At 37.9% G+C, this 60948-nt stretch overlaps 2 protein-coding genes across 5 annotated transcripts; both read right to left on the reverse strand.

Moving 5' to 3' along the window:
* Positions 1-1525: 1525 nt before the first annotated feature.
* Positions 1526-14016, reverse strand: adss1 (adenylosuccinate synthase 1). The gene is made up of 13 exons (XM_053510552.1): positions 13744-14016; positions 11571-11673; positions 10345-10407; positions 10204-10254; positions 9099-9165; positions 8887-8994; positions 8711-8792; positions 8497-8623; positions 8248-8402; positions 6459-6583; positions 6229-6326; positions 2757-2906; positions 1526-2648 (listed from the first exon to the last, which is right to left on the reverse strand). Exons 1-13 carry the CDS (start codon positions 13927-13929, stop codon positions 2596-2598), a joined length of 1368 nt encoding a protein of 455 aa, XP_053366527.1. The 5' UTR covers positions 13930-14016; the 3' UTR covers positions 1526-2595.
* A 4162-nt stretch (positions 14017-18178) lies between these two features.
* Positions 18179-56999, reverse strand: inf2 (inverted formin 2). 4 transcript variants are annotated; one of them, XM_053509544.1, is made up of 23 exons: positions 56846-56999; positions 38926-39356; positions 37657-37772; positions 35403-35562; positions 32231-32264; positions 31985-32126; positions 30898-31030; positions 29196-29822; positions 28613-28755; positions 28458-28519; positions 28261-28363; positions 27076-27161; positions 26781-26881; positions 25375-25445; positions 25042-25149; positions 24791-24861; positions 24559-24679; positions 23882-24046; positions 23586-23688; positions 22457-22600; positions 20242-21051; positions 19906-19962; positions 18179-19226 (listed from the first exon to the last, which is right to left on the reverse strand). In XM_053509544.1, the coding sequence occupies exons 2-22, from the start codon at positions 39320-39322 to the stop codon at positions 19907-19909; spliced, it is 3753 nt and encodes a 1250-aa protein (XP_053365519.1). In that variant the 5' UTR covers positions 39323-39356; positions 56846-56999; the 3' UTR covers positions 18179-19226; position 19906. The 4 variants fall into 4 exon arrangements, with proteins under 4 accessions (XP_053365519.1, XP_053365520.1, XP_053365521.1 ...); XM_053509545.1 differs by lacking the exon at positions 56846-56999 and adding an exon at positions 46413-46598; XM_053509546.1 differs by lacking the exon at positions 56846-56999 and adding an exon at positions 41480-42378.
* Between the last annotated feature and the right edge of the window lie 3949 nt (positions 57000-60948).

The raw sequence follows: 60948 nt of genomic DNA on the forward strand, positions 1-60948 counted from the left end.
CGCCAGCTCTGGCAGTCGCGTTTAGCCAGTTTCATAGGTCAGTTGCCATAGGATGTGTGTCAGCAGAGCAAAAAAGCAGGTTAAAAAAAGTAAGTCATGGTTTATCATCTGTCAATAATAAATGGTGTTGGTGCTGCCATGCTATATCCATGACTACCTCACTCCAGCTATAGTGGTATTGCTTAATTTTCAGGACAAAGTTTGTTAAGTTGAAACGTTACTTATAACATTACATTAAGATAACGTTGAATTAATCATAAATTGTAAATTGTAACATTTATTTAGAGCATTTATGTTAGTTAACATCCATATGGATGGATGCCAGATTTCAATAGGATTAAGATTCTGTTATTTGTCACATGTACTTTACAGAACTTTTTTTTTTTTTTTTTTCAAATATCCCAGTTAGGAAGCTGGGTTCACCGCACAAGATCTGCCAGAATACAGAACCCTTGGAGCAAATAGTTTTAAGGGCCTCGCTCAAGAGCTCAACAGTTGTAACCACCAGTTACCTCTCTGTTTAATTTTCTTTCAGAAATACTGTATTACCCTGAATTGCTTAGAGATGTAAATTACTCTATTGTAATAATTGCCCTGTCCTGTGTTTATTGTAGCGCTTGTTTTTGTGTACCTGCATTTAAGAGCATCAGCAGTATGTTCTCTGGTTGTCTCACAGAGCTCTCACCACAGTCACCTGATTTGGAGTCCCGCTCAGGCCACTGGCATTGTTTAAACATCATTTAAGTAATCAAGTCTTGGAACTTTGTTGATTAAGCATTGTATGAACCCTTACTATAATCTCATGCTTTTTACCTTTAATTTATGTGACAGGAGTTCATTATTAGCATAGGAATGTTAAAACCAGTGAATGATTGTAATATAATTGGGTCATAATCGTGCAGAGCAGCCTTATTTGGTGGTAACTATTCAAAATGCTCCCAAACCTTTTTTTTTTCTTTTTATACTGCATTCTGCATTTTTTAGTGGAAACTCCTCCTTATAAGCAAACATGGTTTAGTTTCGGTGAAGTGACACAACACAATGTTCAATGTTGAAGAATGTCCTCTGGGGTGTGCTGTGATGTCTGGAACCGGGGCTCGGTGGTGGATCCTTTGGGAACTGTTGGTTTGCTGCATGAGGCCTTGTGGATCAGATTTATTTGTCCGGCGCATCCAATGGACGCACTAGTGAGTGGAAGAGTTTAGAGGCCTTGGGCTCTTTGCCTGTTGGGCCCCATGCACAACAAGCTTTGGTGCATTGACATTCTGCTGCCTTTCTTGTGACCAGCATTGACTTGATTTTTTTGGCAATTTGTTATGCAATGGCTTTTCTGTGGGATCAGACCACACAGACCAGGGGTCAAAAGGCAAGGTTGTCTGGGGCTTTACTGCACTATTAAGTCCAGTTGCAAAGCAGCTTATGCAGACTTGGCACATGATGGAGGAACAGAATGTTCTGTATTGGTATCTGTTTCTGCCGCAGCTTCAGTGATGTCTGGTCTAATTTTATATCTGACATCAAAGAAAACTGTGAAGCCTTTATTCAAGATCGCAGTATCAGAAAGAGAAAAACAGGAAAAAAACAGCATTCTAATCATGTTTACGCGACAAAACTATTTCATGCAACAATAAATAAAGATATTCCTGAGGATGTTAATAGAGCAACTGCACAGTATAGTCATAATGTTCACAATAATATACATTGTAGGTTAAAACTAGTGTGTGCTGCTACAAAAGAACAATGCAGAGCTTCATTAATCATAGCACAGCAAAATTCCCAGTGTTAAATCAACACCCAGACTGTTAAATAATGCCGTACAGTGTTTATACACTGATCAGCCAAAGTGCAGGTAAAGTGAATAACATTGATTTTCTTGATTGACACCTGTCAAGGGATGGGATCTATTAGGCAGTAAGTAAACAAAGTTGATGTGCTAGAAGCAGGAAAAAGTGACCAATCATAAGGATCTGTGAGACTTTTACAAGGGCAATGTTGTGGCTTGGCCTTGAAGATCCCTCAGATCTCAATCTGATCAAGCATCGAGGATGTGCTGGACTAACAAGTTTGATCCACCTTGCAAATTACAGGACTTAAATGATCTGCTGTTAATACCTTGTTGAGGTATGTGAGGGCATTTCGAGTCCATGCCTCAATAATTTACAGTTGTTTTTATGATGCAAGCTTTTACATGATATTAGGCAGGTGATTTTATTGTTATGGCTGATCGGTGTAGGTCCAGTAAACTCTGAAAATGTTTAATCAACTCTGGGGATTTTAGATACTCAGTCAAACACACACTCACATGGTAATGCATCTGTAAATATGTTTATCCAAAAAGAAGAAATTGTGCAATGTAAGTCAAAAAAACATCTGCCTGGATGTAATCTGTTATCAAGAGACAAGAGGTCTTGTTTATTAATTTATTAACTCTGATTAGCCTTTATTAGGTTTCATTTTCAGCTGTTGAGGCAAAACGCCACAGTAAATCTTTTGAATACTACTCCATTTGCTGTCACGGTCACTTTGTTTTAATGGGTTTCCTGAGAGGATCGCATGTTGTTGATCGACTCCAGATGTCTTTGGAGGACAGACACTCTAGAACATCTGGATCATACATTCCCTGGACTTGCCTACACCGACCCACTTGACTGCAATGGCATAAAAAAGCAAGTTAAATCAGCAGGTGGTTGAATTTACTTCAAATGAAGACATATTACTTTACATGCTTTATGGTAAACCATGAGTGTTTGACTTACTCGGTACACCTATGTGATTCTCCACAAACCGGATGTAGTTCTGGGCTTTTGGTGGAAGATCATTCCACTTCCTGGCTGCTGAAGTATCTGTCTTCCAGCCAGGCAAGGTCTCATACTCCACCTCAACCTTATGCAGTACCTCCATATTAGCTACGGACACATAGAACAATACATTTAAAGAAAATTTATGATTGCTAAAAATTTATTTTAACAAAGTTTCTACTGTAATTGTTGAATAGACACATGATGAACCAGAAGCAAATAGCATATAATATACTCTCGTCCTGCTGCAGTCAACTCTATGAAACATCCTTAAATAACAGTTTAATACAAACTTTTGGCTTGTAATCAGTATACTGATATACACATATATAAGTGTGTGCTCACTTTAATATTCGTAATCAAAATTATTAAGCAATAAATAAATAAATTAGAATTAGCTAGAGAACATACTGTAAGCCTTGATAAAAAAAATCAGGTTGCCCATATTATATATAGTTCTAATGTGCTAATGAAAAAAAATGGTGCTGTTGTTTCAAGAAGCACAAAATGACCTGCATGGTCTAGTTGCTGAAAGAAACCCATTACTGCACCCACGCCACAAAAAAGGCCCACTTGCAGGACACCAGACTAAACCTAGACAAGCCTCGCGGCTTCTGGAGCAGAGTCATTTGGAGTGATAACACCAAAATGTAACTTTAAAGTCACAAGCACATGTAAACATTATGTTGATGGTCAAATTACACCATTCCCACTGTAAAGCATGGTGGTGGATCTCTCTTTATGTTTTGGGGCAGTGTGAGCTCCAGTGGCACAGACAGGTTAGTCAAAATTGATAGTGAGATAATTGCAGCAAGCTAACAGAAAATACTGACAAACAATTTGAATTTTAAGACCCGAAAGCTGCACATTGGATGCTCTTGGATGTTCCAACATGACAATGACCCAAAGGAAAAGGCCAAGTTGACCCTTCAATGGCTACAGCAGAAAAAACATGAAGGTTCTGGTGTCACAGTCATCACAGTCTCCTGACCTTAGTATTATTCAGCCATTTTGGGGAGCCACTTAAAAAAAAAATTACAGGAATTGGAGGCATTTTGCCAAGAAAAATGGGCAGCAATTATTACAAAAGACTGCATGCCATTATTGGTATTATTGGCATTCTCCAGCAAGCTCAGTAAAACCTAACAACTATTTTACTTATAGTACAAAAATAAAAATATGGGATAGGCAAAAGATGCCTTTGAAAACATTTCTGCATAAAATAAACTTCTATAAACAGCAATAAAAATCAATAAAGAGTAATAAAATATTCGGAGTATAAACTCATTGCTTAAAATCCCTGGTTTTAGGCACAGATTTGTGCAGTTTTATAAGTAAAACAGTTGTTAGGTTTTACTGAGCTTGCTGGAGAATATGAGTTCTTCTGGTAACTTTGTCACACTCGCTCCTTTCTATTTTTATGCAATTCCCAGGAGTGTACATTAGGTTTTTGTTTCCATCTGAAAACTGGTCTGTCTTGTCCTATTTTTCTTTATTTATAGCCATGCATATATTCTCCTGTAATGTTATTTATTAATTATTTTTTTAAGCTATATATGGAAATACTGAATGATTTTGTACATATTTTTGCAGACATGATAAACATACATAACAAAGTTGGTACAGCATATAATATGGTACCTAAGACTTTTGCACAGTACTGTAAACATGAGTATTTAACTTCATTTAGCATCCTGTGGATTCAGAGCTTTTAGCCATGTTAAAAGTGTTTCTATTTAACAGCTGACAAGCTTCACTATGTCATTTACTCAGAAGGCTCTACCAAAATCTTGAACCTGTTGCAGTAATCGAAGTGAATGCCCTAGTCTGTCTGAGGCTGGAAGTGCACCTGTCGCATCCCGGCCAGGATGAGGTATGGGGATCTGCCAAAAAACTGTCCAGACAAGTATGGGACAGCAGAACTAATTTGGCTACTGTACTATGTCTGGTATCTGCAATGCGCATTTACATGGTGAGGATTAATCGGTTCAGAAAGACTGACTAGCACTTTTGGTAAATTATATAACTACACAACACCGGTGTTAATGGACTGTGTAGGTTATCGATTTATGAACACCAGCAAAGAGAACCATACTTGGCCTATTTGTGTGCTCTCTTCTAGGACAAAATTACCTGGCTTTGGGTTGTTACTATCCAGAAATTTTTGCTGACCTCGGGACAATATGTTGAGTATAAATGCTCTCATGGGAGACAGCTCAAAACGGACCAACTTATTTATATCCAGGTCCATGACAGTCAGGATGAGTCTGTCTGACAATATAGGAGTCGTCATTTGTCATAGCGATATTAAAATGGTTATAATCATGAGTTATTTCCCTACAGCACTAGACTAAAAGAAGGTCCAGGTTTCTCTTATAGACGTCTTTTTGCATACACTACCGCTCAAAAGTTTGGGATCACTTGCAAATTTCTTTGTTTTTTGTTCTAGTGATTTATTTTCTACATTCCACAACAGTACTGTGGATTTCAGAACTATGAAATAACACATATGGAATTAGGTAATTATGTAACAATAACAACAACAACAACAACAACAACAGTCAGTTGTTATTTTAAGACATGAAGGTCAGCTGTTCTGTAATAGTTCTTGCAAGAACAGTATTGTCAATTGCATTTGCAAAACTCATCAAGCACCTTGATAACACTGGCTCTCTTGAAGATCTAACCAGGAAGGTGAGACTAAAACCTACCTCTGCTGCAGGGGAGAAGTTCATTTAGATTTATCAGCTTCAGAAAGCAGCAATTAACAACACCTCAGATTAAAGTCGTTATGAAGGATTACAGATCATAAGTAGCAGAAACATCTCAATATCAACTGTTCAAAGGAGATTAGTGCATATTTTGGATGCCTTTAGCATTGCTTTATAATGTAAAAAAAAAAAAAAGAAAAATCAGGAAAAACCATGGAGTTTGAAAGTAATTCCAAACTTCTGAGCAGTAGCGTATATCATTACAACAGTCCTTATAAGTTAAGGATAAAGTTAAAGTTAAAGATAAGGATCTCCCAGTCCCTGATGCTGAACAGGGAAAAAATGCCCATTTGGCACTTATTGCAAAGAGTTTATACTTGAATCATCAGCCTATAAACTTGTTTCTCATGGCCTTTTACTGAGGAATGTTTCCTTCTGGCTCTTTTACCAAGTATTTGATTGCTGATCGTTTCGGCCTTCTCCCACATGTGCTCAGATTTGGTTGTAGAACGATAAACATTAACTGAAAGACATTATCATTATCTGAAGCTCTTGACCTGTATCTGATTGTTTATTCTTGCACTGGACTGTCTGATTACATAATTACACAAATGGATTGTGATTATATGTCTGTATTTTGTAAAATGTTAACAAAAGCTTAATCTACATCTATACATGCAATTTTATTATTTCATTATGCTAAATCTTTCAGATTTTACCTGGGAAATGGGGTATTCTTTTGCCATTGAGTTTGTAGGCGATACCCACTTTGATCTCATCAAGCACATCCAGAATATCCAGTTTAGTTAAAGCTATTCTGAAGAAAACACAAAAAAACACCCACAAAATTCTCATCCACTTAGTTAACACAACATATATTCTGCAGTAAAACGTTGTTATATAATAGCAGTACACAATACCATGTGGGTTTGTGTACTGAACGACTCACGCGGTGAAGCCGTTGATCATGTGAGCATATCTAAGGATGACCAGGTCCAGCCACCCACAGCGTCTCTTTCTGCCTGTTGTAACACCAACTTCATGACCTCGTGTCTGTAACAGCTCTCCTACAGACTAGATGAGAAAAACATTTAAAACATAAAATCACAAAAAATATGGTTTATGAAGATTACTTAATTTAAATAAGACACATTACCCATATATAAGGCACTCATATCATGACTTTAGTGAATGAAACGGCTTTTTCTGTATGTATCCCCCCCATTCAGACTCACATGGCATTCATATTTGTTTATGTGTAAAGGGATTTTTGGTGATTATTTCTGTCTACATACATTAAATATCATTCTCATGTTTTTGGCAGCTTCAAAAAATATGAAAGGGTTATATAATTGTACTTGGAACTTGACACGTGTGACCTACAGCAGTGTTTATTCAATGATTGTTGCTGAATGAGAGTTTTTTTCTCCTACGGAAGCAATTTTCTAACACCAACCTAGTAAACAACAAGATGCGTAACTAAAAAGGTGATGCGTTAAACAGTTATTATAAGTAAAAAAAAAAAAGAAAAAAAAGGAATAACATTTTATTTATAGTAGGTATGTGAATAGCTCTCAGCAAGTAGACCGCTGTGACATTCTGAAACTAAATCCCTGGCACAGTTTAAGTGCCTAAAGTTGTCTCCTGTTCATGTGACGGTTATTAGAGCACTGAACCAGCTGATGGACTTAGATAATCTCCTCGCACAATGATGAATGAAAGTCACAATGCCCGCAGTATGTATAGAGGTTGTAAAATTGTAGAATAATACAATTGCAAGAGTCCTGAGAAACGTAAGGTTACAAGAGTGTAGTAAGTTTCTTCCTCTTAAATTTTGGCACCACACTCAGACTATGTGCAGATTGTCTGACGTAAAATAAACTATTGCTTACATATCCATGCTATAAAAAACTGACTGAAATTAAATTTAGGATGCATAACATCATTCAGAGTTATACAAGAATCAAAGCAGTTTCAAAGGCACGGTCACTAGATTTTGAGGGTGATATAGTCGTTTAATGGTTAGCACCGTTGCCACGCACCACTAGGGATGGGTGTTCAAATCTTGCTTCCGATCTGTGTGCATGGAGTTTGCATGTTCTCCCCGTACTTGGTGGGTTTCCTCCACGTGCTCCGGTTACCTCTCGCAGTCCAAAAACATGCAGTGTACTCTGACTGGCATTTTCAAATTGCCTGCAGTGTGTGATTGAGTATGTGTGTGTTTGTGCCCTGTGATGTTTTTCTCTCCATCCAGGGTGTACCCCGCCTTGTGCCATAAGATCCCTGTGATAGACTTCAGGCCCCCAAAGCCTCTAGATGGTCTAGTGGTATAGATGCTGGATGGATGGATTAAAGATCTAACTAAGTTCTGGAAGCTCTGTCACTAAAACAAATTCCTTGTACGTGCAAGCGTACTTGGCAATAAATCTCTTTCTGATTCTGATTCTGATTCTAAATTACTATGGTACTCTGTTAAATCACATATAAAGTTAAAGCACATAGAAACAGAGATCAGCAAAATTTAAAACAACTAGCTTCACCAACAAGTTTCTAATTATCCTGAAACGACAGTAACCTTTGTGCTATCCATACCTTACTACACTATAGTACTTATATTTGGAGTAAATGATAAATAAGGGAACCTTGTATTTGTAGTAAGTTCACTTCAACGTTAGCCAAAGTACATTTTGTTCACAGACTGTAGCTAGTTTATAAATGATGAAGACCACAGTTCTTACATTGAGTTGTTCTGTTGGAAAAGCCCCAATGCCCACTCTAGTGGTGTAGGCTTTCGATACACCATACACATCTCCAATATTCGCTGGAGGAATGCCAAGGCCAGTGCAAACACCACCAACGGTGCAGTTGGACGATGTCACGAACGGATAGGTTCCTAGACAAAACACAGACAGTCTCTTTGTTTCAGTCCCTTGTTTTCTGAGTTACAGTGATGTACATGCAAAAATATGTCTGTGGGACGTCCTTACCAAAGTCAATGTCCAGCAGGGCAGCGTTTGCTCCCTCCACAAGAATCTTCTTCTGGGGTCCGTGAATGGCATCATACATAAAATATATTCCGTCCCTCACCATGGGCCTTATTCTCTCTGCATAGTCCTTAAGCGTACAGAACGTGGTTTATGTCACAACAATATTGTATTAATGTTCGTATGACATAAATCCAAAATCCCTAAATTGATTTACCTTTAGTTTCTTAAGTTCGCCTTCAACATCCACTTTAAGAGCTGGATACATGGACTGGTACTGCTGTGCCAGGTTTTTGAATCTACAAAGGAAAATGCGGAAACAGTATGAGTTTAGATTCTTACTACAACCTTGGGAATTTTGGTTTAAAAAAAAGAGAAAATGTTAAACTTCACTTGGTAGAAAACTCTTTAAAATCCGCTAGCAGGTCACATATGCGAAGTCCAGTTCGGGACGCCTTGCATGAGTACGTTGGTCCAATGCCTTTCTTGGTTGTTCCTATGCTGTTATCAAACCATAAGAATAAATGATCATTATTTATAGAAGGAACTGTTGTCTTATTCCTCCTTCCTAATTCAGCTGTTTTATGAAATCACAACATTCTTACTTCTTTCCTTCCTGAGCTTGTCGTTGCACTTCCTGCATTCCATCCACAGCTTGATGGAAATCAAAAACTAAAAAAAAAAAGTATGGTTTTATAACAATTACACGCAGGATCATATACTTTTGAACAGTTTCACAGCGAAACACAGCATTTTTAGACTTGTACTCATTTGGCAAATAATTTTTCTACTATTGTAGATAAAAAAGCAGATAAATGAAACTACCCGCTGTGCAAAACAGTGTTTGATGTGAGTGGACTAAATGTATTTAGTGGATTTTTAGAGAATATTAAAGACAAGATAACTCAGTGGTTCTCCACTCTGGTTCTGGAGGACCACCTGCCCTGCACATGTTAGTATTTGGGTGTGATAAAGAAGGGAGGTGGTCCTCCAGGGCCGGGCTTGAGAACCACAGAAATAAACAATGTTTAGACAAGTAGGAATAAATGGCCATATGCGTTACATTCTATAAAACAAGACATTATATGTATGTATATGTATATGTATGACATTATATTTGGATATTGTTAAAACACCATATTATATACTTTAAAAAAGCTTAGTGGGAGACTTGTGTACGCACTGTGGTAAATTTAGTTCGCACCTTCTGTTTTACTTCCTCATTAATATATTTTTTTCTTTCCTCTTGCTCTGGATATCACTAGCACTGGTTTTGCCACATTTAATGCAAATAAAAAAGAAAATTAAGCAAAGAGACAACATTACAACACTGTAACGTCACGCCATCTTTGTGCACAAGAGATACACAGGCTGTGTGTAGGAAGCTGTTGTGTTTGCTACATCTGGTTCTGAATCCTACTCTAATTCTCCATTGGACCATGCGGGACCGTGGATGTACAGTATGTGCAGTAAAACTATGTACTGTATAGACAGTTGTTACACATGGGTACATATCTGTAATCTTGATAATGCACTGTCCTCAACTGATGATTTCGTAAACTGTTCATTGTGACAAAATATATTTTTTTTTATTAGCTAGCTCACTGACTGAAACAGTAGGGATTAACCCAAGTGACATGAAGTTGAATAAAAGTGTATTAAAACAGTATAAGGACATGCAAATACAATTTCTATGTAATTATATTATACCTATGTGAGCTCTATCAGAGATGACGAGTCGTTTCTCCCATCCTTTTAAGCCTAAAAAATAAAATATTAACAGAATATCAATTAAATAGAAAAGAAAGATTTATATATTTCACAACACAAAGTAAACTGTATCTACTTTACCTTTCTTCTCGTTTTTGTCAATCTCTTCAAAAAGGCCTGGAAGATGAACGACTACACCGTTACCTGTATGTGGATAAAGGAATGCGCATTGATCAGCCTTCTTAAATCTCTTCATATACTTATTTTATCATTTACTTCTTTACGTGCACTTTGCTCCCTTTGGAGTCCCTAACAAAAACTGCCCTTAAAAAGGTAAGGACATTCTCTACTGAGATTAGAAATGTAGTAATACAAGAACCAATGGGTTGCTGATAAGATAATTAGGTGCGGACTTAAGATGATGACAGTAACACACACACACACACACACACACACATACACACATAAAAACGTAACCCCATCTAACGTTCTCAAATGTTTTATAAAATGCAATCTTAAAAAAAATCACGCAAACATTTTTATGTGTTTGAAATTATAGAGTTAATACTATTAATACTAGACAAAATAACTGATTATTTTGATATTTTACATGATAAATCCATTTTTGCTTAATCTATCACCATGACTTTTGATTGTACAAAAATAACAGAATAAGAGTAACAACTCCCTTTATTTCTATATATAATCTCCTTCTACACTAAGGCACTTATCCCAGCGTTGCATTAGTGCTTGGATACAATCAAGGTAGAAAGTTTTCTCAGTACACAGGAGCCATGATCGGACTTCCTAACATTTAAAACACTGGCCTTCCAGGAACTCTTTTAATGTCGCAAACATAAGGAAATTTACATGGAGTTCCTGTAATTTGCAAGTCGTCTTCATGAATGATTGTGCGTACAGTTCCCACAAACAGATGTGTCTCTTCCACATGATGGCAACAAGTTACTGTATCTGTAGAATTTCAGGGCTTCAACTTGCATTTGTTTACATTGCATTTAATCCCTGAACATTGCATTCTCTCATATGACTCCATCTGAAATTCACTTTTTCATCCAGATTAAACACTTTTTGCACCAATACCATGTATTGGGCGAAAAATATCAATTACAGACATTTTATGCATTAAAAAAAACTGTCCCATTGTTGTTTCATTGAGAAATGTTAAAATAAATCATAAAAGGAACTAACCTGTCAGTACAAATGTTTAACAAGCATGATGTTTCCTTTATTTATTTAATTTTGTACTGTTGGCAAATCGCTGTGGTATAAAATAAATAAAACACTTTGTAATGTGTATATCTACACATCCAGGGTTTTTCCTTATTACTTTTAACCCAACTACTTACCAATGAGTGATACACATTTGGTGTTGATGATGCCACTGGGAAGTAGATGAAAGTCATATTCTGTCCCTTCCACCACTACTGTATGGCCTGCATTATTTCCTCCCTGCAAGAAGATATAGACATTATTTTCATATCCAAGTGTCCATTATACCTCATGGACTCTGGCAGAAATGATGCTATTGACTATGCAAACTTTTTTTAAACTTATTTCTATGTGAAAATGTTATGCTGACCCTTCTTTACCCTTTGCCCTTTCTCAAACCTCAGGCAGGTCCAATGGAAAAGGGTAGCAACCAGAGCCCTTGTGCCCCACCAACCAGAACTTACTATACGGGGGCCTATTTTTTGAGCCTCTTTAGCAAAGCAGCTCACTTCACACCCTGATCTAAGTCTGACTTGGCCTTCTCACATGTCAAAGCAAGCCTGCGAATGTAACCCATCCTCAGTTGTGAGAGATCAGGCTCAAGCCTCTGACTAGCATGTAGTAAGGTTATGGGCATCACTGTTACAGACTGAGATTTGACATGACTTAAGGATCTGTAGTGGTGTGTCGGAATGTTAAAGGCACATGAAATGGCTGAGTACTGCAAGGTTTAACTTAAACGTTCTGTAAAAAAATAAGGAATCAAAGATGATATAAATGCAAGATATCATTACTTTGTTCTGTATATTGTATACTGTTTTATATCACAACTGAGTATGCTAGGCTTTCAAATATCATGTGTTGTAAAGTATTACTACAGAATGTGCCAAAAATCTCCATAAACAGAAGAGGAAATTTGGAACATTGATTAGAAATATGAAGCATTTCTTTGCAAACAAACATGTCTATCCAACTCATGATGACTTTGTGTTAACACATCTGGTGTTAGGCAAGTAATTGCTCAAAATATTTATAAGACTTTCCAAATGTTAATAATTGACTCTTGAGAGACGTTTTTAAACATTCTGCAGCGAGGGACCTTGTTAAACACAGTTCAAATATGTATTATATAGGGCTGGCAGATTTGATAAAGAAAAATTATATATGTGTTTTTTTTCATACAAATGATCTCATTAAGATGTTTGCAAATATTTATATACCACTTTAAAGTTAGTTAAAAAAACAAATTTTGTTTTAATAAACTTGACCATGTTAATAACTAAATTAATTGCATGGATCCATATTGAGGTTAAAACATTTTTATAAGATTAACTGTGCAGCACAAATTATATAATTTTTTTTCCTGATAAATTTTTATTTACTTTATAATGTTTATTTTATTATTTATAGAGTACTTGAATTACTTTTTTTGATGTAATGAGTAATCTAACGCGTTAGCTCCGCCATTTATTTATTTATTTAAGTACTCAGTTATTAAGTTACTTTTATCAGAAAGTAATGCTGTAATGTAACTGATTACTTTTTAAAGACAGTAATTTTGTAATGTAATTAGTTACTTTAAAAAGTAACGTCTCCCAACACTGTATATATATTAGTTACTTTTAGAGTACTTTTCCATTGCAAAAAAATGAGAACTCCTTTGTGATTCCTCATGCAGGTTGTTTTATATATACACATCTAGAACCCTCTGTAGTCTAATTCAGGACAATAGAGGTCAATGGTGACCACTCTATTATTATTCTTTTTTTATTCTGCATTTGCAATACTTCTATATTTATTATGTATTTAGGATTTCTGGTCAACATTCATAGACGCACACACACTGGGCAGGTTGGGAACACCAGTTAGCGTAATCTTCATGTCTTTGGACTGTGGGAGGAAACTGGAGTATCCAGAGGAAACCCACCATTCCAGGACATGCAAAGTCCATGCACAGAGTCCGGGGGTATCAAACCCAGGGGTGCAAGGCGACAGTGCTAACGACTACACCTTTTTGCCGCCATATACAGTATATATATATATATATATATATATATATATATATATATATATATAGAGAGAGAGAGAGAGAGAGAGATTATACACATTACTTATACTTTTTGTATTTGACTTATTGATGTTTACAAACAAACAAATAAACATTACCCTTCTACTATAGAAATATGTCATTTTCTGAACTGAATAAAACAAACAAGCCGAACCCCCTGTTGGAGTCAACATTGCATCACTCTGAGCCCCACTGATCCAGCACTCATTGATCTAACTAGTGACCTTTAAACATGAACCCACCTGACACCTGCACACGATGTCCGACTCCGTGGCCAGCAGGTCCACCACTTTGCCCTTGCCTTCGTCTCCCCATTGCGCTCCGAGCACCACGGTCACTTTGTTGCCCGACTCTACCCGGGGCCGTTTTGCCCCTCCTGAGGCGAATATGGGGTTGTGGTGGTCGTTCCCTGAGCGACTCGACGACATTCTTATGAGCCTGAGCTTTAACAACTGAGTCAGAGCGCAGAGGCTCAGAGCACCGCCGAGTCGAGACGGGCAAAGGTGCGCGCATGCGCAGTGAGCCACCCGCGCACAAGTATGGCATGAGCAAAACTAGTAACAGACAGGCGCGTGCTACAGAACAACTTCCATGCTGTACTTATCTATAACGAGACATCATTAATTCATTTGCATTCTTTATTGACTTGTGGCCAGACTTTATTAACCCATTCCTAAACCTGCCCAATAGATAAACACCAGAAAAGTGAAATGATAATTAAAATGGTTCATCAGTTTTATCTGATCTATTTGTTTCCATTTATTTAACTTCTGGCAAAACTTTTTCATTCTCTTTTTTATGCCTTACCTAGTTTTCACCAGACATTATTAAATGATTTGCACTTTGTGGTCACACCTTTTTTAAATTAATATCATAAAGAATGATGTAACTATATGCACCTGCAGCTGTTCTTTAATAAAATCTGCCAAAAGGATAGCCACAATCAGAGAAAAGATATGTTAATTTTATTAACCAACAATGAAGTGAAATAGATAACATTATCATACAGTCGTCATTTATCATACTGTATATGGTACTACTGTAGGATTATTTTTACCTATTTGAGTACATTCAAATGTATCAGTCTTGTAGAAAATTACCATTACAAAAATAGCATCAAAGTCATATAGCATCTGTGGCATGCCTGATTTATTTGCCAAAATGCATTAAAAACTGCTTATCTACCCTTTAGACAACTGGATTTTAATGCATATAGATATATTATGTTATCTTTTCCTGGGATAATTTAATACCATCTTTTTTTCAGATCTACCATAGTATACACAGTATACTAAAGAATATACTATATAGATAAATGCTAGTGTTCGTTAATAACCATATTCAAATTAGTAAACTTTACTAGCAATCAAAATTGCTTCACGAATATTGAGCACATAAGTATTAAAAATTTAATAGGATCTATTCACAATTAGACAACTTGCAGATGAGTGGAATAATTAATCGCATGTTAATTGGCTTAATATTTATTTGCATCAGCACTTTATTCATGAGCAAAAAAAAGTTTTTAATAGACTAATTAACAGAATTATCCACCATCCACCATACCTTCATTTTGCTAAAGGCTGATGTCTCTTTTTCTTTGTGCCTTTTTTGTTCTATTTATTGACATGCTAATTGAATGTCTACTTTTACATCTTCAATACTATTCTAAATATAAGTCTATTACAACAAATGGGTAATAAATGATCTTAGAATGTATCATATAACTATTATTAATATGTTCCTGGTCACGCAGGATCTAAATGATCTTGTCAATTAGAATCTGTTTTTTTGTAATAAAATTTACAAAGTCACTATATCAAACAATCATCAAACACTATATCCCAGCCATGTTCATGCATTTGTCTTTAGTAAACATTTTATCTTCATCTGGGATATAAGTGATCTAGATCCCTGTGGGGATTCACCCTAAATGGAGTCATAACCCAGTCCATTGCAAGGTAACCTGCTGCACATACAGTACATTTACACCTATGGGCACTACCACCACAGAGAAACTAAATGACATTCATGCAAACTCTACCAGAACATACAAAACTGAGGAATCAGGAGCTATGAAGTGGAAATTGTACTCATTGTACCACGATGCTGCCTGATAACCATCTTTATCTGGCCAACACAGTACTTTTTCTGTGCCTTTCTATAGTGTTACATTTTTGTATTCCCCACTGTGAACAGTAGATAGCTATTAAAACTTCACAAAACCTAGATTAATTCAGGCCAACATGGTATCTTACTAATGTCGCCTTGCACCTCCAAGGTCTGAGTTTGATTCTCGTCTCGGGGTCTGTGTGCATGAAGTTTGCATGTTCTCATTGTGCTTGGTTTCCTCCAGGTGCTCCGTTTCCCCTTACAGTCCAAAAACCTGAAGATTAGGTTAAGTGGCGTTTCTAAATTGTCTTTATTGTGTGAATGAGTGTGTTAATGTGTGTGTGCCCGGCTCTCATGTCTATACTACTTGTATTCTCTTTGTTTATAATAGTATAAGGATTTTTGTAACTATGGTGTCCACAAGCCTTGTGTTGGTTTTTATCCCTTGAAGTCCCTGCGGTTTTGGTTTTGTGTATTTTCCCTTTAAAATGTGTCACAGTTAACTGTTTGCCGATTAGTCGTGCATTCTCAGTTGGGATTTCCAGTATGTCACATATCTTTGCTTTTTTCACATAGTTCACACTATAATAAGTAGACAGGTACAGCATCTGTAATCATGCAGACGATTGTGCTCAATTAAAATGATGATGGGCTATGTATCCACTGCCATGTTGGTAGTTATTCTAGGCATGCTAGCAATGAGGACATTCCACATTTGGATTATGAGCCTGTAACATCACAGAATGAAACATGATTAGACCTTAGTACAAGGAGCCCATGTAGTGGTCACAAGAGAGGTAATGACTAAAGATCTGGAGGGCTGTGCGTTGCCACAGGTGTACTTGGGTCAGCCAGCCCCCTGGTGTAAGAAACAACTAGCTGGATTTGAAAGCATTCCATACTGTATGCCACTCTGAAATCTATATCATAATTATGTTTTTCTCAGATAACACGAATTATATCAACCATGAATCGGGTGGCTCTTTTCCTATTGAACACACAGGGGCCTATCCATAACGGACCTCACAAAATCTCTGATAAGGCTGTACAGAGGGGGGCATATACTCCTGGGTGGTAGACCTAGGACAAGTCTGGGTAGCAGTGCATAGACCTCTTTGATAACACTAAGTAGACCTCATAAGTAGACCTCCCTTATCCCTATACCTGGAACAGGAAGTGGATGGTCTAGCACACCTGGCACTTACTCTATCCCTTTCCTTCATCATTACTTATTCGTCACTTTTTGTGTGAAATTTAGGAGCTAGGTAACACAAGCACCCAGCAGCTTTGGCCACATCAACACCTCAGGACTGTGACCCGTCAATACAGGAAACACCTATAAATACAAATATTCCACTACACAGTCATAGTGGTCCCTCGGTCAAGATGCAAACAATGGGGTGATTGCTCCTTTGCAGTCGCTTGTCCTAAACTCTGGAACACCATTCCACCAGTTATGCAAAATTACGGACCTCCCTTTGTTTAAAGCACAACTAAAGACCCACTTATTTAGAATGGCTTTTAATATTTTATGCTTCTTTTATTTTATAAATGTTTTATTTATTTTTATTATTATTGTTAATATAATTACTGTTACTATAATTTTAATTTATATTGTTCATTTATTTATTTATAACTATATGTTATTTTGTTCCTGTATTTTGATTTCTAACTTTATTGCTATTTTATTGTAATTTTTAGTGCTGTGAAGCACTTTGGTTCAACTTAGGTTGCTGTAAAGTGCTATAAATAAATGTTGATTGATTGATGGAAGTCATCCCTGAAGTTTCCCATAGACTTAATATTGTCTCTCTAAAGGGCAAAATCTTTCAGCCATTTGCCCTGTTTAGAACCTCCCTCTTATGCTGGACCTCCATCTTGGGCATGATTCTGACTCTTCTTCGAAAACTGTCACCTACAGACATTTCAACTATAAGTGTTTGGTTGCATAATGTCGTAGTTTTATATCCATTTGTGGCCAGAGACCCCTTTTCACTGATTTCGAGCTGTCTTCTCAAATTATATCAAGAGCATTAATGTAACTTTGTGCAGACAGGGTAGCCTTTTGATTTCCAGACCAGCTGTGTTTGTTTTTTTTGTTGAAATGGGGTAAAACCCAGGGTGCTCTATTGTCCAAAGGTAGTTTTGCTGTTGCCTAGGTGTTATCATGCACTTCTACAAATTTGTAACATTTTAACAAAGTACTGTATGTAACTGTGGTTCAATGAACCTTATAGAACTATCAGCTAACTGGAACTGGTTCAGTAAGTTTAAAAAAATTATTTTTGTATGACAGCAAAATTATTTGCTGAATAACAAACCACACATCACAATGTGACCTATGCACATGAACACAAGTGGCAATGCAAACGTTGTATATGACCCCAAACAACTAGAATAACCTCAGGTCAATGCATTACAACAATTTCTTATGACTCTCAAAAAACCTTGTTCAATCTATAAACTCTTATGCATCATCCATTATAATGAATAGAAAAGAACTAAACTTACAGATGACCGCTTTATCAAAATAGTCATTATAAAAATAGAAAAGTGTGGCCTAGGTGGTGATATACATTTAATATAGGATGTTCAATAAAACATTTATGCAAAAGTATACAGTAGTAACATGAAATACATTTGATAATTGGCCATCAAGAACACACAGTTTAGTCTTTTGGCATTAAAAACAACTTGTGCAATTTTTTTTTTTTTTACATAATAGTTGGTTATAACAGTTTATGTAAAATTACACCAACTACAGTATACATCAACAGCTGTATTTATTTCATTAACCACTTTGCAATAGATATCAACCAAATTACTTTGCTTAGTTCACATAATACACTACTGTAAGCAGTCAGTCATAAATAGAACATACATTATTACTAAGATAGCCAAACATAAGACGGGACCAGTTTTCCCAAACAGGTCTGCATATGATTAAAAGGGATTTAAGGTAAAGAAGCTCCAAAAGCACACTCAAGATTATCTTAGGCTGTTCAGGACAATTATTTTGCAGCAACAAACCACACCATAGAATACTTTCTGTTCCCTTAAACAGACACTATACTGTACATTCATTCTAATAATTAGATCTTAAATGCGTTATTGAACCTGCGATTTATCCCAACAAAAATATGAAATTCCAGCAACTTAAAATTTTACAGCATAATTTTCATTTTAATCTGGAACACAAGACTTCTAATCTTTAACTATTACTTTTAAACTCACATAATTCCAATATACTCAAAAGGGTTTTTTCCTCTCTTTTTTTGTCCATTGCTCATATATATATATCTTTATGTACAGTAAACAAAGATTTGGCTTATTATCATCATAGCATATTGCACAAACCACTGAAATATTTGGCCATATCCAACCCCGAGCAAAAGTAAGCATTACAAAAATAATGCTTTTCTTTCATTAAAATAATCAGCAAGTGGTCTATCGACGCATAGCAAAGTTTTGATTCTGCTCTGTGTGCTCAGCCCTTGGTTTCTGAGTGTTGTGTGAGAGAGCAGTTAAAGGGAGCAGTAATAGTTGATCATGAATACATCTATAAGATTAAAGCTTCATCTCCTCCCTCGTGGTTTCCCTTTCCTGGGTCTCCCTGCAATGGTAATAAATAGGTAAAGAAAAAACAACCAATATACAAAATTTAGCATTCCATTAAATTTATATTTTTTGATTATTTGTCAGGCTTTTTCCCCCCAATTTTTATTCATCTGGAAAAAAAAAAAAAAAAAAAAACATGCAAAATAAATTGTCATTAAAGTAATTTGTAAGACCAATTCTGGGGTTTCAGACCCTAAAGATACATTGTGTAGGCTATTTTTAATTAAACCTTAAAATCAGGTTTACATTTACCCATCACCTGAACAGACAGAAGATTATAATCCATTATTATTAGTTGGATATGTCAACTAATAAAACTTTTGCCAAACAAACTTTGTTTCACGTTGAAAAGGTAAATTAGTTAATTTTCACACATAGTCGCAAAGTTTGATTAAAAACAGAGTTAGTATAGTTATCAGACAATTAGAAATTTATCAATGTTAGACTGGATTTGGTTAAATAATGTGACTTGTGAAGTACTCTCAGTTCCTTCCGTTGTTAGCAGGCAGAGGTCCAGAGACTTTGAAAAGGTTGGAACTAATTTCCACAGACACAAGAAGGTTAAAAACGTAGGACAATTGCGTTAAAACGCAAACTGACACGAATTTGGTTATAGTAGGCGGGGTTTGGTGAATCAGAGGCCTGTTAGTTAAACATCCATCGACGTGACCTACCTTACTGCAACACACAGTTCTTTTTATGCTTAATGTCTCCTTCACTGTTACCCTTGGCTTAAAAGTGGCAAAGAGAAAAAGACAGGCTCAAGGACTGAATGACATTTATTTGTGCCCTGATAAACTCCTGGTTCATAGTGAATCAGGACCAAATAGTTTTATTTCATCTAAAAGTGACTTTAATAAAAAATAAAATTAAATTAAAAAAAAATAAAAAGATATACAAAAAATCCAAACTGGTCAGTCCTGTTTGTAAAACCATATAATAACACTAATATACATGTTTAATCTCAGACAGCACACACACATAAAAACACACACAAACGCATAGGTTACCTTCTTTATTGCTTTTTTTCCGTCCTCGGAAAAGCTTTTGTGATTTTGGCCGAGAGGTGGGAGGATTTGAGGGGAGGGAGTCATCTACAGCACGTGCTCCATCAGGTACATCAGGCTCATGTGGCGTCTCTATATTATTGTTACTGATATTAGAGTAAGATGACTCTGTGGAACTGCTTGAGCCTAACTGAGTTTTGCCTGAGTGTGTCTTTGCATCCTGTTCTAGGTTTTGCGGGACTATTTCATCTGTGACTACACCGCTTACTTTCAAGTCCGAGTAAATGTGAGCACCAGAGTTGATGTTCGTTACATTTTTGAGTGTGGCATCAGTGGAAGTTTGGACATCTTTGACTTGGCTGTTATTAGAGTTACAGTTCTGTCGTATTCCTTCTTTCGCTGCGGATGGGTTCACAGTAGATGGAGGCACTGTAGAGAACGGGGTGTCCACAGAGGCATTTTCTGATAGCGGAGACTCTGTGGAAGAGTTCTTTTCACTGAAATTTTCTATTGGAAGAGTTTGTTTCTCTACATTATCTTTTAAGCAATCCTGAACAGAAGGAAGCTCTATTGAAGGCTTGAGCGGTGTAGCTGTATGGTTAGATGGAATGTTTTCAGTGGAATGACTTGACTCTGTCTCCTGTTGTGTGACTGGAGCCTCATTACCAGGTGCTATATCAGCTGTTTCTCCTCTGGGGCTGGTAGAGGAAACGTTGACTGGCTCTTCGACACCTGTCTCTTTTGGCTGAGGAGGATGGAGGTCCTGAGCTGGTTCTGGCGTGACTTCTTTTTCTGCACATTTGACACTTGGTGCTAAAGAATGAGATTGGGAAGAAAGTTGATAAAAGATGTCTTCATCATAGAAATTTCTTTTATGGTTGAATTATGAATAAAGCTGCAGGCAGGTGCAAATATCTGCATGCATGTTGCACTTAATGCAGCATTTCCTATAGATGTTTAGTTGTCCTGTCTAATGCGTTTTCTGTTAGATTAAGGTTTTTTTTGTTACTCATTTAGCAGCATTCTTACGATCATACTATTAATTTGTTTCAAGACATCCAAGAGAACATTATTTAAAAAAATGACAAATGGCATGTTGTCAAACACCCTAACTCTATTGGGAAAGGACATACAGGCAGGTTTTAATCATTACATAAAGGACCGATTGTGTTGATCAACTGAATGTTAAGTAATGCTTACAAGTACGGCAAACAAAAACGTTAGCTATTGTATGTGAGCAACTTTAACTATTGCATGTGTGGTTGAAGTTGAGATTGGTAGCAATTTGTTAAAAAGCAGCCATCACTGAAATGATGCATTTGTCCAGTTAAACTGTTTGAAGTGAGTATGTATTGCAAGTGTTCTGTTATGTTGTGGTTGTCGCACTGTCACTTTGTTGTTGCCCTTGTTTGCACATTTGCACGTGCACTTTATGTTGTCTATAACACCTGTGGTTATACTTAGCTAGTTAGTTTTTGTTAATTTATGTTAGGTCTTTCTGTCCTGTCTCTGCTAGCCAGCTAACTAGGCCTATTGGTTAGCTAGTTTAGTGTTTCTGATAGTTTATGTTGTAAATTTATGTTGCATGTAGCACCTTGGTCCTGGAGGAACGTTGTTTCGTTTCACTGTGTACTAACTGTATATGGTTGAAATGACAAAGCCTACTTGAACTTGAACAAACGAATAAACAGGCCAACCCTCCGTATTTAGACACGATTTGTGTGAATCATGTAATTTGAATAAATTGTTTGTATAATTGTGAGAGAGACTGTAATTCTGTGTTCCAGTTCCAGAGATTATAGTGATTTAAAAAGAGACAAAATAATAGGAGCTTGACAGCATGCCATTAATTCTGTCAACTCCTCACTAAATGAATAATATGCGAGCACAGCATTTAGATACTTTTTGGCACATTGAAAAAAGCAGCTGAATATGCTGTAAGCCACCAATGAAAAGCAGGGAGATGAAGCAGCAACTGCAGGTTATTGGGTAAAGGTTGAGAAGGTTGACGCCGAGAGCTAGAACTCCATGACCAAAAACCTGAATACCTTTTCATTGTTTATCTCCTCTTATAATGGAAAACAGATAGACCTGTATAGTTTGGCACAATCGGCATTCGTTTACAGTGATCACGTAGTAGAAGAGATGAAAAGGAAAAGTGATTTCAGGCGTTTGCACTGGAGCTGTTGCGGAGAGATCCGAGTTGTCTTGTCCTTACCGGTGTCCCTATGCATTTCACTAGAGGGGGCACTTTCCGTTTCGCACCTGGGCCTGGTCTTTCTAAGCTGGAAACCTTTTCTGATGTCAGCCAGCAGGTTGTCAATGATGCAGCCTTCATCCTGAGGCACGCCACCTTTTCGAACTACAAAAACAACACAAATACAAGCTGTAGTCAAACTGAAAATAGGGTAAGCTTACTTTATTAGGATGAATGTATAAAAAATATTTTTTGCAAAGGAACACCAAGTAAACTGGAATTGTACCAAATAACTCCATTAGAAAATTACAATAACAAATTAAAAGCCTGATAAACTTGATTTAGCACAGTTAAATTATGGCAACAGTAAGTTGTGCATGACAGTAAGTTGGCATGTGACTATAGTACTGTGCACCCTGTGTTTATAGTACAAACTGTTAGATTTTTTTATAGATACATTTTTTACTATTATTGAGTCAGTACAAAAACATTTCTGATTTTCTAACATCACTATTCTACCACACAATTAAAAATTCCAGAAAAATATCTCTACAGTATGTTAGAATAAAAAGCAGCATATAATACAGGTGTCCACTTTTTAGACTAAAACTAAAAGGAAGCTGCTGGGTTTTGTATGGAAAAAAAGCAGGTGCAACAGTCGAATTTTTCAGAAGACCTGTGGACGGTTCTGCTGGATGCTCAGTAAAACTTGTCAGCTAACTTACTTATAAAAAATGCCTAAATCTTTACCCAACAAGTCAAACTTTGTTTCATAAAATACTGTTTACTGGGCTTTATAATTCTTTTAAGGCATCCTTCCTCTACATGTTTTTCTTGCATGTGCCCAAGACTTTGCACATACACACACAATATATATATTATATATATAAAAAAAGAAAAATCACATTCTGGATCAAGTGCTATTTTATACTCTTTCAAAAAAAGTAAGACCGTCTCAAACAAATTGACATGTCTCAAAAAAAATTTTTTTAAAAAGGCTTTAGAACAAAGTTAAAATCATGTTCATGTATTGGAGAATGGAACTAAGCAGCAAGTAAGCATTCTTGTCAAGGTCACTAAAAACCATATCCCAACTGAATGTCAAACAGAGGGGAAGTACAGACTCGAGACAGATTTAGCATGTACTTACTGATCTTCCCGTTCTCTCCTTTCTGTCGCTTGGACTCCTCCTCTGCCAGCTGCTGTTTCCTCTTCTCCGCTTTGGCAGCTTGCTCCTTACGGATCTTGTTCTCCTACAGCAGAAACGAACAGAACCAGCAGAAGGTCAGTGTGATAGAAGAGTTCAGGCTATTTTCAGTCACATGTGCAATAGTATCCAACAATCCCAAGACAGAAGCAACCATGAAAGTTATACACAGTTTTAAATAGTTTTTGTCCAGAAATTCTTTATGATCAAATTAGCCATGAACAGCCTAAAGAGCATACCTTTAATGCTTTGACGAAAAGCCCTCGGAAGGTCTTGATGGTGCTGAAGAGTTCCTCTAGTGACAGATGAGCAGCATCTTCGCATAGATACTGAGCCAGGTCTCCTTTCTTCTTCTCAATGTCAGCAAAGCAGTCCTCCAAATCTTTACATGCCTGAAGGTTCTCCTATAAATGTGTACCAAGAAACCAAAACAAACATCAGAAATACTGCTATATTTAAGCATGTACAGTAATGGCTGTCTAGATAGCTTTCCTTTAAGCAACAGAAAAATAAAAGCAAACAGGCTGATAGAGTCTGGTGGGATTAAAAAAAAAAAATGCTACTATGACTAAAGGTTTGAAGGAATAGCTCAAGGTTTTTTTTAAAGTCGGTCTTAAATCAAAATTGAGGTGCATACAAGTAGATTACAGGTTTGTCACCTAGAACAGTAGCACAGTAAAAGTAACCAGCGCCAAATTCTACAACCCTTGTTCCGTGCAAAAAGGCATTTCAGAGTTCAGCTGAGACCCATAAGATTTTGCAGTCCCATTGAGCCAAAGTGAACTAGTATCTAAAAGTTATGGCGAATTTAGTATAATTTAAACATTTTTCTTTATCCAGAATAAGCTGTATGGCTATACCCATATGGCAAGCTCTGCATCCGCAACTAGGGCAACTCACACAGTTGGCAACTCACCTTGATTATACTTAAAAACTGATCTTGTATATCCTGAACTGATGAAGAGACTCTTTTCTCTGTGTCCTTTAAACGCTTGGATAACGCATTTCCCTCAGCCTGAACAGAATCTAGGTTGATTCTAAAACAGAAGCAGATCTTGCATTTTAATTATACAGACCAGGCAATGACTCATTCTCTCTCTGTCAGCAACTTAACACTGAAGTAAATAGAAGGTTTGCAGTGTATTCACCCTGCCGCTTTTTCACAGCTTTCAATCTCATCAACAAGGTTCAGAAGCTCAGGGTGGTTCAACTCAGCTTCCTGGAAGAACAACATTTTTTTCCCACCTCTTTATTATTTTTTACCATGTAAACATTTCTAAATTGCAAAATAGAATCAGGAATAAAATACTTTTATGTAATTCAAGACTATGATCATCCTTTCCTAATTATATCAGAGTAGTCAAAATTCTCAAAAGCCAGACATGTTACTTCACAGTACCTCGAGGATGTGGTGTAACAGAGTGATACGGCCCTTGTTGGCTTTGGTTTCCGTCAGCTTTAGCAAGGAGCTAATCTTGAATCCTTCAGCGTTTCCTGTATGGCTTCCCTGAAGTGGAAAAAAAAAAAAAGTTCTTTAAACATCACAATATTATCCAGATTACAAATAAGGATCCAATGATCAGGATATAATAATTAAAAATAATATGTATCTAATCATTCAGTTACAACTTTAATTTTAATTTATTTTTTTGATTTATTTTTAAATATAGGACAAACAGAACTGAATGGCACTCTGCTAATGACTTTACAGATTTTGTATAAATGTACTTACATAATTGAGAAAGTTTCCTACTCGAAGGATCAACCTGCAGAAATTGGGCAGGAGCGTGCTAGCTCGCAGACCTACAGGGGGCGACATATACCAAAAGCTGCTTAAATCAAACTAGGGCCAGGTTTGTACTTGAATACTACATTACAATAAAAGGTAATGACGTACAGTAATAGACTAGACTTCAGCATACAACAAATACGAATGTTTGTAGTTATTTCCTGTGTCAACATTTATATATGCGATTTTATTATGGTACTATTGTTTGCAGAGGAACCACCCAAGTGTAAGTAATAGGATATGTCTAAGGTGTGAGTTTGAAAGATGATGTTTAATAAACAGCTGCTTACATATGTCTTTTATCCGGCATACTCACACAATATTGGATACGTTGCCGAGGATGTGATGATATCGTTAAATCAATATATTGACATTAAAACAAATATGGCACAAATAACATTACACAAACTCTCTGTATCTGTCACCAAACAAACTAATATTTAACAAGCTTTTTCATACAGTATGTCATGTCTGTAAACAGATGACCTCAACAATCAATTAAGAATGTACCGGTTTTCGCAATGCAGTTTGTAAACTAGCTCTTGAGCAAGTCAAATTAAGCTGAGATAATCATTACACTGGGCAACTCGGGTCTTCACAAACTTTAAATTTTTTTTACTTTAAAAAAAAAAAAAACGAAATAAGATGAATAAAAGGTACACCAATAAGCCATACCATTAACCCTACCACAAGGTGAACTGACTAACATTATCAATTATATACCAGTAAACTGGTAAAACACTCATTATCACCGAAAGCTCATCAATGCTTGTGGGCTCCAAAGGTTAGCCCATCTGATCTGACAACACAGAAAAGACAATGCAGCACAAACGGATGAAGAAGTCAATGCTAATCATGATCGAAAAATTTCAGAACACCCAGTACATCACAGCCTGTAACTTATGCTGCTGAGCAGGCAAAAAAACTTGCTGACCTGGCCCCCCAAATTCCCCAGATCCCAATAAGACCAGGCATCCATGGGATTCGCAAGACAAACAAGCCCAATGCACGGAGGCCCCACCCACAGCACCAAAAAAAAAAGATCAGATTTACTGCCAACATCACGGTGCCAGACACCACTGAACACCCGTAGAGGTCTGGTGGAGTCAATGGCTCAATAGGCCAAAGATGCTCCAGTGCTACAAGAGGAACCTAAAACCTTGGTGGTTTTAATGTTAATGTTTTTTTATCATTATCATTTATGCCCGATTTATATGGTTTATATGCTTATCATTATATAACATTTGAGAAGCGTCTAGTAAGTGATTAAAGATGAGTCAGCTTAGGCTTGTTTTCTGGAAGTCCTGGTTTTGAACACTGTTTCCCACGCAATAGCACAGCTCACTCACTCTTACAAGCCTCCTCCACCAGCTGTGCTTTCGGTTTCAGCATCTCCAGCACAGATGCAGTCTCCTCACACAACAACATGCAGTCAATTCTCAGTTTATAGCTAATAGAAAGGAAAAAAAAAAAACAGAGAAAGAGAGAATGATAATGTGTGAGCAGGAATTTAAGTGAGGTTAAACTAAATGTTAGAATTAACCTTTTTTTTTTATTTTTTTTTACATGAAATACAATTCAATGCAATGCAGACTTGATGACTTTAAAGCTTATTATTCTGGTTATTAACAGGAAAGCTGTTACCAGGGAACACCAAGGAGCGATAGGTAAAACTTGTCGACGTTGGCAAGCTTGTCTCGTTCTCCTTGGAAAGAGTTCAGGTTGTCGATCTACAGTGAAAAAAGCAGAAGTTGTTTATGTGCTAATTCCCACCCATTATCTAGAACCCTGTCCTAATGCATAAACACACAAACACAATATCTACTGAAGGGCCCAAAAAATGTATACGCACTTAAACAGTTCTTATCTACCCTCTACAATATAAAAAGGCTCACAAAGATCATAATACATCAGGAACTGCTATGTCCAAGTTATTCTTGAAGCATTTGAAAGCGTGAGATTCAGCTGTAGAGAAAGCAAAAAGCTGAAAAACACCAAAGTTATCTTGATGCACTTTAGCCACAACAGTTTCGGATTGAAAACTGCCCCACGGGCTGCAGGAACTGTACAATGCATTTCATACGGTATTCTGGTGCATCTTGTCCAGTGGTAAAACTAAAAAATAAATAAAATAAAAAATCACCAATACGTAATTGTAGACAAAAGCGCAGGGTCAGTAGGCACGATGAGTGGAGTTCTAGCATATTCATATTCCCCAATACATGCAAAACTGAAATGAGGGCACACAGTTTGATGCTGTGATGTCAGCATTTCACAAAACCTACACCTGTTTTAAAATGTCTCCTCGTTTAAGGGGATTTATAAGAAGTTTTAGCTTTAGCGACAGATTTCCATGTTTGTAAGAGCGCGATATGGGAAAACAGACATTAATGCCAGAGTGGACCTCATACTGGGAAAGAATGCTGTCTGCCTAGTTTGTGTAGATGTTGATGATTGGTTATTCTATCTCTAATGATAGTCTTACAGCTGTTCTCATCATGAGGTTCCCCTGGCTGACCATTTGGTCCACACACAACTTGACACAGGTTTTACGTCGAATGCCCTTTCTGACTAAACCCTCCCATTTTATCCGGGCTTGGGACCAGCAATGCATCCAGTGGCTGGTGTTTGGGCACTGAGAGGGAATTCTAACCCTTCTTTGCCTTCTGCATGGCAAGTGAGAAACCTACAGTACCACTGAGCCACAAATGCCCTGTGGCTATCCTCCCACTAATAATCAAAATAAATCATAATTATGGCATATTTAGATTTCAAACTCATATTTCCTGATTGCAGGGTAGAACAGGTGTTCAGTGCTGAGTGACCAACCTCATGTTTCTCTGGAAGAAGCTTCAGTAGCTGTTTTAATACCTCAACATCGAACCTGGAACGATCCCCTTTCTGGATCATGTCCACAAACTCCTCATTAGAGCTGTTCAAAAAGGTGAGGAATACAAAATGACCATGATGTCTCATGAAGAATGCATTTTTATAAACAGACATCGATCTGCATTAATCAAGCTTACCATTTGAATTGTTTGAGAAATATATTCAGATTGAGATTTTTCTTGGGATCAATAAAAGAAATCTACAGAATGGAAGGAAATAATTAAAATATAATTTATGACAAACTACTATGGCAATAATGTTTATGATATAGGTGTTAACATAAATCTCAGACTTCTTTGGGTTCTTTCTTGGCAGGAGCAGCCTGGCCTTTATCTTTGGGTTCTGCCACTGGGAGACTAAAGAGTTGCTCAATGCTTGAGTAGTTAGGTTCCAGAGGGGAATCGGATTGCTCTGAGGCCCATATGTTGCAACCATCTACGTACAAAAGACAAAAGAAAGCACCAGACAGACATGCTAAATAATTTTCATTTTATACTTGGGAAGGCCAAGTTCTTATTTTTACTACTACCAAGTAAAAGACAGTCAATGGTGTACTATAAATATGGGATTTGTTGAGTAGTTGTCCAATACACCAACTAGTTGCTGTTCCAGGAAGCTCCCAACTATTCAAGGAGGGGGGGGAGGGGGGGAAGAGAAACTCCCCATGTATTCCTCCAGTTGATTATTAGCATTTAACTGCACTAATAAAAGAGCTAAAATCACAACAGTCTCAATTTTTTTTTTAACATTAAAAAAAGGTTAACCACCATTTTAAATTAATAGTCACCAAAGAGTAAACATTAATAGCTGTTCCAAGCCTAGTACAGTATTAACGCAGTATAAAACATGGCTACTAAAACCTAGTACCAACTCACCAGTGACTGCGTTGGAGTTTAGTTTCTGCCAGTTGAGTTTCTTCATCCTGAGTGTGGGATATGGACCAGTTTTTACTGGCATGCTGTAAGCTCTCCCCAGGACCTGAACATTGTGGGCTACTATTATATCTCCTCCCATAGGAGGTGGGCAAGGTGGGCATGGCATGCCAGGAAGTGGAGGTGGTAGTGGAGGACCTCCAGGTACCATCCCTGGGAAGGGTGGAGGGGGTGGAGGTGGTGGCATACCCATGCCTGGTAAAGGTGGAGGAGGAGGTGGGGCACCAAAGCCTGGTAAAGGTGGAGGAGGAGGAGGAGGAGGAGGAGAAGCACCCATGCCTGGTAAAGGTGGTGGCGGTGGTGGAGGTGGAGGAGCTGCAGCGCAACTGGGTAATGGAGGTGGAGGTGGTGGGGGAGGAGGTGGAGGATGAGCATGGGTGGTGCAGGGCTTCTCTGTGGAGATGAGGGGTGCTGCTTGGTTGGTCTTGGATACATTTCTTAATGATTCTTTCTCCCAACCACTCAGCTCAGCCTGAATTCCCTTATCTACTTTGGCTCGAGGTGGAGCAGTGGAAGGTTCTTTGGAAAAAACGAGTCGCTGCATGATCGTCTCACAGGAGTCTATTTGTGCTGCAATCCAGAAATTTCATAAAGAATTTAATGTACTGATTGTTTTAATTAATATTAGTAAAAAAAAAAATTTTTTTTAGTTTCAAGCTTAAACTAAAACCATGTTTACATGAAAAGAATTAGAATCTAGTTAAAGGAAAATGTTCCGCATAAATCTGGCATTTATTTATTCTAGAACTATTTTGCATTGCTTAATTTAAATTCTAAAACAATAATTTTAAAAACAACTGACAACCATCTATTAGTAGTGGAATGCTTGGTGTGACTGAACAGCAAATACTGTCTGCTATGAATGTGTAATTCCTTGCCGTTGAACAAAAGTAAATGAAAAATACAAAGTTTGTTTTTAGATGCGTGATTAGTTACATTTGTTAGTATTCATTTTTGGAAATCCCCACCCAGTGATTAAAGTGTTTTAAACTATGGGAGTATTAAAGGTGTTAAAACTATGCGAGTTCAGAGATCAAGATAATCTTTTAGTTCCTTTAATTGAAATTAAAACAGAAACTTAAAAGTGATTTAACATACTGAACAAACATTTCTTAAAACAACCTAAACCCATAATATAAAGAAACACATCTGTATCTAATAAAATAAACTGATCATTAGATCAGTAACTACAGTAATTGGACTAAAAAGAAATCTGAAGTCCATAAAGCAGACACTTTTTCAGACAGATTTTACGACCTTTATCTGAAAACAAAGCAAAGACCCCATCATGAACATTATTTATTTATATGTATACAATAAAATGTTTATTTATTAGAGCCAAAGGGGTTTTTATTCCTAAATTTTCCCTCATCCAGTCAAAGCTGACATTAGTCAGGGTTACCTTTTTATAAGTTATTCCAGAATGGGTTACAGACATTTAATTCATGAAAACAGCCTCAGAACAGACCCATAGGAACTTCTAAATAATAGAATAATAGAAATAGATACACAACAGCTGTGCCTCCAAAACCCCTGGGAGTTACTGGGCCCTACTTTAGAAACCACTGCCATAGGGGTAAAGGGATATCCAGACCTAAATGACTTCGAAAGCAACATGGACAGATTGGACAGAGAGCAGACTCACAGTTTTGGGCCAAGAGGACGGCACGGTTAGTTAGAGCCTCCAGTGCCTGCCAGATGTCTGCTCGCTCTGGTCCCAACAACAACAGAGTCTGTAGGATGGACAGCAGCTGCAACGATGCAGGGGAGCTACTCACCTACAGGGGTGCGAGTTAATACATAAATAAATAAATAAAAAGGGACCATCAGATATAGAACAGCATCCTTACACAGACTCACAAAACAACCTTCTGATTCTCAATCACACATTATGTTGCCTAAACAGTGGTGTGCACATTCTGGCATGTTGTATGGGCTGGCATCTGGCAGCATTGTTGTTTAGCACAAAATAATATTCAATTTAAAACTGGAATATCAGAACTAAAAAAACAAATAAACAACAAAAAAAACTATCATAACATAATCATGCTTTGACGTACAGATATTTGAGTATTTTTTCGTCCCTTGAAACCCACATGCTTTATGTTTTGGGTTAACAACATGAGCACATGACCAGCAAGGTCTTTCAAGCTATATAGCAGTTTCATTTAATATTTAAACTCACTCACTTGCCATCTATACCTTTTATCCTGTATACAGGGTTGCAGGGGGCCTGAAGCCCATACAAGCAGACTTAGGGCACAAGACGGGGTACACCCTGGACAGGGTGCCAATCCCTCGCAAGGTACACACACACACACACACAATACGGCCAATTTGGGAATTCTGCCAATCGCCATTCTGCCTAATCTGCATGTTTTTGGACTGGGGGGACCGAGCACAGGAAGAACATGCAAACTTGCAAAAAACCTGTAGATGCAGTGCCAACCACTACACCACCATGCCGCCTATGCATTTAAAAATCACATCTCAAATATTTATTTTATATATATATATATATATATATATATATATATATAAAAATACATAGATTGTTATTAGTAAGACTTCTAATATATTTTAAAGCAAGACCAAGATTTACACAAGATTAGACCTCCCCATGTGGATGGTGATTAAAAAGAGAGGCATTTTGGATTTACATGCAAGAGCATGAACACCAGAAAAATACAATAAGCAGAAGTTCTTAGGAGGTACTGTATAAGCAAACTTACTTTGTTAAACAGAGTGATGAAGACTTCCTGATGATTGCTCATGTCAATGCCTCCATAAAGTCTCAACAGCTCCTCCTCATCCTCAGCCATGGCTTCCTCAAATGCCTCACACTGGATGATCAAGTCTTCATCCTCTGCCTCTCTGGAAAGAAATATAAAGAAACAAAAACAAACACGTGATGTTAAAGCTAATCTTTTGAAGATGAAAAAGCTCATAGAAATGCAGGAAGGCGCCATTAAGCTCACCTGAGCTTCGGTAGAAGGTCAAGCAGCTGTAAACCTGGTGGATAAAGATGGAAAGAGCAAATGTGTTTTTATCAGTTTTTCGCGTACTCGTGACTTTAGAAACATTCCTGTTAGTTACTACACCGAGTTAACCCAGGCGAACACCGTGTGTGTGTGTGGTTGTGTGTGTGTTTTTTCCCCTCCTTTGGACGGAACTCAGCGCGGACACAAGGGTGAGCGCAATTAAGCCGCGTGCCCTCATTAACCAATCGGAAACGAGGGCTGTGTTCCAAATCACACGCAGCCGTACTGGTGTAGTGCACGGAGCACGCGCTGTTTCACTTGCTTGTGTGTAGTCGCGCTTTGTTTGATATTTCTTCCGTTATTTTAGAGCTAGCTTTACTGCTTGGGTAGTTAAGGGCAGACTACATCCGTTATATTCTACAGGTCTAAACAGAGCTTTGTTGGGTGTTTAGCTCATTTCTACAGAACGTGGTGTGGTGTGAGTCTCCTTACACCGGGGGTAATGAAACCTCATCAGCAAAATGTTTATCATTAGTGAGATTTTTTTTTCTTCAGTTACACTTTTGGATAGAAATGCCTTTTAAACTTGTACTGTACTGTAAATTGTAAATATATTATAATGTTATGGGTGATTTTATATACTGTATGCATGTATGTATGTATATATATATATATATATACACAATCAGCCAAAACATTATAACCACCCCCATAATATTGCAAAGATCCCCTTTGCCACCATAACAGTATTGACCTGTGTTCTGAACCTCTGGTAATTCTTATTTTCATGAATTTGAGCTACACTAGCGCTTCTATTGCGTCGGTCTACACAGGCCTAGCCTTCGCTCCCCACATGCATCAGTGAGCCTTATTTACTGACCACTGCAGACTGGGAACATCCCACAGGAGCGCTAGTGTAGATCAAATTAAGGAAAAGGTTAATGCTGGTTGTGATAAAATGGTGTCAAAATTCACAATGCTTTACTGTTATCGTGGCAAAAAGCGGGACCTACTCAATATTAGGCAGGTGGTCATAACGTTGTGGCTGATTGGTGTATTTTATGTATATAGCAGTGTAAAGAGCGGCAGAGACTTGACCGCACACTTTATTCGCAGGTAATGGTAGCACCCAGCCATGCAGGTAAACCTCATTTACACTGATAGAGCTGCAGGTAACCTCTAGTACTGATGCTGTGTCTAGAAGCTATGGCAAATATAAATTCCCCCTGTATAGATCCTTTCAGGGCACTGCATATCCTAATACTGTTTTTTCTTTTTACTGGTTTAAATCAATTCAGTTTTATTTATATACTGTAATACTGTTAAGCAGCTTTACAGAATTGAATTGAAATTAGGGACATGAGTATGACATGTATGAAAAAATTGTGAAAATTTTGTCACTCAGTTTTGCTGATGACAAAAATAAATAAATTAACATAACAGACACATTACTTGTATACAGCATGTTCAGAAAATATAGTTTGTACTTTCAATTATGAAATACGTTTACTTACTTTAAATGTTCAGTATTTAATTGTAGCATATTTTATAAAAGGCCAAGTTCAATGAAATATCTTGTCACTGTGATGATTTATGACTAAAATAGTCATTGGTGTTTTTGTCATTGGTGTTACCAGGAAGATGAGTTATTAAATGTATAAAAAATGCATTGAAGTTATTGCTATTTACAAAGTTCTAGGTGTGAAAGAAGATATACATTTTAGAAATGTTTTATGACCCAAATTCCAGATTTCCACCTGTAGAATGACCCAAATATGTATAAATCAAAATGATCAGATTGTCCCTGATGATAGGAGTGTCATTGGTATTTGTGACCATGGTGTTCACTTTCACCAGATTCTACAGACTGATGATGTCACTGTATATCGTTCTTATTACTATATGGTCTTTAGTGGGTCTGTGTCATTCTCCAAAAGAAAGTGCTTTGAGTGATCGTGCTCAATAGAGTACACTTATGGGACTTTGATTGCTCTCATTCAGCTACGATCAATATCACCACTTGAGTGATTCCCACATTCATTAGAATGCTGTGGCATGATCGCAAAAGACTCAACAGAATACGCAATTGAGAACATTATTAATAGTGAATCTCACCACCTACAGAAAGCAAATTGAGTGACTTTTGTGCTCAATAGAGACTTAAGTGTCATATTCATATTCTTACACTTACATAAGATCAGTGTCAGTACTTGACAGAAGGTCACCCTCAGTAGGGATCAGCATCATAATTGAGTGTCATTCTTAAGCAGGAGAAATCATGATGCTCTGAGCTGTCAATATTCCACATAGAAAAAGGTACTTTTTTGTAAGAGCTGTCCAAGGAATACACTATCTGCATAATACATTAGAACTGTCATGAATTCTCTACTAAAATCTACTGCTTTAAATGGTCTTTAAAAACATAAAAAAGACAAGTTATGTATGTAAATGGAGTTTAACAACTAATTATAGGAATGCAATAGATTTTGTTTTCCATTGCATTTTCTCTTCACTGTTTCTCTTTATTGGCACTATGAATGTACAAAGATATATATAGTTTATGAGAAAATCTCATGTCCTTATATGAGGACATTCAGGACTCAGGAGATTAATGAGAATGGCTGGAGGGCAAATGTGACATGGCAACCTCACACGAGTTTATGGTGGAAAGTAGGTATCAGCACTTAGCTAAAAAAACAACACACTGGTAGAGATTCCACGAATACCAGTAGAAAACCACCCTTAGTCATGGTACCATCACTGCATAACCGTTGCATAACATTTGAGATAGTAAAATGCTCTATAATCTTCTATAATTCCACAGGAAGTGCTCTTTAAAGGCTTTGCAGCAAAGTGTCCTGTACATGGTATGAGCAAATTATTTGAGTTTGTTTAGGATCGTTACAGAATCTGACAAATATATTTATATGGAATTGGGATATTTACAAAATCACGATACAAATCAAATCAGCACCGCGGTAAAGCGATTATACATATTGGCTGGTCCCTGGTGATTCTCATCCCTGGTGAATGTACATACGCTTGTCGTTTCTGTGAGAAGTCCTTGATAAAAGTACAAACTAGTTTCTAGTTGAAAACTGAATAGATAATTAAATTTTTAACCCCTTCATCACTTGTGTGCTCAGTTGCACTCGTGTGTATTGCATACCGATGAATTCCTTGCGCATCTTGTCCCTTTGGCGCAGGTCTTCGGTGCTGAAGATCAGCGCGTTAATGAAGCTTAGCAGCGTCACCATGTAATGCACGTTGTCTGTGTTCTGCAGTTCATTCATGATCACGCTGAAGCGGTACTGCTGCATTTTTACAGCCTGCAAGAGAAAAATCATCTTTACCATCTTAACACAGCCTGTAATTTTATAATCATTTTAGAAACATCATTTGGCATGCTATTAAGAAGGTGCACTCAATTAAAAATGGTTACCCTTAGGGCATATTTAAAAGTATTCCTAATTGATATATATGATACATTTATAAATGGACTTCCTTTGACCAGTTTTTGGTTCTTTTTTTATACCCCTATTATGTTCAGCCCCCTTTTCCTCTGAGACATCTGTTTTAGCTCTGCCAGATGTGAGGCCTCTAACAAATTTTTTGCCTTATGCTTTAATTGGCAGGACACATTTGATGCATTTGAAATGATGTGTTATTTTATCATTTATTAAAAATAAAAAAATAAAAATAATAATAAATAAAAAAAATAAATAAATAAATTATATATATATATATATATATATATATATAAAATTTCTGCTCTGAAACCCTAAAGAATAAGGCAAATTTTTGCACTTAAATGAAGGTTAAATAAAAAAGATTGATAATTTTTAATTATTGTTTGCTGCTTATGTTTAAAACTGTAAAAAAAAAAACTGTTCTTTCTCATTCTTTACACTGTGAGATGACTGCCTTTGTCTGAAACAGTGTCATACTTCCTGACCTCTATTAGTACACTTAGCGGTGCATGTACTTAAATGAGTAAAAGATAATAATAATAATAATTTTTAAATAAAATAAAATAATGGAACCTAGCTAACATTTTTGACTGAAACTGCTCCTTAGCGTTCTGAGATCAGACACCACTATGTGCTATGCGCAACAATCCTAGACAAAAGGGGTCTTCATGAGTCCTTCAAATGATTCATTGTTCTAGCACGGAGCCCATAATATCCTGGCAAAATCCCACCACCCAAGCAGGTCTAGCCTATCACATGATAGCTACCAAACAATTAAGGTGAAGATTAACATGTGCTTCCTCCAAGATATGCAAGGCCAGCATCTGTACTTTTTTAAAAACTGCATCCCAAGCAGCATGACAGGGCGATATAACAAACACTGTCTTCTCCACACATTCATCAGCTCTTGTGACTGGCTACAGTTCCTATGAGTAACGTGGGCTGCTGTAGCATTGCACTCATGGTTTCCAGATAAACACTTTTCAGCTGTGCTATCTAGTAAGGGTTCTCGGAAATAGAAAAGTTCTTTAATGTGATACAGAGGACAATTCATTCATTCATTCATTTATTCTCTATACCGCTTGTCCTGCACAGGGTTGCGGGAAGCCTGGAGCCTGTCCCAGGAAATATGTGTCCTACGTCTCCTAGGATAGGCTACAGACCTCCCGTGACCTTGTATACAGGATAAATCAGTATAAAGGAGTGAGTGAGTGAAGGGGCTGTATTCAATGCATTACAGTGAAACTTTGGATTGTGAGTACCTTGGTCTGCCAGTGTTTCACAAGTTGAGCAAAAATGATTTTTTTAAATAAAATTTAACTCTGTAAACGAGCAAGGCCTTAAAATATGAGCAGGATTGTGAGTAATCATCTCCCATGCGCAGTCCAAGTCACTCGTATAGTCAACATGCATGCGCGTGTACTGTGTACTGATGTACAATGTACTATAACATTGTGACCATATAATTATTATATGAATATTTTTGGGTTGTGGTACAAATCATCAGAGTATTGTATTACTTATAGTATAGTATAATACTTATTTCTTATTTCTTTGATATACGAGTGCTTTGACATACAAGCATGCTTGCAGACAGAATTTTGCTCGCAATCCAAGGTTAAACTGTATTAACAAAAAGGTCTTCATTCTGAAGTTAAGTTAAAGTTAAATGATGACACTGAAGATGCTGTTTCCTCACAATCAACATGCACGTTATACATTCATGGGTGTGAAACAGGCCAAATATATTGGTGTAACTAATTGCGCTTTGTCAATACATATACACATGAGGATCCTACTTTATATTTTCATTCTATTTTAGTTTCTTAGACAATTAAGGACAAATGTTTTAAGCCTTTTTTCCTAGCTCATGTGCATTCACAGAGAAATAATAATAATGATAAAAAAAAATTTCTGACAATGAGACCGATCATACTGATAACTGTCACTTGCCTTATAGTGGTCAAGAGAGTCTAGGGCCAATCGGTAGCCTTCTATGGCAAACATGCTGAGAGCAGCCAGTAGCTCAAACACCTGCTTCTTTACCATGATATTGGATGTATCCAGTGCTGGATGGAACAAAGCACAAAAAAATAAAACAACTCTTCCTTTAAATATTAGATGTTCATACCACATTGCATTGCCTCATGCACTCCTAATGGTACAGTATATAAAGATTGATTTTCAAATACTGCATGTATTTTCAAGTCAGCAACATGGTGGCACTACATGTGGTGTTGATGCCTTACAGATCTAAAAAACTAATGATTCTTATTCTGCATTTTTATTTATGTGATATTTCTTACTTGTTTCCTCTGTAGTTGTAAAAGTGTGTGCTACAGAGTATCAACCTAAGTACTTAAATTACAGTGGACTTTGATAGTCTAATGGTCTCATAACAATGTCTTCTTTTTTTATTTAAAAAATGTTTGTCTTGCCATAAACGGAAGGTTGTTTTAGTCTGCTGTTCTCTGTTTACTCAGTGATTCATGTCCTGAGGTGAGCACAGTGCTAGCCCAGATATCGGATTGCTTTTTTTCTTTCAAAATATTGTGCTCTTGGTATGCAGGATGAGGTCAGTTATTGCATTTCTTTATAAAATATTAAGAAATTTGAACTCTCGCTCTTTTTCTCAGTTTCAGTAATCACTTTATCCTGTCCACCAGTCCCGGTAGCACATGGCATGAAGTGGGAATACACCCTGGATAGGATGATCCCTTGCAGGCCACCATGCAAACACACACATATTTATACATTCATTCTACATCTTGGCCTTGAGGAAACCCACTCAGTCACAGGAAAAACATGCTCAGCAAAGATATTAACCTAAACATAATGTAGGATAAAAGTATGAATACAGGAGCTGTGATGCAGCAACACTACCCACTATGCCACCATGCCACCCATGCATCAGGGTAAAAAGGTGAAAGTAAATAATTTTCACATATGAATTGGCCATGAGATTGTGCATCATAATTAAAGGTCAAGCGTAATCTAAGGGTGTGAGATGTTTGCTGGCGTTGTATTGATATGACACAATAAAAAATAGGCAAAAAGAAAGTTAAGTTTAGGTTTTCATTCAGATCTGTTTTCTATAAATTGATGACTCTACATTCATAGTACATAGTATACTCACTGCAGTTCTGGTGCAATCTTATCAAAGATGCAGCAATAACTTAAAAATGTATTTTTCCAATACGTATAATACTGAAAATGTCGTACCTTGTGAGAGCTTACGAACGTAACCCTCATTTTCCATGATAAAATGGATCCCTATGGATGAGTTCATTACAGCCTTCACACAGTTGACGCAGGTGAGCTGGAGCAGTGCGTCTGTGATGCGCGAGCAGCCTCGACCTGACAGACGATCCAGAGCCTCCAACAGCAAGTCGAGGCCTGACAGCTCCAGAAACTGTACCATCCATGTCTCATCGCTACCCTCCAGACGCTTTTTAAGGCCGGAGTAGTTCACCACGGTGGGTACCTGCAGCAGACGGATGCACAGCTCGGGTTCGGCATTCTCTAGGTTGGCCTCCTGGGTGCTTGTGTCTGAGTCCTGAGACGAGCCCAGGTGGCTTTTCAATACCGCCCATTTCTTCTGCACTCTGTCGGACGACATGATGAGGGCGATTCAGATGATAACAAATAAAGAACTGTCAAAAGAAAACACAAACGGATCAGGTCAACTTTCCGAGCTGGTTGAAATGGAGCAAGTTGCAAATGTTGATGATGAGATTTTAGGAATAAAGAATAGTTGATTGTGGAGATTATAATATTTTTTATCTATATAATGGATCAGCTATAAATCCATTTTAAATGTTAATCTTTACTATATTTCTTGTGGTTAACTCAGTCTAACTATATTGAATATAGTTAGATTTATATTCTACACATAAATCTTAAAACAAGTTTATAACAAAATAGCAACATTTCTAGTCAAACGACTAGTCAAACAATTATTTCTTGTTCTATTAGCAAATAATTTAGCTAGTTTTAGGGAATTTATATCTCAAAAGAAGCAAAATTCTCTTCCAATTGCACAAGAATTTTTTCGCGTGCGATTTTCGTAACATTTGACTGGAAATGTTAGTAGAAGTGCAGTGCTCACTTTTCGTTTTCTTTTGTATATATTACTCATAGTAACAAGAAAGATTCATCAGAGTGATGAAATAAACAGAAACTGGAAACACCAACATGAAGATGGATTGATGACATTAAAGAATGGTTAAGAGTAGAAGATGGCGGTCTGGATAGCTTAAAAGTTTCAAATAGTAGAAAAAAAGGTCACATTTGTTTTTCCTTTGTAATAAACATAACTGACTTACTTATTTATTCACAACATTGTTTGGTGCAACTTTTTGGTGTAAAAATTACAGACATGGCAACTCTACTGTAACCCTCAAGTACTGTACAGTAGGTGAATCTGCAGTCAGGCGATTCTCCAAAGCTCAAATATGATATGAAGAAGACTGAAGAAGCTACTTGGGTGAGAAGTGAAACGTTTCTACCAAACGAAGAGGACGTCCAGTTGATTTGTCTTAACACCCTCACCTGGATGAGTGAGAATTTTCACAGAGAATTGAACCAGAACAAAAGCTATGAATTGCTGCAGTGATAATTTTTACCAAAATTTGAATTTGCGAGGGGAAATTCTGTCATAAATCAAAGTGAGACCGTGTGTTTTAGATGGACTAGCTGATATGCTATTAGGCTAGTACGCTATACAGCAGCTTGTAAAAGCAGAGTGTATATTAAAGTAAACCACTGCCCTGTCCAGGTCCTAAAGATGGAAGTGTGGACATATTCTGTTCAAATATTTATTATACCTTATGTAATATAAAAGATATTTTATATCTATTACAATAGACCCGAGTTAAGGGTAGCTCGCTGGATAAGGTGTTAAGACTGATGATCAGAACTGAGGGTCCCTAGTACGGTTACGCCCAATGTTTTCCCCTTGAGCAATGTCCTTCCACTTTCAGCTGCTCATATACAATACAGCGTGAAACTGGCAACCCAACCCCATAACAAAGTGCCACTGACAAGGTGGGTATCCCTCCAGGAAGTGGAGTATTTGTCGGCCGCTATGCCTAATGGCACAATGATCTTATTAAGAGTGTTTTTGCCAAAATGTATTTTTAACTCAGAAGTAATAAAAAAATTGTTATATTATGGACACACTATATAAATTCCAGACTCTGCCTATATTACCTGTAATAAATTGTAGTTTTTTGTGATTAAACGATTGCACAGGTCCATACTGCGATTTAAATAGTTGGTGCAATTAATTTTGCAGCTTTACGTCTGACCCATATGTCTCTTTTTTTTTTTTATAAAAATCCCCCTTTGCTGTTATAATAACCTCGATTTATCTGGGACGTCCTTCTGCTGGATTTGAATACATGGCTGTGAGGGTTTGTGCTCATTCAGCCACATTCGTAAAGTCTGCAGTGATGTGGCACACAGTTCGTCCAATTCATCCCAAAAGTATGCAATAGGCTTGAGGTCCGACCTCATCTGACTTTATCTTTACGACTCCCCCTTTGTGCTGGCGTGCTAGAACATGTCTGGGACCAGCGTGTGTGCAGAGACCTGTGTAAGTGTCTGCTTTCAACCTTTAGGAAAGACACACATATGGGTATGATGGCGACTTATCAAGATTCTTTTGACCGTATAGTGAATAACTAGTTAGTTATACACAGAATGTACGATAAATATATAGTGCATTAACATTCATCCTTACTTTTTAGTTACCTACTAAAAATTCAAGTCTTACCTATGTATATCAGAGAACATCCAGAATATTTGTGTACACACTGGGAATAAGCAGAAATAGCCACTTTTCAAATAACACCCCTAATCTGAGCGGCTGACTTTCCATTACAGGGTTCATTCAGATTGGTGGTTGGAGGAAGTGACAGCTGTGCACATTTGCTCAGTGAGTGTGTGGCTCAGCAACTCGTCCTGCAATTCTCTGCAGGGTGTAGTGTCAGCTGCGCAAGACAGCGGGTTCAAAACACAATGGATGCAAAACTCAATAATAACGGAACACATTTCACACCAAATGTATCCATTAGTATGAATGTTATGAAAGACTTAACACTTAATTTTGTTCCAAGAGATAACATGAATTGGTTTGGAGGCTGCATCCGTGTAAATGTCCTTCACTCCTTCTGTATAGGACTAGATACAATTTAGTTTAGGTTACAGTAACACACAAGCTGATATTCGCAAGTGTAAGAACATCGTTATGCAATAACCACCAGATCTTCCAGGAGTCCAAAGAAACCAAACAGTCTTCCAGGAAAGAAAAAAAAACAAAACATTAGCCAAACTCTAATTACACAAAACTGCTTAAATGTGCCCTGTATAATTACAGTATATAGAATGTTTCAGAGTTAATCATGTGAAAGATGTTGGCACAGATACCTGTTTTTATCACCCGCATTGGTACGGCAGCTTTCTCCAACTGGCACATACCCTTTCTCCTCTACTTGTCTCTACTTGATTTGTTTTGGATAATGTGTACTTAGCTCTGATTTCATTTGGGAAGAATTTAAAGTACATCGGTCAGCCATAACATTATGACGCAAAACATTACGCCCAGTATCTTGGTTGCTGTAGGTAGCGGGGTGGAGTCTCCATGGATCGGACTTGTCTTATCTAGAACTTCCCACGGATGCTCGATCGTAGTGTAGGGCGATAAGGCAAAAAAAAAAAGATTATAATAAATAATCAGTCATATTCATTATTTTTACTGACCAGCAGGAGGAAAAAGGTTTATTTAAAACACTTATGGACGGAGAGGTTACTCACCTTAAATAATAAGCTCAGTAAATACACGGTTAGAAGTGAGCTGCAAAATTAGTTGTTTTATTCTTAATATTGTTCGGAAACGTCTAATACACAATTTAAACAAAACTGTATTCTGATCTCACAAAAACCTGCCATACTTCCAAGCTGTCCTTTTTTTTTATTAACAAATCTTCCTTGTTATCTTCTCTCACGTTCTCCCTTATATTCCACCCTGCTTTTGATGTTGGGTGTGTCTTATTTCAGAGGCTGAAGAGTATGCTGACTCCACTGACAGCTCAGATCACACAAACCAAAATGAGACGCTCTGGTCTACAGAGCTGGATTGCTGTTGGTTAATGATATATAGCACTTAACCATGCTTTACGAAAACCTGGCTCTCTGGGAGTGGATTGCATGGAAATCTCCTTATTTAATAATGTTTTGTTTTCATTTATATATTGTATATTTGATTTTTATAATACATTTATTGGGGGTTGCATGTTCTCCCTGTGTGTGGTGGGTTTCCTCCGGGTACCCCAAAGTCTCCACGCTAGGCTCCAGGCCTTCTGTGACCCTGTACAGAATAAGCGATATATAAGATGAATAAATCAATTTCTTTTTAATATCTTTGAGTCCTTTTGCACCTTTCGTTGCACCTTTCGTTTTATTATATTATATTATATTATATTATATTATATTGATGGATACTGTGTCTCCCATCAAGCACCATAATGCAACTGGCTCTCATGAAGGTCATCATTACCAGCGTCAAAAATCACCCATTAACAAACACCTCGGCCGTTATGAAGGCTTTACAAAGTATAAGTTCAGACACATCTCAATATTAACTGTCCAATGGTGATTATTGCATATTTTGGCCGCCTTCAGCATTGTTTTAAAGTGTATAAAGAAAAAAAAAATCAAGAAAGACAATGGAATTAGAAGGTGTGTCCAAACTTTTGTCTGGCAATGTATGTGGGGTTACTCATTACTCTTTGTACCATTATATCCTAGGCTGGGTGTTGGTGTGTTTTCCTGCTCCTATGAGTAGTCTTTTAAATAAAGATGAGAATATACTTGACTAGGATGATGCATTTACCCTCAATATTTGCAAAAGCAGAAACAATTCACGAGATAATAAATAAGTTCCCTGCAGCTTTATCTGCACGTTGTATCAGTTCACTCTGCTTGATTTAAACCATGACACCTGTAGTCCAGGAGGATGGGACGTCTGATAGTCAAGACTATAATATCAATACTCTTAATACACAGAACGAGCGGATTATTATATTGGCGTATTAATCAACTGAATGATCTTTATCCTGAAGTGGAACTTTAGAAAGGGGTTAAACCTGTACTTAATATGATTATCCTGAAATGGACATAAAGATCCGTTCCCTCTTCTGCGGTTAGAACAAGCAAATACCCAGACTGGCCCGGTTGATTTCACATTACACATAACCTGTTATGTTGGTTTTCACCATTTGAACTAACCATGCCTTGATCTAAATATATCCCTTTATAATTCTTTTGGGTCACATGATTTAAATGTTTCTTGTTTGTCCATCAATGTTATTGTTGAGTGTCCCGCCTTGTACAAGGAACGGATTTTACTATAAAATAATAGTGACTCAGTGAGAACGTCTGAGAAATTTATGCAGACTCACTACATTAAACTGTGCAACTGTTCCCATACCTTGGCCTTCTGGTTCAGATAAAGAATGCATTTCTGTTGAGGTTTGTTTCTTTCTGTTCCTTGTGGTTCAGATAAAGCCTTCCATTAAAGCTGCTTTAGTGACCAAAAGAGCTAACACTATTCGGCAGACGCCTCTAACCAGAGCTAATTACACTTACAGGGTTAAGGGCCTTACTCAAGAGGATGGGGTTAGATGGAGGCAGATGATTCGCTGTGGCGATCCCTAAAAGGGAACAGCCGAAGGAGAAAGAAGAAGATTACGACTACCACGATGTTACTGGTTTGCAAATAGACAGCTAAAAAATGACACTTTGATATTTACTATTCATACAAAGCCAGAAAAATGATCAAGATCCTTCTGTAGATGTTCTTACAGTATTCTCTTTGAGTATTCTTACTCCCCTGTTTTCGGTTTATAACTTGCTGTCACACATGGTGTAAAAAATGACGTTGTTATGATATACTGAATGTGGAGATCATGTTTTTGACATGATATACAGTACTATATCTTTTTGTATTCGAAAAACAAAAACCCTCGTTTTTTATAGGAGAAATACTGTACATATCTGTACAAAGACAAAGAGAGAGAGAGCAAGACAGAGAGAAAGAGAACGAGAGAGAGCTTTTCTGAATTTGATAAGAGCATGTAAATGGGCTTTATCAGGACTGTACACATTTTATGTGGCTACATTTCCGAAACATATCCTGTAATTTATTTATACACCTTAATCCTGTAAGCTGACAGAAGCACTGTGTGCGCAGTTGAATCATGGCCATGTTGAATCTACACTATATGAATAAAAGGATGTTAAAAGGCATGGTTTAATGAGTTTGGTGTGAAAGAACTTAACCGGTCCACACATAAAGCCCTGATCTCAACCCCAGCCAGGCCTTCTTATCCAACATCAGTGCCTGATCTCATAAATGCTCTACGGAATGAACAAGCACGAATTCCCACAGAAACACTCCAAAATCTTGTGGACAGCCTTTCAAGAAGAGCGGTTGTCCTTGCAGAAGTATACTGTATTTGGATACAACGTCATTGCAGGTTTGGGCGAATATGCCCAAATACGCCCAATACTCAGCACACGTCTCTATTACTCATCCATCCCTAAACTTAGCTGGTACCAAAAAAAGTATATGCGGGATTCAAAATTATTAAACCGGTATAAAATCAAGAGTATCAGTATAAAAAAATTGCAATCAAGCAACTTTTTTCCCTTAAAGGAATAAGGAAAAACCCTGTCTCATGTGACAGATCATCATCGCCGGACATGACTCACACACGGTTGTGTATAAATTCTGTAACAACTCTCATCCCTGCCAGGATCAGGATAAGTTAGAATGAAAGGAATCTGGTGCAAAACTAATGTACCGTATGTACTGTACTGTATATCCACAGACATTGTAACACCTGTTAGCCAAATAATATATAAAATTTTTGGTGTTTTTTGTTTGTCATTTTATCCTACTATTTTAAGAAAGATGTGGTCATGCAGGAAATTTCATAACCTTGGAAACACTATTATAGCACACTTTTTGAACTTGCTCTACTCAGTTCAAGTTCCCTCCCAGACTGAATCATGCTGTATATGTTTTTTTTCCACTGCCCTAAAGTGTGCTCTAATAAAGCACAGGCAGAATTACAAACCATGTGATTTTTTTAACTTGACATCTGTAATCGGTCTAAAACCGATTGACATTTACAATACGAAACACTTCAAGCACACTGGTATGATAAGACTCTTTCGATTCAAAACGTTTGAACAGTGCAAATGTTTTAGCTTTAGCATTTCCAAGCTTATGAAATTTCCTGGATGACCACATAACAGGATAATTTGACACAAAAAACTCTCATTCAATATATAATCCTTAGTTTGCTCAAGGGCTGCACGTCTGTGAATAACGATCCCAACCGTGGTGTCTCGTAGCCCACTGCAGTGGCTCCCTTTAACATTCAGCGAGTGGAATAGTGATGGGAAGTTTAAATCATTTTAGTGACTCGGTTCTTTGAATCGCGTTCATCAAAATGAACGAACCTTTTTTTGAGTCATTTAGTTCATTTCGTTCTTTTGGTCAGAAATAAAATAAAATGTTAAATTTTCAATAAACAGACCCCCAATACGTCTACATACACAAATTTTGGCTATAGTTCCAGTAATGAAAATATTACAATGCAGATAAGGACATATTATGATAAACAGAAAGAGCAGCTCACCTCTTATATCTTCTGGTCTGAGTCGTTCGTTCTTTTGAATCTATTGCACTGCCGCGTGTCTGTGGGAGTCACGTGACAAAAGAATGAACGATACGGACCAAACAACCCAAATGTAACTACTCATTTCTGTGTCCTGTACATAACCTACACAGGTTTTGCGAAGCACTCTTCGAGACTAGTCGTTCTTCTAGTCATGTTAAAGACTCGTTTAAAAAGAACGAATCGCTCATGAACGACTCATCAGTAGAGTGGAATGCCTGGTCCTTTAAAACTGACAGATAACTTGTCACCAACTTGAGCAAGAAATGCATCAGCATGTGGGAACTGTACACACAATTATTCCCAAACTTACATATTACAGGAACTCAGCTGGGAGTTATTGCCACATCCTCCGTACAGTCCCATTTCAGACGTGAAGCAGTCTCATGACTCCAGTGAACTAAAAAACTTTCTATTTTGATGCTGGGGAAAGCGCATTAGTGTAGCAGGGTGTTATACTGTATAGAGAAATTATCGGGATAATCTATCAATCCATCCTCTGGATCCTCCGTAGTCCAACTAGGGACCAAGTAGGCCAGTGGTGACCATTGTATTCTGTACATTCTCATTTTGTACATCCATGGTAGGACCTCTGATCAACATTCACACACTCTTTCACACGCTACAATTTAGGAACGCCAATTAGCCTAATCTGAAGGGAGGAAACCGGAGAACCTGAAGGAAACCCACTAAGCACAGAGAGCATGCGAACTCTACACACACAGACCTGATGTGGGAATCAAACCCAGGACCTGGAGGTGCAATGCAATAGTGCTAACTCAATGGGGATAATAGTGTTTTTACGTTTTTACTCTCACAGCTGTTTCCCGGTTAGACATGAACACTCCCTCCCACAGTTGACCTCTATACATATTTGAATTTCTGGGCCCACAAATCCAAAATAGGTCAAACAAATGCCAGCATTTTTAACATTTTTCTTACATCCTGTCATTTACTGCATTTTATGTACTTTGTTTTTGAGAGGAGGGGAGGGAAAAGCAACAGGAAACCTTTGAGGAGAACAGAAGGTGTACCAGCTCAGGAACAAACCAAGGACACCAGCTGTAAGCAAGCAACACTGTTCATATCATGTGCATGTGCTTGTTGAATAAACAGACATGATTAACAGTCTTCTACAGCGCTCCTGTCGATCCAAATACTCCATTAGCTACATACATTCCTTACCACATTATGTAAAAGGATGTTGGGTTTTGCCATAAAAGGAACCAAAACAAACCATAACATTCTGTATAAGACTAACTATTGGTAAGACCAAAAGGAGTAGAGTTTGACCAAAAAACATGCACAAAGAGCATGCAGTATACTGAACATCACATAAACAAGTGCTCGCTCTGTATATGTGATGCTGAGTAATGAGAACACTGAGCACAAAAGCCCAGTTTGCAATGGAACATACAAGCACTTTAGCACCAGAGGATTAACTGTGGACAATGAGGTAGTTATGTCAGAATGAATGCTATGTTCAAAATCCAATATGAGTTGACCCTGGGTTACCAACGCTCTAGTTTCTCTGCAGTTTAACCCGACAATGAATAATACACAAAAGCTTCAATTGTAAATTTTTCATTAAGGGCTATGTCCGACTTAGGGTCAACATGAGGATCTGCAGCATGAGGTGGGAATACATCTTGGATGGAAAGGCAGTCCATATAAGGGCCTCATGCACATACACATTTAATCCTTCCATGTTTTGGAAGAAAGTGAGAGAACCCATAGGAAAGCCTTGCTGAACTCCTAAACAGTCCCGGAACAAACTGGGTACTGTAGCAGCACGTGGAAGTTACCCTCCTCCTGGAATTCATCTAATGGAATTCCAGATCTTCTCAGAGGTGCCAATAAGTAAACCTTAGCTAAATAACACACCAAACTTAGAGCATGTCTTCTTAAAAAGGACAGGATGTCTATCAGTATTAACCCCCAAGGCCTAAAGAAACAGAAGAAGAATGGAATGTAAACAGCACTGCAGAGGACACTATTCTAAACTCAATTTATCTTCAACAATGCAGTTTAAACAGAACATTTTACTTTTGAAAACGAATGTATTGTTTAACATCATTTTAAATGCAAGGCGGCATATAAGGCGGCATGGTGGCTGTGTGGTTAGCACTGTCGCCTTGCACCTCCAGGGTCTAAGTTTGATTTCCACGTCTTGGGTCTGTTTGCATGTTCTCCGTATTCTTTGTGGGTTTCTCCACACAGTCCAAAGACGACCAGATTAAGTTACTGGTGTTCCCAAAATTGTCTGTTCTGTGTAAATGAGTGTGCAGGCCCCCTGCAACCCTGTATACAGGATAAAGCCGTGAGTAAATACACAAGCATGCTTTTAACTAAACATGCAATGTTAAATCCTTTTTCCCTACTAAGGCTGTGCAAAAAAGCAAAAAAAAACAATCACTTTCTCTACCTTAGGAAAAAATGGATGCAGGCCATTTGGCACATTTGTTCAGTCTGTTTCTCTGTTGCTGCCAGTAAGTGCTTGGTGATGCCTACGCAATGTGTTACTGCAGCCTCTAAACAGACAATATCTCTCTCCAGTGAACACATTTAGGTGCCGGTTCTGGTTCTGACAACGAGTTTGGGTGTTCCTTGACAAAGCTTTATTCAAATACACAAGAATATCAATTGCAAAGTCATGCACCTGCATTTAATCAAATCTTGCATGTGTTTCTAATTGCACTGAATTTAAAAGGAGTTATGTAACACCATTATAATACAAAGTTTAATTAGTAACTGAGCGAAAGGAAAGATTTCTTATCGGCTGGACGGACACACAACGGCGGGCATTCGGATTCTTTTCAATCACTTATTTTACTCAGGAATTTGTGCGATTAGATTAGACTAATTATTTGTATTACATAAGAGGAAAAATTTCAATTTAATTGACACACGTGGTACAAAGCTACATACTAAATGCACAAAAGCTGTACTTTAGCTCCACCCCAATGACAAAGAAGGGTCCAGTTTATACTCTTTTCTTTCCTCCCAGGGTGTACTCTGCTTTCAAGAGGTATTGCCTGCTCAAATGCTTTCATTTTTACAGGATGTAGGGTCTTCCATGCAGTGCGCAAGTGCTTCCTTTTTACGTCGTGGACAATGCTGAAAAGGAAACATGTTCCCATGGCAACAAAGTTGCATAGTTTGTCTTTTTTTGTGTCTGTGTGACTCTGACTCCATATCTCGTGATCCTAACATGTTCCTCCCTTAAAATATGAACCAAAATAAGTGCTGTTCTTAACATTTACATTGCACGTCTTTTATATCAGAAGTTAAATATGTCCTGTAGGGTGAAGCTGCAGCGTGTGTGGGAGGATAATCTCCTGGGTGTTAGCCTACATTAGTCAGATCAAAGCTTTCCCATTCAAGTTGTGTTTGCGATAGAGATCATAAAGGTGTCGCTCGATTTGGAAGCATTCCCGATGTGAAACAAGCCAGACGTCCTTGGAGATCGGAAACGCTCAAGATGAAAAACTGTTTGTCGCATCAAGTCAGGTCCTTCCAATGTGAAAACCTAATACACCCACAAGGACAGTGCTTGTGCTACATTGTTCTCGTCAAGCGAAGATATTTTCGTGCTAAGAGTTAACATTCTTAGCGTGTTTTTTTTTTGTTGTTGTTATTTTTTCGTCGTTGTCTGCTGCATTGGATTAAGTGGATCTTGGAAATTTGTCATCCTTCCCCTGTGAATTACTGTCTTGTCTTGATAGCACAATCACAAAGAGTCAGTCATTTCTCGCTGGAAACCACAGACAGACGGAAAAGCATTTCAGATAAACTAAATACTGAATCCTACATTTTTTTTAAATACATTTATTTTTCCAAGCCTACACACTGGGAATACACACTACACAAACCTCCTTGCCATGTAAATTCATTTATTTTGCCATTTAATTTGTTACTCATATTTATGCTATTACATAATTACCGGGCTTAACACATTTCTTTCCTGAGAACTCTTTAAGCAAAAGGTTACTTTAATTATTGGCAGAAAAATTGTGGAGAACAATGTCCTGCTTGACGAGTTTAAACAAATCATTGGCAAGCAGCTATCAATGCTGTTGATTGTATATTTAAAACACACCAATGAGTAAGTGTTCTCAGGTGATGCTCAGAGTTTAAAACTTAATAAACTGGATTGTACAGGACATGTTTAAAGATGAATCAAAGACTCCACCAACACATATCCATTTCGTGAGCTGGCAACCAAGAGTTAGTGACTGACAGTGTAATTAACAGGGGTGAAGGTAGTTTTAAATTCTTACCAGTACTACAAGTTAAGTAAAAGTTAAGTTCAACCTTTATTCTTCATGCATACATTACTGCACGGTGAAATTCTTTTTCTTCGCATCTCCCAGCTTCTTGTTATTAAGCAGGGGTCAGAGCCATTTTACAGCGCCCCTGGAACAGACAGGTTTAAGGGCCTTGCTCAAGGGCCCAACAGCGGCAACCTGGCGAAGCTGAGGCTCAACCCGCCAATCTGTATTGTAACTCAGAGCCTATACACACTGAGCCACCACTGACCCCCAAAAATATATATAGCTATATACTATATAGCCATAAGGTGAGAGGAATAAACCATGGAGGCTAGTTTGCATTGTATAATTGTGTAACATCGGACTGGTGTCTAAAGACATTCTTAAGTAGAAGAGGTGAGAATGATGTGACCTTTTGTATGAAGCAGTTAAAATAGGTCAATATCAGACATTTGCTTACTTTTAATGATGCACCTAGAAGTAGTGCAGAATTGTGAATATTAAATATTCAAGATACTGAGCATTTGCTTTTTTTTTTTAATTATGCAAAATAAATCAAAAGTGTTCTGTTTATTTTAAATTTTAAATGAGAGAGGTAAAAATCTCATGTCCATGTTGTCTCAAATGTTTGTCATCCATTGCATATATTTGTATAAGGGTATTAAAAATGATATTTATCACTCATCGTCTAACTTGCTTATCCTGTATACAGGGTCGCATAGGGAGCCTGGAGCCTATCCCTGGAGGCTTAGGGCACAAGACGGGGTACACCCTGGACAGGGTGCCAATCCATTGCAGGGCACACACACTCACTATGGGCAATTTGGGAACGCCAATTAGTCTTAGCTGCATATCTTTAGACTGTGGGAGGAAACCAGAGTACCCGGAGAGAAAACCCACCAAGCATGTGGAGAACATGTGAAATCCATGCACACAGAGACGGGAATCGAGACTGCCCGGGAATCGAACCCGGACCTCGAGGTGCAATGTGACAGTCTTAACCACTACACCACCATGCCTTATATGCACAAATAAAAATAAATTTTCTCTCTCTTTCTCTATATATATATTTTTGCATATTGCAACTTGAAAGGATTTTTTAGTGACAGAGTGCCAGGTTTTAATTAGTGTCAGTCAAAAGAGTAATGTGTCAAAGAGTTGCTCTCTACTCACATCTTCTAGTCACTGACATTTAAGCATTTACTTATTAACTAGATTTGTTTACTTACACTTAGAGTCTTACTAACAGCTGCCTTTAAGACAGAATAAATGTATAATGATGTTAATAAATGTATAATAATGTCATGATTCTGAACCCATTATAAAGTATTGGGTGCATTGCACAATGGGATGGATGGGTGTTACTTTCACTGTCACTTTACAATTCTAACACATTTTGTTTACGTTTTTTCTAACAAAATTCCATTTAATCATTATGTCTTAAATGCAGCTGTTAGTAATATACAGGCAAATTCTACTGTATAATAATAGTTTCTAAAGATTTTCGGTATAACGGTATGGGGTTCTTTACAGTGTGTTTAATCCATATTGAAGTCTGCATTCAGTCAACACAGTCATCTTTAGGTTTTCATGACAAAAAAATGTATTCATCTTTCCCCATATTTATTGTAGTGCATAATTACCTGGATGAAAGCATTTCTTCGTTACTTATATAATAACTGCAATAAGTGATTTGAGAACTATGTCCTAATAGACATGTTTAAACAAATCACTGACAAGCAACTATCAATGCTGTTTATTTCATGTTTAAAATACAACACTGAGTTAGTGTTCTCAGGTGGTGCAGGTTCAAAGGTTCAAAGATCAATTAAAGGCTCTATGAGACCGCACAAATAATTACAACTGGCAGGTACAACCCACCATATATCCTATCATCATTGCTTCTTAAGCACGAATCGATACTTGCAGGGCACAAGCAAAAGCAAGCGCTTTGAGTAAAAATACTGTTACTTGCATAAATTTCTGAGTTTGGATAGCAGTGTGCATTTTTACCTGGCATGGACTCCACAAGTACACTCACTCACTCACTCACTCACTCACCGTCTATTCCACTTAATCCTGTATACAGGGTCGCGGGGGGCCTGGAACCTCAACCAGGAGACTTAGGGCACAAGGCGGGGTCAGTCCATCTCAGGGCACATACATACACACATTCAATCTGGGAACGCCAATTCGCCTATTCTGCATGTCTTTGGATTGTGGAGGACCGACCAAGCAAACTCCATGCACACAAAGGAGAGAATCAAACCTGGCCAGGATTCGAAAGTGACAGTGCTAGTGTAACCTTGAAACCACCGCGCCGCCTACCTTTGCTTAATTTTAAAAAGTAGCACAGAATTAAGTCACACTAAATATTAATACTAGATATTTAAGATATTGAGTTTTTACTTTCTGGTTTTAAATATATTATTTAAAAATCTTAATTATTCTGTTTATTTTCATTTTAAATCAGGAAATAAAAAACCCAAATGGTCAGTGTTGTCACAGACTTTTGACGTCCAATGCATATACAGTAGCTGTACAATTGTACTAAACACATTATTGCATATTACAATTTAAAAGGATTTGTTAGTGCCAGAGTACCAGCTCCCAGGATTTAAAAGGGTCAAATTGGAGACGGGTCCATAGCCCGTGGGCCAGTTTTAGTCAGGTGAACACAATTAGTTGAACCAACACAACATCATGTCAATGTACTGTACACTGACTACTAAAATTTAACAACGGAACCATATTTGATAGCACTGCCTCGCCATGCTGTGAAATCCAAACAAAACAAATATCTCTGCAAATGTCCACAATTCTTTTGGGCCCCTTTTTTTGGGTTTCCTGGACAGAGATGACCTCTATTGTCTCCGCTTCCTTTGCATATTCTAAATCTGACTGCACTGAATTGATCATGACGACTGTCAAAAACATAAGTCCTGCTAAATCTTTACTGCACTGACAACATTCTGTAGTCTTGTGTCGTTCTGAAAGATTTATTTATTTACACTAAGCATTATCACATTCCACCTGAGTTAAAGAAGGTGGCAATATACAGTAAGAGTTGGTGAGATTTTCACACTTCCCACTGGAGCTAATCATCATGCTTTAACAACTGAATGTCTCAACAAAAAAAATATTTCAATATTTGAAGTTAGCTTGAATAGACCTGAAATTCATTAGTCATATTTCTTCATTGCAGTTAATACGATGGAGATCCTGGTGTCTATAAATCCTAGAATCTGAGAAAACATGGTGACCAAAGAGAGTTTCCTATATTCACTACATTTAGTGATAAATAACAACATAACCCAATTATATTGACTTCAAAAAGTTCTCCTATTTATTGGTCTCAGATAATTTGATAATTCTTCTTTTGAAAAGAAAAGGGATACACCAAGTTTGTTCTTTTTTTTTAGTACATTTTGTGATACTCATCTGATACAGTATTGGGTTTTTCACAAAAAACAGGGCTGATCGGGTTTCTGTTATGTGCATAGCGCAATGGCTGTAGGAAAAGTCATGCAGGTGTGCAAGATTGGTGTTGTCTGCATACCATATGTACACAACATTAAGCACAACAGAGATGAGATAGGAGCTGATTCTCACACTTTTTATCAGTATCACTCCTTGATAGACCACATGTTGTAAAAATGCATTTCACCTGTTAATTCTTGTTCATTCTAAACAGTTAAAAACCTTTACAGTGACCCCAGTCTTAAATACTGAATTTATCTTTTTAAATGTAAAGCTATAGCAGGGATCATCAGTAGGGGGGAATGGGGGGTGCAATATATTTGACATTAGATTTAAATTTAAAGAGATCATCGGTAGGGACAATGTATTCATCCGGATCAAACTGAGCACATCAAAACCTCCTATAGAACAGCTGATTAACATATGAAAAACGAGTCATAGATCACCAGCTTCAATATTCTTTACTTACATTTTTTTTTGTATCCCATGTTTAGTAGCTCACCTAATCACATGCATCTATGTATTTACTACACTGATTCCCAACCCTGATTTTGTTGCAATATTTAATTGTTTTTCCTGATCTAACACACCTACTTCTTAAGGAAACTGACTTGTTGAATCGGGTTTATTACTGTAGGATTAGGGAGAAAAAACATTAAAATATGCAGCGCAGGGAGGCAGGACAAGTGTAGGGAGTTGCAATTTAGCTGAAGGCAGTTTGGATCAGAGACTAGCCACATTGCTACTGGCATTAGGTTAGAAAGGATATGCTTTATTCAATTTACTGTGTTATGTCAGATAAGAGAAACAATGAGAAAAATACCGATTGGAAGGTTGTGAGTTTACATCCCAGCACTAACAAATAACCCCCTGCTGAGCCCTTAAGAAAAGGCATTAACCCTCAACTGCTATACAACAGTTGTAGAATCATAAAATTTAATGTCCTTTCACTTCTTTACATGAGTTTAAAGAAGAGTGTCTGCCAAATGCTGTACATGTTGAAACTCACAGAGAAGTATGTTCATTGTCTTTGTGTTTAATTCAAAATGAATGGTATCTGTTCAGAGTTTATTGCTCCTGTCACAGTGGCAGCAGTACTATAGAATTAAGTTCAGTTAAGTTCAGAAATTCTTTATTGTTTGCATGTCCCAGCTTTTTATTTGTAAAAATAAAATCCTGGGTCGGAGCACAGGTACAGCCAGTATATGGCACCCCTGGAGCAAACAAGGTTAGGGGCCTTGCTCAAGGGCCCAACAGCGACAACCTGTCGGAGCTGGACCTCGAACCGTTGACCTTCTGATTAGTAACTCAATGCATTAACACACAGAGTTACTAATCAAAAGGTTCAACAGTTTAAGCCCCAGCTCAGACAGGTGGCCGCTGTTGAGCCCTTGAGCAAACCGCTGACCTTCGGATTAGTAACGCGAAGCATTAACACACTGCCATATTACCCACTTACTCCCTCATCTTCTATACCACTTATATGCAGCCACTGTATACAGCCTATCCTGGCAAATTTAGGGCATGAGGCGGGCACCCCTGGACGCAGTGTCAATCCATCGCAGAACACACATACACTCACATAATCATTGCATGTCTTTGGATTGTGGGAGGAAACCGGAGTACCCGGAGGTACCCACCAAGTACGGGGCAAACATAAAAACATCATGCACACAGGCATGAGGTGGGAATCAAACCCAGACCCTAGAGGTGCAAGGCGACCACCGTGCCACTTACAAACAAGTTAAATTGTTTTAATTCTCACCCATTTACTCATTGTCTATCCTGTGTACAGTGTTTTTGGGGGGCTGGAGCCTGTCCCAGGAGACTTGGGGCACAAGACAGGGTACACCATGCATTGGGTGAAAATCCATCACAAGGCACAAACACACACACATTAGCGTAATCTGCAAGACTTTGGACTTTGGGAGAACACCAGAGTACCCAGAGGAAACCCACTAAACAAGGGAAAGAACATGCAAACTCCATGCACACAGCCCCCTGAAGCGGGAAGCGAACCCACAACCTGGAGGTGCAAGCACTAAATGCTGACCGTGGTTGCCGTCTCGTCTTTTTAAGAATAAAGGACAACACAAATTTTGGGTAAATAACCCAGATCTGGAGTGTTACATCACCAGTGGAGAGCTTCCCAACGTAGGAGTCAAAGCAGCTGGAACAGAGAATGGAGGCAGCGATCACGTGACCTGGATGTGAGGAATCTGCAGGCTGCTGTTACTAAACACTGAATATGTACTGTATGTACACACACACAGAGCTCAGGACACTGCCCAGACGATATATAAAAACCGAGTTGTTATTTTGTTACAGATTAAAGGTCCTGATCTAACCTATAGAAATCCTGACAAAGATGTGCTTTTCCTTCTGTTGTCTCTCTCCACATAACACTCATTTAGATTAAAGTCTTCAGGATGCTACTCCGGATATGTGTGTGTGCGAGCTGTTATCTGTAAATGACCAGCCCGAAATTCTCTACAGGAGAACAAGGAAAAACACACAGTTCACGACTTTAAGTCGCTAAAAATGGCGAATTCTAGCTCCACTTTCTCTCAACTTCGGAAAGCGACTTCGCCATGAATCGATAAGCGAGATGGACGCAGAGAAAAAGGCGGGAGTAAATCTTACCTCGAGCTCATTACCGCATGCGCTTCCTCTCACAGCGACATTACAGCCCGCGTGCGCCTTTATATCACCGGTGTGATGGAGCGGAGAGCATGATTCATAGTCTGTCTCTCACACACTCTCTGACACACACACACACACACACCCTCACTGGAACTGCCGGCTCATCAGGAGCCACGTCCCTATTCCTGCTGCACACACACACACACACACACTTTCTCTCTTTCTCTCTCTCTGTAGAGAATGGACAAAGCATTAAAGAAAAGAAGAACTCTTCTCACATGTCACTGCTTATAGAAATTAAGCTTAAACTAAGTAACTATCAATGCAATTATGATCTAGAGAAATAATTCTTCTCTTCTTTAATTGGCCATTTTGTACATAGAGATATTTACAGTATATATATATATATATATATATATATATAATTTAAAATATAACTAACTATAATTAATTTCAAAAATGATTGAAATAGTACTACTACTACTACTATATAATAATTATAGGCAAGACAGTGGTATAATGGTTAGCACTCTTGCATTGCACCTCCTGGACTGAGGGTTCAATTCCCGCCTCGAGCTGTGTTGGACTACAGAGTACCCTAGATGGATGAACGGATGGACTACTAATAATAATAGGCGACAGGAGGGTGTAGTGATTAGAACTGTGGCCTCGGATCACCAGGGTTGATGGGTTGATGGTTTAATTCCCGCCTCGGGTCTGTGTGCATGGAGTTTGCAGGTCGGTGCTAGGAGGGTTTCCTCTGGGTAGTTCGGTTTCCTCTAACAGACCAAAGACATGCAGATTGGGCTAATTGGCATTCCTTAATAGCCCGTAGTTTGTGAATGCACATGTAACTATTGACCTGAGTTTTCAAAATGGGTGTAAAATTAGAATAAATACAATGGTAACCTCCATTGGACTCCACAGTCCCTGTGTGTGTAGGGGACTAGTACTGTGGCCTAGGCCCTCCAGGTTTGGCGGTTTGATTCCCGCTTAAGGTATGCATGCGTGGAGTTTGCATGATCTTACCGTGCTTCGTGGGTACTCCGGTTTGCAAAAACATGCAGATTAGGCTTATTGGCATTCCCAAATTGTATTGGCACCCTGTCCAGGGTATGCCGCCTTAACTCCAGGCTTCCCAGTATAGGATAAGCAGTACAGAAGACGAATTATTGATAAGAGTTGGGGTCAAACGCCAAAAAAAACAGCAAATACAAAAAAAACAGACCTAATTACAATTAAATAAGTATAAAAAAAGAAAAACAAGTCAGATAAGTTAGCAGACTCAGGGCTGTGTGTGTGTTACTCGCTGTCCCTCAGGTTGTGACAGACAGATACATAGTGCCCACATTCCTTTCCACTAGAATTGTTACTCTCTGTTAGAAAGTGTAGCTCTGTCTCTACTGTGTTAGTGTTGCACTGTGTGCTCTGCAGAACACCAGAGGAAACCCACTAAACAAGGGAAAGAACATGCAAACTCCATGCACACAGCCCCCGAAGCGGGAAGCGAACCCACGACCTGGAGGTGCAAGCACTAAATGCTGACCGTGGTTGCCGTCTCGTCTTTTTAAGAATAAAGGACTTTTGGGTAAATAAGCCAGATCTGGAGTGTTACAACACCAGTGGAGAGCTTCCCAACGTAGGAGTCAAAGCAGCTGGAACAGAGAATGGAGGCAGCGATCACGTGACCTGGATGTGAGGAATCTGCAGGCTGCTGTTACTAAACACTGAATATGTACTGTATGTACACACACACACACACAGAGAGCTCAGGACACTGCCCAGACGATATATAAAAACCGAGTTGGTATTTTGTTACAGATTAAAGGTCCTGATCTAACCTATAGAAACAGGCAAACTGACAAAGATGTGCTTTTCCTTCTGTTGTCTCTCTCCACATAACACTCATTTAGATTAAAGTCTTCAGGGAGCCAGAGTTTCTTACAGTAGTCCGTCTCGGTGGCGAGTGTGTGTGTGTGTGTCCTAAGTCTGTACTTGGTTAGTGTGGTTCTATGTTAGGACACCCGTGTTAGTGTGTATGAATGAGCTGAGGTTTAGGGCAAGCTGGGTGAGGGGACTCTTCTCTGGGCTCAGCTCTTGGCACTGCAGGGATCTGTAGTGGTAGGTGTGGGAAAGAGAAAGAGCGAGAGAGAGCGAGAGAGAGAGCAAGAGAGAGAGAGAGAAAGAGAGAGAGAGAGAGAGAAAATGCTTCACTGACAAGAATGTAGCCCAAAACTATGTACTGAATTCATGTGCATGGTACTGATGGTCTGCGAGTTTATGAAGTTAACATATGAGAAAAACATAGCCTGCCTCATTTAAACTGATCCATGATAATTAGGCAAAAAACAAACAAACAAATAAATGAATAACTTAAATTTCCAGTAGTGTACCGATGCTTAAGATGTTCACTGTACACTGTGTAGGCTCACATTCCACAATGCTGAAATGTAGGTGAAAATTAATGCATGTGTTAATAATAATATTAATAATAATAATAATAATAAATTATATTTAATGTCTTAACCAGAAATTACATTTGGTGGGATAATCACTCACTCACTCACTAATTTTTTATACCACTTTATCCCGTATTCAGGGTCGCGGGGACTTGGAGCCTATCCCAGTTGGCTTAGGGCACGAGGCAGGGTACACCCTGGACAGGGTGCCAATCCATCGCTGGGCACACACACATACACATACACACACTCACACACTCATTCACACACTTCGGCGTTCGGGCAATTTGGGAACGCCAATCAGCCTAACCTACGTGTCTTTGGACTGTGGGAGGAAACCGGAGTACCTGGAGGAAACCCACCAAGCACAGGGAGAACATGCAAACTCCGTGCACACAGAGACGGGAATCGAGCATGGCCGGGAATCAAACCCAGACCCTGGATAATCAAATGTACAAAATATTATACATATTAACAGTTAATTAATAATAACAGTTTCACTTAAAATGATTCCAATATCAGAGGTACTTTTTAAATAGAGATTCTTTTTGAAAGAAATTCTGGCAGCTTTATTTAACAAGCAGCTTTCTAAAACAATGTTTACTGTATGTCCTCATAGTAGCTATCTGGCTAGAAGATTTTAAACAAAAACTGTCACAATAGATGTCTCATCAGTTAATGCACTGGTCACAAGTGGTACCTTGAAGCACTACTGTAAAACACAATAGATCAATTATGAACTATCAATAATGTTTAAGTGCTAAAAGATAATTGTTTTTGCCACCAGTCTTTAAAAAAAAAAAGGATTTTTGAATCTTCACCAACTGAAATAGGAAAACAAAACGCTATAGAACGTTATTCTGTATTTAGTTGGTTACTCTCAGTAACCAGTTGCAGTCAGGATGGGGATGCGAATCCCAGGAACAAAGGGTGTGAGGAAGGAACACAACAAGTGTTTGCAGGACACACACACACACACACAGAGTGAGCCAGCTTTTGGAAGGTAGGAGTAAATCTGTAAAATCGGGGGAAAACTCACATGCTCATGAAGAGAACACACAGAGTAAACACACACCCACAGGAACTGGGGCTCAGAATAGAACAAGGGACAATGAAGCTGTATGACTTTGATTATTTAATACTATAAAAATGTAATTCCACATGTTGGTATATATGCTACATTTTACGCATTCCATCAAGTTCCTTAAACACTGGAAATCTTACATTCCAACTAAGCATTAGGACTTGCGTGGAATTTTCTGCTGGTGATGGTGGTGATAAAATAAAAAAAAGAAACTTCCAATTCCACTGGTTTTACCATAATCAGTTTGTGTTTGATGTGAACTGAGGTTGCCCCGCAGATGTGGATTAATTGTTTAAGTACAGTAAGCAGGTATACAGATGTTCTTTTTAAGTGGATGCTAATTGTATATACATAAAAAAGGATGCCTGGGATTTTAGCAGGGTGTGTTTAACAGAGATAGAGAAAAGATAGCGGTAGAGACACAAGTCCAGCATTCTTCACTTGCAACAGTTTTGTATTTTACTGTATTGTGAAATGGGTGCTTTTTTTTATCTGTTTACTCCCCAGACAAAAATGTGCCTCAAGCCAACACATGAGCAGAGGAGCGGCTTGATCGAAAG

The sequence above is a fragment of the Clarias gariepinus genome, chromosome 13 (assembly GCF_024256425.1).
Source record: "Clarias gariepinus isolate MV-2021 ecotype Netherlands chromosome 13, CGAR_prim_01v2, whole genome shotgun sequence".
In the NCBI taxonomy this organism is placed as follows: Eukaryota; Metazoa; Chordata; class Actinopteri; order Siluriformes; family Clariidae; genus Clarias; species Clarias gariepinus.

Excerpts from the sequence above, each read along its gene's own strand:
- adss1 (XM_053510552.1), bottom strand. The coding sequence starts at position 13,929 with ATGTCGTCGAGTCGCTCAGGGAACGACCACCACAACCCCATATTCGCC. Across the intron at positions 11,674-13,743 it reads ACATCGTGTGCAGGTGTCAG|GGAGGAAATAATGCAGGCCA; the intron begins GTGGGTTCATGT and ends ATCTTCTTGCAG. Across the intron at positions 8,995-9,098 it reads CAAGCTCAGGAAGGAAAGAA|CATAGGAACAACCAAGAAAG; the intron begins GTAAGAATGTTG and ends GTTTGATAACAG.
- inf2 (XM_053509544.1), bottom strand. The coding sequence starts at position 39,322 with ATGTCGTCCGACAGAGTGCAGAAGAAATGGGCGGTATTGAAAAGCCAC. Across the intron at positions 26,882-27,075 it reads TCGCTCCTTGGTGTTCCCTG|CTATAAACTGAGAATTGACT; the intron begins GTAACAGCTTTC and ends CCTTTCTATTAG. Across the intron at positions 24,862-25,041 it reads TGTTACACCACATCCTCGAG|GAAGCTGAGTTGAACCACCC; the intron begins GTACTGTGAAGT and ends TTGTTCTTCCAG.